The sequence below is a fragment of the Impatiens glandulifera genome, chromosome 1 (genome assembly GCF_907164915.1).
Source record: "Impatiens glandulifera chromosome 1, dImpGla2.1, whole genome shotgun sequence".
In the NCBI taxonomy this organism is placed as follows: Eukaryota; Viridiplantae; Streptophyta; class Magnoliopsida; order Ericales; family Balsaminaceae; genus Impatiens; species Impatiens glandulifera.
The window spans coordinates 52,231,136-52,303,224 of NC_061862.1; the positions used below are offsets into that span (position 1 = coordinate 52,231,136).

The window sequence follows — 72,089 nt, forward strand, 5'->3', positions numbered from 1 at the left end:
AAAAATTTGGGTTAGGTGACCTTATGCGGTTGCATAGCGATAGCAAACATTACCTTTGGTCGGGCCTGTTCGGATTACCTAGTGTTGAGAGTGTCAACAAACGAGCATGAATGTGTGCCACATCACATGATGAACTGGCTCATGTCCATTTCGATGGGTACATACAATTTTAGAGGCTGTTTATAATGAAAATATATAGTTAGCATCTTTTGGTATTTGTTGTTGGTTTCTCTTCCTAATTGATACAACCATTAGAGCCGTTCCAAGGGCGACCTCACCAAGAAAGCCCATGGGTTAGAACATACCAAAAGGGATCCCTGTTATAGGGTTTTGGCTGTTACCTCACAATAAAAGGCAAAATGGTCACATTTAAATATATATATTACCATTTTGCCCCTCCTATGAGTGGTAATAGGCAGAACAGGAGAAACCGGACAATCATTTCTAGAACACATTTACCCTTTGGAGGCTCCAACTTTGATCTATTCAATATATTTTCTTAAATAACTTATATTTTCATTCTCAAATTATACCCAGCTTATTTTTTTTTATCAAAAACATTTTTTTTCTTTAATTCACAAATTATTTAATTGTATAAATATAAAAATTATATATATATAATTAAAATTAAATCTACTAAATTTAATCATTAAAAATTATATATTACATAAACATTAAAATAAAATATATTAACTTTACATAAGTTTTGATTTTTATTATACCTATTTTATTTTAACGTTTATATAATATATAATATTGAGATTAATTTTATTTCATTTTAATTATTTAATATATATATATATATTTATTTATTTATTTATTTGAGAATGAAAAAAACTTGTTTCTCTCTTTCTTTACCGCTCACGTTTTCCATTTTCCGCACTTCTTCTTTCTCAGTCATCATTTAAGGGTTTGTTCTCTTTGGGTTTTTAAAAAAACCAAATCTAAATCAATTTTCAAATCAATCATTTCTCAACAATTATATCACTCAATTCATTAACCAAAATACTAAAATACCCTCTATTTTAATTTTTTATTTTATTTATATATATCAATACCCTTTAAGTCTTTTTACCAAAAATAATCCTCACCTCCTCAAAATCATCACCAATCATTATTTATTTTCAACCTCTAGATTTTTTAAAAAATCTGAATCCGAAACAGGCCTAAGACATAAAGAAAATTGAAAAAATTGGCCTAGGAAAGCCTATCCTTAACTATAATATATTTAGTTTGTTGTGTCGAGTCTGTCGAGTAATCCTTAATTCGTAGTAGTGGAGTACTGTACTTTTTACTTTGATATATATTTTAAAACATGAGACCGTTAGATTACTTTCTTAAACTAACATAATTTATTATTCATTTATTATTCAAATTCAGTTATTTTTTTTATATTTAAAATTCATTATATATAAATTAAATTATTTATACTTTGATATATATTTTAAATTATTATTTATATAAACTAAATCATTTATATTTGGATATATATATTAAATTATTATTTTTATAAATTTGATTATTTATATTTTGATATATAATTTAAATTTAATTATTTTTTATAAATTTAATTATTTATATTTTAATATATATATATATATATTTACATTTTAATTATTATTTATATAGTGTAATAAATATTAAATAATTCTAATAAATAATTAATAAATACTAATAAATTTAAAATATTTTAACCATAATAATATAATAATTAAATATTATTAAAACGATTTTTAAATTTATCAATTATTTATTAAATATAATAAAAAGATTACCGTACTATATAAATAATAATATACTATATAAATAATAATTGAAATGTAAATATATATATATATATATATATTAAAATATAGATAATTAAATTTATAAAAAATAATTAAATTTAAATTATATATCAAAATATAAATAATCAAATTTATAAAAATAATAATTTAAAATATATATATAAAAATATAAATAATCAAATTTATATAAATAATAATTTAAAATATATATCTAAATATAAATAATTTAGTTTATATATAATGAATTTTAAATGTAAAAAAATAAATAAATAAAAAAACTGAGTTTAAATAGTAAACTAGGTTAGTTTAAGATTAAATAAACAAAGGAAAGTGAAAGCCAAATAATGTTACTTTAGGAAACGCCCTATTTAAATAGACTAAAAAAAAAGATATAGAGAAATAAATTAGAGATATATATATTCACTTTCAATAAAATACCTTAAAAATTGGAATTAAAACTAGATTTAGTGTAAATTGAGCATAATAATCATATGGCGACATCGTATGTACAAATGTAGATCGTTATTTAGTCAAGATAAACATGAATCGAAATGAAAAGTTTTTCTATTTTTGTGTTTGTATATATGCCCTAAATAGAAGATACAAATAAATAAATTAGAGAGGTATATATTTACTTTAAATAACATACCCTAGAAATTGGAATGAAAATTGGATATACTAAAATGAGCATAACCATCATCGGCGATCTCACATGTGCAGATGTAGATAGATATGTAGCCAGGAACAACTTGCCGGAATCTCTAATATATATTTATATATGGTCCATCCGGCAAGTCATCCTTGGCTACACTTCATATACTACATCTCTAACATGTAAGATCTTCCATGAGACCTAATTAAGAACACACAATTTTTCCTTCATCCAAGAACAACACATATTTATAGCTAGCCGAAGGAGGGAGATATCTTAGAAACTGAAATGAAAACTAGATTTAGTTTTAGTGTAAATTGAGCATAATTATCATCGACGATCTTACATGTACAGATGTAGATAGATATGTAGCCAAGAACAACTTGTCGAGATCTCATATATAATATATATGGTCCATCCGGCAAGCCATCCTTGGCTACACTTCATATACTTCATCTTAACATGTAAGACCTCACATGAGACCTAATTAAGAAGACATTTTCTTCCATCGAAGAATACCACATATTTATAGCTAGCCAATTCTACATAGAGGGAGGAAGGGAGACAACATGTGATGCCACTTGCCAGGTATACATTAAAAATCAAAATATATAAATTAAACTATAATAAAAAAAATGTCTTTCAAATTCCTCAAGAATTATTATTATTTTTTTTTATAAATTAATTGACAATATTATTATTCCATGAGTTACAAAAATATTAATTTTATCAATTAAAGAAAATTATAATATTTAGAATCTAAATTAAATAATATAAAACTAGTAATAAATAATATAATATTTTAATTATAAAAATAATATAATATATTTTAAATCTCTTATTTTTAAGACGTTTGATTGTGCTACAATAATTTGGTGTAATAAATTAAGACAAAAATTTATAATCAAAGACAATATGTACATTTAAATATATTTTTTTTCTTGAAGATAAGCTAAATCAAACTTACTCTCAATATATTAAATTAATAAAAGTGATAATTTGATTGGACTTATTCTGGCTGAGGAAATAAGTTAAATTAGCTAATCACATAACAAATTGACTCTTATCGAACAGATATATCAATATATTTCTTTTTAATTTGAAAAAAGGTAGGACATAAATGATAATTTAAATAAGAAGGTGAATCAAGTATCAAAATGAAACAGTGTTTGAATTTGATGATGTTGTCAGTTTAGACCAGGGGTGTAATTAAATTAAATTAAATTAAATTTGGTTTATAATAAAATCATATATGAGGGATGGGCCATACCGATTTGCATGCACCGAGCAGAATGCAGGCAAAGGCAGGCGGGCAGGCGGTTGGCCCTATGGCCTATGGAGAGAGATTTCTGAAAATGTGCTTTTAATTTTGCTTTGGGAAGTAAAACTCTCTTTAAAACAGCTAGCCAGCCAGCTAGCATCGAATATCCAACCCATATAAGTAATGACTGCTATATTGCACAAGAAGATAAACTTTTCAATTAACACACCATTGGACCTTCATCCATCACCATTCAAGTTCATTCATTCATTTATTTATTTCTTTCTTTATACAATATATATTTATTTTTACACAATCTCTCATATATAATAAGTTATAATCAACTTTGACTAAGAATCTTGGTAACTTAAAACATTTACAGGCAACATCATAGAGAATGAGTTTGCATAGGATACTTTTACATATTAGTATAAAATATTAATTGTATTTATAATATTTTTTTCTTTACAAATTTTATTATAAAAATGTGACATACCCCTAATTTCTTAAATTTTTTTTATATAATTCACTATTTATTTATTTAATTATAAAATATGGTAAAACTTACTTTTATCCAATCGTCACTAGTAAAAATCAACTTTTACCGACGGTTTTTACTAAAGGTTTTATAAACTCTCCTAAATACTCCCGAGAGGAACAAATCTTTCGGTATTAAAAATAGATTCCGAGAGGGTTGTAAAACCTTCGGTTTTACTAATTAGTACCGAAAGTTATTTGTTGAACTTTCGGTTTTTACCTTCCCAAAATACAAAAATAATTCTAACTGTTGGATGTGGGTTAATTGCGAAGGTATTTAAAAAAACCTTCGGTTTTGCAATTCCGGGGATTTTTAATTGCGAAGGTTATTCAAACAAACTTCGATTTTACCTTTTTTGAAATTCTCTTTTGCGAAGGTTTTCCAAAAAACCTTTGGTTTTGACTCAATTAAAAATATTCTAAATTTGGTAATGGTTATTTCCGAAGGGTTTTTAATAAACCTTTGGTTTTGACTAATATCAAAACCGAAAGTAATATGAAAACCTTCGGTATCTACCTATATAAATACAAACCCTAACTCTTCTCTTTTTCATTCCACTCTCTCATTTCTCTCTCTTCCGCGCCGCAACCGCCTCATCCACCGCCGCTTCTCTTCTTCTCTTCTCGCGTTCAGGTTTGTTTCATTTGTTTTTTGTTGTTGTTTATTATTAGATTTAGATTTCTTATAATGTAGTTTATATATATTATCTAGATTTAGGCTAGTTTAAATTATTTGTTTGTTTCATTGATTTAGATTTGTCTATACGTTATTGTTTAGATTAGATTTAGGTTAGTTTGTTAAATATATATGATTTGTGTAGATTTGTATTTTGTTTGATTTGAAGTTATATTAGATTTAGGTTACGGTTATTTTGTTTGATTAATATATATTTACATATATCTGAAATGCATTTAGGATGGGTGATGTCATGGAATAGTCTTCGGCGTACACCGGAGAAACTGTCTCGGTTTCTTACCAGAATTTGCTAGCACAAACAGAAATTGCGGCACGTGAGGAAGAGGTGAGAAAGAAGACGCTTGGAAATGGTAGCAAATCCGATTGAGGGATGCGGAAAGAGGCCGATTGCTGATGTGAAATTAAAGCGGACCGGGCTGAATGGCCCAGAACTTAGAGAATCTCGAACAACAACTTGTATTATTGAGGATGTCGACTGAATCACCACCCCCTCCTCCCCCCATCTAATAATTTCTAGATTATATTGTTTGATTAATTATGTGTTTTGTTTTCCGTACGAACGATGACATTTTTATGTGTTTTGTTTTAATAATTATGAATTATTATTATTATCTTTGGTTTGGTTTTAATATGTTGTTCATGAATTATTTTTATTTTTGTTTGTTTTTCACTTTTTTTTTTAAAAAACAACATGGCCAAAACCGAAAGTTTTCAACTAAACCTTCGGATTTGACACTTGTTTAAAATGTCAAAACCGAAGGGTTATTTGAAAACATTCGGTTTTGACCCTTATTTAAAAAACCCAAAAAAATTTCTAAGTATGGGGAAGGGTAAAAACCGAAGTTTTATTTGAAAACCTTTGGTTTTGACCCTTGTTTAAAAAAATCTGAAAATTTTCTAAGTATGGGGAAGGGTAAAAACCGAAGGTTTATTTGAAAACCTTCGGTTTTGACCCTTGTTTAAAAAAATCTGAAAATTTTCTAAGTATGGGGAAGGGTAAAAACCGAAGGTTTATTTGAAAATCTTCGATTTTGACCATTGTTTAAAAAAATCTGAAAAATTTCTAAGTATGGGGAAGGGTAAAAACCGAAGGTTTATTTGAAAACCTTCGGTTTTGACCAATGTTTAAAAAAACCCGAAACCTTTCTAAGTATGGGGAAGGGTAAAAACCGAAGGTTTATTTGAAAACCTTCGGTTTTGACCCATGTTTAAAAAAACCCGAAAATTTTCTAAGTATGGGGAAGGTAAAAACCGAAGGTTTATTTGAAAACCTTCGGTTTTGACCCATGTTTAAAAAAATCCGAAATTTTTCTAAGTGTGGGGAAGGGTAAAATCCTACGTTTGCTGATATGGTGGATGACGATAAGGCAGAAGACGAGGGTCTCGAGGAGCCTATCGAGGAGGATGACGAGGAGGAGCACGGTTCCACTCCCGACCGATCATCTAATTATGATTTTGATAATTTTGAAGAATCTTCTGCCCGCAAGAGACATGGGAAGAACAAGAATATTGCGCTGTCTAAGAGGGTAGCGGGGACAAGGATTCCTCTTACGTTTAGAGAGAAGGATGGGAGGCCAGGCGGTGCAGACGTGGGAAGAACACGGTGGTCTAGACATGTGGGGTCGATTATCCAGGACCCCGCAGCCGTCTCACACCGTCTTCTAAAGTGGAAGGCATTAAGTGCAGACCAATTGGATTCACTTTGGACAGCTATCAAGATAATACTTATTACTTGATTATACATTACTCATTAACTAATTATTTTTTACATTTGGATGTTATAATGGTGATATTGAGTCATTTCGAAAGACCGGATTGGAACACGCCAATCAGATATGGGATAGATGGCGGTCAGATTTGAACAAGGAATATATCCGCGTCCACAAAGGAGACGAGGCGACGGTACTGGCTAATCCTCCACCAGACTACGATCGAGATGATTGGGAGTTTGTGTGTCGCAACCATTTCTTCACGGAAAAATTTAAGGTACAGTTTCACAATTCAAATAAAAGTTGATATTAATTAATCTAACTTCATTTTTTATTTCAAATACAGAAAAACAGTCGTACAAATATGATTAACAGGAAAAAGCTGAAATTCCCACATCGTACGGGAAGTAAATCGTTTGCACAAGTTGAAGAAGAGTTGGTAAGTACATTATTTGTAATAACTTAATCTAAAGATTGTTATTAATTATATAAATCATTTATTTCAACAGGCGATTGAAATGGGACGGGCACCGTCTATCATTGAAGTATTCAAGAGGACCCGTACCCCAAAACTGACAAAAGAAAACCCAACACCCGTCCCGGACGAGCACGTGCAAGAGAAAATTGTAAGTGAATTGAATATGCCTAGTTTTTTATTATAGAAATGATACTTTATTTCAATTGTGCAGGTTGAGATGGAGGAGGTTCTTAGTAACGAACCTGGAATATCTGATATTGAATTGACGGAGAGGGTGTTCGGACAACAAAAACACGAGGTAGTGTTTGGAATGGGATCAGGCGTCCGGCCCACACACTTTCGTGTGGATCATCGAAGTGGAAACAGTTCACAACGAAACAATGAGCGATTGTTAGAAGAGAATCAAATAATGAAGCTCAAGCTGGAAGAACTGGAGAAGAGGGACGAAGAAAGAATGCGCACAATTCAACAAATGCAAACGGAAAAAGAAGAAACAAATGCAAGAATGGAGAGGGAGAAGTTAGAGATGAATGCAAGAATGGAGAGGATCGAATTTTTTATGAGGCAACAACTACCTCCTCCCCCCACAAGCTAATTCTAATACGTTGTCATTGGTTGTTTCGATTCAAAACATGTTTTCATTAGTAGTTGTGTCAATTTAAATTTATAACAGATTGTTCGGATTATTAGTTTCGTTGCGAATTTTGTAATGATAATGATCATTTAATGTGATCGTTTAATGTATGTGTCATTTCTTTTATTATTGATATATTGGTTTGGTTGAACAGATTTTGGTTGCGAGCAAAATAATCAGCACATTTTTAAAATTTTACAGGAAAAAACCGAAAGTAATATTGAAATCTTTCGGTTTTTCTTCAAATAGAAAAACCGAGAGTTATGTAAAACTTTCGGTTTTTCCATTTTAAGAAAACCGAGAGTTAATTAGAAAACTCTTGGTTTTCACCGTAGGAGTATAACCGAGAGTTTTCATATAACTCTCGGTTTTTTCCATTTGAAGAAAACCGAGAGTTATTAGAAAACTTTCAGTTTTTCCACAAAGAGGAAAATCGAGAGTTATTAGAAAACTTTCTGTTCTTTCTCCCTAAGGTGTAACACCGAGAGTTATTTGTAAAACTCTCGGTTTTTCTCTTTGTGGAAAAACCGAAAGTTTTTCAATTAACTTTCGGTTTTACTCTAGGGTATCTAAACCAAAAACTCTACGATATCTCTCGGTAAATGCTCAATTGTTTTTAACGAAAGAGTCAATACCGAGGGATGGCGAGAGTTACCAAAACTTTCGGTAATGTGTCTATACCGAAAGTTATAGGGTCAAAACCGAGAGTTTTTACTCTCGGTTTTGACCCCTTTTTCACCAGTGCGTTTTATCCAAAATTTTCTCGTTATTTTTTTAAGCCTACCCTAAATTTCTTTCAAGCTTACCCAACTCTAAATCATGGGTCTTTCCCTACGTCCGACGCCCCGATAGAGTCAATAGTCTCTCAACCATACAATCTTCAGTTACATATATTCTTAATAATCCACTTATCCTTTGACGAATTTTCGTCTTAAAAAAGTTATAGATCCCACTACTCATCAATCTTGCAAGAGATTTATGGATGCCACATTTCACGTTAACATTGATCCTACAAACATTTCATGCTAATATTTTTCTCTAATCATTTAAATTTTAGGCGGAGTATATCCAATTCGGCTTCAATGTTCGTTTTCCTAACTTTAGAAACCCATAAGGGGGTCATCTATCTTTTTCATCTGATTACTCTAATAATTGTATGTCACGTACACTAGTGAAAATGGGTCAAAACCGAGAGTAAAATCTCTCGGTAATGACCCTATATCTTTCGGTATAGACCTAATACTGAAAGTTTGAGTAACTCTCGCCATTCGTCGGTATTGTCACTTACGATAAATACAATTGGGTGTTTACCGAGAGATAATGTAGATTTTTCGGTTTAGATACTAGAGAGAAAAACCAAGAGTTAATTGGAAAGCTTTCGTTTTTTCTTGAAAGAGAAAAACTGAGAGTTATATGGAAAAGTCTCGGTTTTCCCTTTTAAGAAAAACCGAAAGCTTTCCAATTAACTCTCGATTTTTCCCTTTTAAGAAAAACCGAAAGCCTTCCAATTAACTCTCGGTTTTTCCTTTTCAAAAAAACCCGAGAGGTATATGGAAAACTCTCGGTTTTTCCCTTTAAGAATAACCGAAAGCTTTCCATACATCTCTCGGTTTTTCCTTTTCAAATAAACTTGAGAGGTATATGAAAAACTCTCGTTTTTCCATATTAAGAAAAACTGAAAGCTTTCCATATCTCTCGGTTTTTTCTTTTCAAATAAAACCGAGAGGTATATGGAAAACTCTTGGTTTTTTCCTTTCAAGAAAAACCGAAAGCTTTCAAAATAACTCTCGTTTTTTTCTTGAAAGTGAAAAACCGAAAGTTTCCATTTAACTTTCGGTATTACCCCTATAAAATGTACAAAATAGACCGATTATTTTGTGTGCAACCAAAACCTGTTCAGCAAAATCAATATATATACAAATAACATTCATAAACTAAATGACCATTATCATTCTAAAATTCTAAACCAAGCCAATCATCCAAACAACCTGTTATTATTCGAATTAAATCGTACTCAATCATTCATAAACATGTTATCAGTCGAAACAAACAATCAAAACGTACTAGAATTAGCTGGTGGGGGAGGGGAGGTGGTTGATATTGCCTCATAAACATTTCCATGTTTTGTTCATATTTCTCCATTCTTGTTGTCATTTCTATCTTTTCCGCTTGCATTTCATTAATCGTTAGAGCTCTTTCTGCATCCCTCTTTTCCAATTCCTCCACTTTCATCGCCATCATTTCTGTTCTTCCTTTAATATTTCATTCTCCTCAAACAATCGATCAGTGGATCGTTGTGAATTGTTGCCACTTCGACGATCCTCTCGAAAGTGTGTGGGTCGAACGTCTGATCCCATACCGATCACTATCCCATGCTTTTGGCGTCTGAACACTCTCTTTGTCAAGTCGAAGTTAGATATATCCGGTTCATTGCTTCTTACCACCTCCATCTCCACCTACACATTTGAAATAAATTTTCATCTATATAATAATAAGCTAGCTTTATGTAATTTATTTAAATTTAATTAATTAACTTACAATTTTCTCTTGCGCTCTTTCGTCCGGGATGGGGGTTGGGTTTTCTTTCGTAGGTTTTAAGGTACGGGTCCTTTTGAATACTTCAACGACGGAGGGGGTCCGTCTTATTACAAGCGTCTGTTGAAATAAATGATTTATAAAATTAATGACATTCTTTATATTAAGTTATTAAAAATAATGAATAATGTACATACCAAGTCTTCCTCCACTTGAGAAAATGGTCTACTTCTAGTATGATTTGGGAATTTCAGCTTATTCTTGTTAATAATATTGGTACGACTGTATCTCTGTATTTGAAATAAAAAATGAAGTTAGAATAATTGATATCATATTTTATTTAAATTATTAAACCGTACCTTAAATTTATCGGTGAAATAATGGTTTAGGCACACGAATTCTCAATCATCTCGATCGTAGTCTTGTGGGGGATTGTTGAGTACCGTCGCCTCGTCTCCATCATGAATTCGGATATAATCCTTATTCAAATCTGAGCGTCACATATCCCATATTTGTTTGGCGTGTGCCAATCCGGTCGCTCAATATTGATCAATAGAACCATTAGTACACTCGAACGGATCTTGAAAAATAATTTTTTCAAATGTTATAAAAAAGTATTGAATGATTAATGTATAATTAAGTTATTATTACCGTCATAGCAAGCCAAAGTAAATCTAATTGGTCAGCACTTAATGTCTTCCACTTTAGGAGACGGTTGAGGGGTCCCGCACAACCGATCCCAAATGTCTAGACCACATTTTTCTTCCATCGCCGCCACCGGGCCTCCCATCTACCCCTCTAAAAGTCAGAACAATCTTTGTCCTCGGTGGCCTCCTAGATAACACAATATTCTTGTTCTTCCCCCGTCTCTTACGGATGGAAGATTCTTCAAAATTATCAAATTCATAATTAGATGTAAATCAATACAAACAATAACTAAGTGTAAACATGTTACATATCGATGATGAGTCGGGAGTGGAATGGTGCTCATGATCCTCCTCATTATCCTCCTCGTGAGCCTCCTCGTGGTCCTCGTCATCCCCCATTAAGTCAAACGTACTCTCAATAAACTCTTCAGCCTCATCATCCTCGTCATGTGTATCATGTGCTAAGGAAGAAGTAGCTAACGGGTCAATGGCTAATGGTGCGTCTCTAGAATACTCTCCTCAGATCTTAGGAGATCTTCCTATGCAAGTAGGTTCTGGTATGGCCTAGACAGTTTGCTGAGTGTTTTCCTCATACTCATCCAAGTTTCTTTAGGACCTTCAAACATCCTTAATGCATACCATTAATAAATGGGAGAATAATTGAAATAAAGTAGTAATAAGAATTAATATAAAGTAAAAACATAAATCTACATAATTAATCTGAACTATATATTCGTAAACCGTGGATTTATATTTCTCAAAATCTTCCAACCGGGTCGTGTTGACATATCAGGGGCTTATAATACTTGTTTTGCTTGATTCGCCAATATATACGGGTCATGACTTTGGGTTTTCAAAATTCGTTTACATTTATACTTACGAAGCCATATTTATCCACTTTCACTCCTAGTTCTCCAAATGTGTATCAAACCACTTACACTTGAATAAGACAACTCGTTTGTGAGAAAAGTATTGTACTTGGATTATATCCAATAAAACTCTATAGTATGACATAGTATCTGACCCGTAATACCCTTTAACAACCACTCCACTATTTTGAGTGGTCAAATCTTCGTCGTGTTTTTGTACAGAATTTGTATCTATTTACTTTACACCAAACATACATACATGAGTACATACTTGGACCTTCGCCTAAGATCTTGAGGTCTCTTGATATGTCGTTATTTTCTTATAATTGAGCGATCTATATATATGCATTCCCGAATTTTAGTTGTTGAAATAAATATAAAGTTATTAGATATGGTTTTGAATCTACTCACTCTATGCATAAAATAGGTGGCATACGTTTCTCCATAGCATATAATCATTGTAAATAGATCGAATATTAAATAGCATACTCTTTAATGTTAATTAATAAGACGTATTATAACAACAAAATATTGAATCTCACATGTAAAAACGTTCTGCTTTGGGAAATTTTTTCAAAATGTATGAATGAGTTGTCACTCATTCATTAGTCTTCTCACCATCCTTAGTCTTCTCTTTCACATTCATTATTGTTCCCAACACGCTATCACAAATATTTTTCTCAATATGCATCACATCCAAATTATGTCTAAATAATAGTGATTTCCAATAAGGCTAATAGAAAAAATGCTAAGTTTGTGCCAATTGTCTCCCCGTGTTTCATGATATATCTTGTTTTTCTTGCTCTGATCCGTAGTAAGAATTGTGTATTCTAGATCTCGTGCTTGCTCGTAACTTTATTTCCCCGTTAACAATTTAGAGGGCTCTCTAAAATTTATTCGACCATCAAACGACTCTTTATCCATTTTGTATTTGTGCTTTGGTTGAAGGAAGCGTCTGTGACCCATGTAACATTGTTTGGAACCATTAATTGATCGAAGAGATACCGTGTCGTTGTTAGAACAAGGATAAACAAATTTCCCTTTCGTACTCCAGCTTGACAAATTCACGTACGCGGGAAAGTCGTTAATGGTCCATAGCAATGTCGCTCGCATGTTAAAATATTACGAAGCTTGTGCATCAAACGTTCTCACACAAGTTTGCCACAATTCAGTCAACTCATCGATCAATGGTTAGAGAAATATGTCAATTGCATCTCCTAGACTCTTTGGACCTGGAATTAACATAAATAGAATAAAATTACTAGAATTCATGCAAGTAGTGGGTGACACATTATAAGGAACGAGAATTACCGGCCATACACTGTATGACTTTTTCCCATTAGCAAATGGTTGAAACTCATCGCTTGATAAACCTAGTCTCACATTTCGAGAGTCCAACGCGAAATCTTTATAATTTTCATCAAACGTTTTCCAAGTTAATGAATCAGCCGGATGTCTCAACGTATCACTATCAAATCTTCCTTCCTTATGCCATCTCATCATTAGAGCAGATTTTGAAGACATGTATAATCTTTTTAGTCTTGGTATTAGAGGAAAATATCTTAGCACCTTAGTTGGAATGAATTTCCCATTTTTTCTTCTTTCGAACTGCCCCACTTTCTTGGTCGACTTTCCATCTAGAAAGGCCGCAAACTCTGCAAGACTCTACATTTTTATTGTCTTTCCAAAATAGCATACAATTGTTCTTACATTCATCCATCTTCTCAAACTTAAGACCGATATCTGTAATGAATTTTTTATATTGGTAGTAGGAGTTTGGCAATTGAGCATCCATTAGTAATATGTCTTCTTTAAATAGACGCAACAACATATCGAACGAAGAATTTGTTCATTGACCGTTATTCTTTATGTGAATAGTTTCAGTAGTGCTGATGATTTCGTTATTCGAGAACTTTCATACAGTTGTCGTTTAAAATCATCAAGTAATTTATAAAATTTCTGCGCATTCCTGCCTGATTCATGGTTGTTCGGGCCATCATTAATGTTGGAGAACATATCGTTTATAAAATCGTGCATATAACGTTCTTCATTGACCTCTTCATTGATTGAATTATTCATCTCCGTTCTAGGATCGTTGAATTCCGGCACGACATCCTCTAATTGACCATCATCATCCAATTCATCGGCATCATAATCATCATCATTAACCACGTTTGTAGTAAGTCTCTTTTCTCCATGAAAATACCAGAATTCGTAATGAAGATTTATTCCATAAATGATGAGGTGAGGCTTCACATCGTCTATGGAAATAAACGTCGTGTTCAAGAATTTCATGCAAGGACATTTCACTGTTTGTCTTCTTCTACTCCTAATTGCAAACTCGAGAAATTTGTCAACATCTTTCTCGTAATCTGGATGATCTCGACGTAAGATCATCCAAGTTTTATCGGGTACCTCCATCTTTCTAATAAGATGGAAAACAACCTACATTATTATTTATTTAACTTTATCTAAATCAATTAGGTTTTCATTTATCTTACATAATCTTAACCAAATCCTAGTCCAAACCTAATATCCATAAATCTAACCAAATATCCATAAATCTAATCAAAATATAACCTATATCAAACTCAATATAAACCACTTTTTAACATTAATCAAACATAATGAAACATCAATCACAGCAAATATACATTAATCTAACATGAATCCAACAAAATTAGCACAAACATATACCTAATCAAACAATAATCAGTAGAGGTGTGTGCAGCGTCGTCGTCGGGTCGGATAGGTCGTCGGATGGCAGTGGGCGGGAGGCGGCGCGGACAAAAGGAGAAATCAGGGAGAGAAGCTGAAAAGAAATCGGGAAAGAAGAAGAGAAGAAGGGGAAAAGAAATTGGTTTTTTTATTTTATTTTAATAGGTCATTACCAAAAGTTATATGAAAACTTTTGGTTTTGATCACTTGATTAATTTTGAAAGTTTTCATATAACTCTCGGGTTTGATCATTTCCGTTACTCCGAGAGATTTATACATATCTTTCGGTTTTGATCATTTTAGATTTAGAGAGATTTGTCTAAATTTCTCAGTTTTAGATATATTTTAAATAGATAAAAACGAGAGATTTGTGTATATCTCTCGGTTTTAGATAAATTTTAAATAGATAAAATGGACATATTTGTATATATCTCTCAGTTTTGATTATTATTACCGAAAGATAATGGTATAACTTTCGGTATTACTACTTCATTATTTGTTAAATTAATTAGTTTCTCACTTTTTAATCAATAACACACAATATTAATTTTAACACATTTGATATTCTTAAAATATTACACAATCCATATGATCAAACATTACACACATTCATAGGATAATCAAACATAAACATATATATATACACTTCTTTATATAATCAAACACAATCATATACATTTTAATATTAAACACAATCTGAATTCTTAAAAAATAACACACACTTGATTAGCTTAGTTATGAGTCTAGATTAGAAATTGAAATGTTAATTAAATTAACAAATTATGTAGTGTCAATATCGAAAGTTAATGGTATAACTTTCGGTTTTGATGGTTATTTCCGAAAGTTGTACTATTAACTTTCGGTATTACCACCTCATAAATTGTTAAATTAATTGGTTTTTCACCTTCTAATAACCTTGAACAACATTAATTTAACACATTTGATATCCTTAAAATATTACATAATCCCAATACATCATTACAATCAAACTTTACACACAACCTTATTATCATCAAACACAAACATACATATATATACTTCTTTATATTATAAAACACAATCAAATACATTTATAACATTAAACACAATATTCATTCTTAAAAATAACACACTTGATATGATTAAATAGTTTAGACAAAAAAAATTACAAAAAATCAAATAAGATAGGGAATGAATACCGAAAGTTAATTAATTAACTTTCGGTACCTACATTCAAAACTGAGAGATTTTTAAATATCTCTCGGTCCTGACCTTAAACATAATATTTTTTAGAAAGGGTCAAAATGAAGGTTTTCCAATAAACCTTCGTAATTACCTCCTCCCCCACACTTATAATTTTTTCATATTTTTTAGAAAAGGTTAAAAGCGAAGGTTTTCAAATAAATATTCGCAATTACCCGCCTTCCCAACACTTAGAATTTTTTCCAATTTTTTGGGAAGGGTCAAAAGCGAAAGTTTTCAAATAAACTTTCGCAATTACCCTTTTCCCAACACTTAGAATTTTTTCCAATTCTTTTAGGAAAGGTTAAAAGAGAAGGTTTTAAAATAACTTTCGCAATTACCCCTTCCCAACACTTAGAATTTTTCCATTTTTTTAGAAAGGCTCAAAAGCGAAGGTTTTCCAATAAACTTTCGCAATTACCTCATTCCCAACACTTAGAATTTTTTCAATTTTTTTAGGAAAGATGAAAAGCGAAGGTTTTCCAATAAACTTTCGCAATTACCCTTCCCCGCACTTAGAATTTTTTTCAATTCTTTTAGGAAAGGGTCAAAAATGAAGGTTTTCCAATAAACCTTCGCAATTACCCCTTCCCAACACTTAGAATTTTTTTTCAATTTTTTTAGGAAATGGTCAAAAACGAAGGTTTTTCAATAAGCCTTCGCAATTACCTCTTCCCAACACTTAGAATGTTTTCTATTTTTTTAGAAAGGCTCAAAAGCGATGGTTTTCCAATAAACCTTCGCAATTACCCCTTCCCAACACTTAAATTTTTTTCCATTTTTTTTAGGAAGGATAAAAAGCGAAGGTTTTCCAATAAACCTTTGCAATTACCCCTTCCCAACACTTAGAATTTTTTCCAAATTATTTAGGATGAATCAAAAGCGAAGGTTTTCAAATAAACCTTCGCAATTACCCCTTTCCCAACACTTAGAATTTTTTCCAATTTTTTTGGAAGGGTCAAAAGAGGAGGTTTCCAATAACCCCTTCGCAATTACTACTTTCCCAAAACTTAGAACTTTTACAATTTTTTTTAGAAAGGCTCAAAAGCGAAGGTTTTTCCAATAAACCTTCGCAATTATCCCTTCCCAACACTTAGAATTTTTCTAATTTTATTTAGGAAGGATCAAAAGCGAAGGTTTTCCAATAAACTTTTACAATTACCCCTTCTCAACATTTAGAATTTTTTCCAATTTTTTTAGGATGGGTCAAAAGCGAAGGTTTTCAAATAAACCTCCGCAATTACCCATTCCCAACACTTATAAATTTTTCCAATTTTTTTAGGAAGGCTTAAAAGTGAAGGTTTTCAAATAAACCTTCGCAATTACCCCTTCCTAGATTTTTTTTGATTTTCTAGAAAGTTAAAACCGAGGGTTCTTTAAATAACCTTCGCAGTTACACTAAGCCTAAAATTTTTTCCATTTTTTTGACAAGAGTGTAAATAAAAAATGTTAAATAAATTTCTCAAAAGGCAAACCAATACATATAGAAAAACATTCATAAACCACAAGATAATTATAATTCATAATTCTAAATCAAAGTCAAAACACACCAAAACATGTTATCAGTCCAACGAAATTTTTTACAAATAATTATTCAAAAACTTTATTTACTTAGTAGTTGGGGGGGAGGAGGGGGAGTTGATTCTGCCTCATGAAGAATTCAACTTGTTGTTCAAGATTCTCCAATTTTTGCGCCATTTTCTCCCTATCCGCTTTAATTTCAGTAATCAATTGATCTCTTTTCCGCATCCCTCAATTGATTTTTCTCCAATGTCAATGCTATGTGTCTCGCATCCTCCTCACGTTTAACATCAGCAATAGTCATTAGGTCCGCCGCGACAAACCCTGGGTCATAACTTGATTGTGCTAGCAAGTTATGGAATGACATGGGCAAGTCTAATAAAGTATTTTCAGAGCACTTAATAGACCGAAGATACTGCTTGTATGCTGATTTGTTCTTCGGAAATCATTAATCAGACTTGCACCGAAATAGTAATTAAGGTTAAATTAGCAGACATCTGCTCCCAAGACGGTTTTATCAAACTTGTATTAAAATGGCAATAATACAGTCTAGACATGTGAGGACTGCCCTATGTATTTACCAAAATTGTTTTGCATAACACTTAATAGGAAACTGTCGGATGCACTTCGTATAAAACTGTTTTAGCATATAATCGGTTGCGCTTCTGGAGATAGAACCGAAGATATTACCGTTATATGGCTGCTGCTGAGTATATAACCGATATGGATAGTAACTATCGGTTGCGCCTTTTGTAAATAGTCGGGAAAACTACTATTGAATAGATACTAATGATTCTGCATATACCAATACCGAAGTAAGGATACAATCGGTTCCGCTTCTTGGAGTAAAAGTCGGTCATACTATCGATTGCGCTTCATCTATAAAAGACCGAAGAAACTACCAGTTAGACTACCGGACAGACTACCGGTTGCGCTTTATAACATATAATCGATCAGCTTGTTGAGCAGTAGAGCCGATTTCTACTACTGAACTGATCCACTACCGGTTCCACTTCTTATGAATGACCGAATATTTAACCGATCAGACTACCGATTGCCGTGTCTTTATAAAACCGAAAAAATAATACCGGTTGCACTTATTTATATTGGTTTGCCAAATTTTGTAGTCGTCTTTAAGAAAAAACTGGGCAGTTTTATTTTCCGGGTTTCTTTATCCTGCACAAAATTATCTTGGTTAAGTTCTTAGATAACTACTAATTAATTATCTAATTTATCTAACAATTTCTCCCTTTTTTATTATTTAATCGAAATATTCAAAACCTTGTAATCGTTTTCCACTTATATTAAGTTAATTTTGATTATAACACTAAATATATAAAATCTAACTAACACTTAGAATTTACCTTGAAATAGGCAGAGGCGCGGCGGCGGGAGTCTTCCAAGCGGCGACGACGTCTTGGCGGATGCAGATCTTCGAGCGGCGGCAGCGCGGGCGGAAGGAAGCTAGGAGAGAGAGAGAGAAAGGGAAAGAAAGTGGGCGGAAAGAAGAAAAGAAAAGTAGGGTTTTTTTTATTTATATAGGCCATTACCATAGGTTTTCATAAAACTTTCGGAATTACCAATTAAGGGGAAAGTTAAAACCGAAAATTTTCTAATAAACCTTCGCAATTACCCCTTCCCAATACTTAGAATTATTTTTGATTTTTTGGGGAAGGGGTAATTGCGAAGGTTTATTAAAAAACCTCCGCAATTACCAATTTGGGGGAAAGTTAAAACCGAAGGTTTTCTAATAAATCTTCGCAATTACCCCATCCCAACACTTAAAATTATTTTTGATAATATTGGGAAGGGATAATTGCGAAGGTTTATTAGAAAACCTTCGCAATTACCAATTTGGGGGAAAGTTAAAACCTAAGGTTTTCTAATAAACCTTCGCAATTACCCCTTCCAACACTTAGAACTATTTTTATTTTTTTTGGGAATGACATCAAAATCGAAGGTTTATTAGAAAACCTTGGCAATTACCAATTTGAGGAAAGTTAAAACCGAAGGTTTTCTAATAAACCTTTTGCAATTAACCTTCCCAACACTTAGAATTATTTTTAATTTTTCTGGGAAGGGTCAAAACCGAAAGTTTATTAGACAACTTTCGGTAAACCCTCATATCACCAAAAGTTTTACACACCTCTCGGAATCTATTTTTATTAACGAAAGTTTTTTTCCTCTCGGTACCATTACCAAGAGTTTTCTATAACTCTCGGTAAATTCTGTCGGTAAAATCCTTTTTTTACTAGTGGTAGGGAATTACACGAATTTTAGGATATATTTTTGACACTTTATAAGAATCTCTCTTAAATGTGACTTATTTTCATTCAACATCATGTCATGAGTCGAGAATGTCTCACATACCTCTTCATCCGTAAGCTTTATCTAATTTAACCGACATCTAGTGCACCCTAAAGACGACTCACACATGGTTTCAGGATAAAGAGATTTGATTGACTTAACATTAATCGTTTCTCCCATGGTAGTGCACAACTATCCCTCCTATATTTCATTTCATTAGGTCACGTTCAATTTCCAACCATGACTACTCTATTTATGGCTAAGACAGAAAAAATATTGTTAATGGGTATCTTAAAAAAACGAAAGAGAAGTTCTTATATGTTAGAAATATAGAGAGAGATAACATATTTTATTAAGTTTCTTCCTTCTATTAAATATTTTAAATCTCTTTATAGATATTAAATTACCAATATAAAGAAATAATTATAATAATAATATGACAATAATATCACAATATTATCTGACTTTTCTTAACATTATTGTGATAATATTTTTAACATATATAATAAATAACATACCTCTAAATCGATTCACATGACAAATATTGTTACACCTTTTCTATATGATATATCTTGTATACTATGTTATGTACATGAGTTTAGAGTTGATATAGCTTGTAGGTTGAACCTAGCTAATGAAGGCTTTATTTTTCAAATAAGAACACGAAATTCCAAAAAGAAAGGATGAATAAATAGACTTGTTGCAAAGATGGTGATGACATTCAGAAGGATAATTGGGCGAAAGATCTGTGACCAAGAGTAAAAAACAAATATCTTTAGTAAATGGACAATACATAAAATTAAAATTATATATGTGAATATGTGTTATAATTAATGATTTTCAATAAATTAATAATCAATCATTAATTGAGTATAAGGTGGTCTATTGGGGAAATTTGATCAAATGACCCTCAAAAGAGGGTCATTCCCAAAAACTAATCTTACTAATTTCAGTTTTTATTTTTAGCCTTTTTTTTTAAAAATTTGGACACTTTTACCTTTACTAAACTTTTTTCCCTTTTTTCCCTCCCTTTCTTTCCCATTTCCCCATTTTCACTTTTGTCTTCATCCTCTCTCCAGGCCCCCAATCCCCAACCACCAACTGGTCCCCCACCAACCCACCCCCGCTCCCCAAGCAACCACCTGCAACGGTCCTTCCATCTCCCCGACCCCCCAAGTAACCACCTGCAACGGTCCCCTGCGACGCCGAAGGACGACGAGACCCAGCAGCACCCGTGTACACCCGACCGACCCAACATCGCCTTCAAAATGGGTATGTTTCCCATTTTTTTCATTCCCATTTAGCTAAACACTAAATATGTTTGGTACGTTTGAAATGTTGTGGCATACGTTTGAAATGCTGTAAAAATGGGTATGTTTACTGAACAACCCACGACCTACGCACCAGGACCCACGCACAACGACCACACACCACGGACCACGCACCACGCACAACCCCCACGCACCACGGACCACACACCAAGCACCATGCACAACCCCCACGCACCACGCACCACGCACCACTCCGCGCCTCACGCACCACCCCCACGCCCCACCCCCATGCCTCACGCTCAACCCCCACACCCCACGCACAAGACCACGCCCCCACGCCCCACGCACTCACCCCACGCTCAACTCCCACGCACCACCCCCACGCCCCACCCCCTCATCAAAATTCAATTTGCGAGAGGCTTGTGGCATGGGGCGCGAATCATCGTCCTACACAATCAAAAAATCAGATTAATATACATTGTGTGTGGGGCGTGGGGCGTGGTGCACAACTATACCTCGTCATCCTCGTCATCCTCCTCGTCCTCCTTGTCCTCCTCCTCCTCCTCTTCCTCTTCCTCGTCATGTACAATCAAAAATAAAATTAGATTAATATACATTTTGCGAGGTATAAGTGTGGTGTGTGGGGGGTGTGTGGGCTTGGGCGTGGGCTTGGGCGTGGGGCATGGAGTTGTGCATGGAGAGTGTGGGGGGTGTGTGGAGGGTGCGTGGGGTAATGCGTGGGCTTGGGCGTGGGGCGTGGAGTTGTGTGTGGGGTGTGCGTGGAGTGAATGCGTGGGGCGTGGGGTTGTGCGTGGGGCGTGGGGTTGTGCATGGGAGTAGTGTGGTAGTGCGTGGAGTGCAAGTGTTGTGCATGGGGCTCAAGTGTGTGCGTGGAGTAGTGCGTGGGGTGTGCAATTATACCTTTTTCGACTTCTTCTTCTTGGACAACTCCCTTTTCTTGGCCAATTCCCTTTTCTTGGCCAACTCATCATCCGCCTTCCTCTTCTTGGCCAACTCATCAGCCTTCCTCTTCTTTGCCAAGTTCATCAGCCTCTCCTGCCTCTCCTTCCTCTCATTCTTCTTTCTCTTAATCTCATCAACATCATCCTACTTACTCTTCTTCATCTCCTCATCATTCTTCCACTTGTTCATCACCTCATCATTCTTCCTATTCATCCTCTTCTCATTATCAAGTGCAACATCATCATTCTTCCTCTTCATCGTCCTCTTCTCAGTATCAAGTGTAACATAATTATTCTTCCTCTTCATCTTCGTCCTCGTCATCTTCTCAGTATCAAGTGCAGCAGTACATGCCTCTTTTTTTTTTCTCCTCCATTATTCTTTTGTTCCTTTATTTCCCCCAATAATGTGATTATAAGTTGTTGATTATCTTTGATGAGCTTGATTTCAGTTTTAATCTCATTTACATCCTTTGTCAGCTCATCAAGTTTGGCATTAGTATGGGATTGAGACACTCGATTGGGTGCACAAGATTTAGAATTGTCTTTATTAGTTTGAGGAGTCGTCGTAGAAGGGATTTGCTGAGAGCTGTCTTGTCTAGTTTCATCTTTAACTTCAGGGAGCTGGGGAGTAATAACTCTCCTCTTCTTGGCTGGTAGTTTGGGAGTCCTTTCATGTTTTTCATCTTCTTCACAAACTTCAATCTTTCTCTTCCTCCCATCAAATTCAAAGTATTCATCATAAATGTTGCTTGTCATATCTTCAAAGTCGTCCCTAGAGTACTTCCGCTTCTCCTCCTCAGACTCATCAATTTTTCTTCGAACATTGCACTTCTGGATGACTGTTGATACCTCCGGTAGGGTATAACTCCTAAAAAATTTATAAAGCACTATCCTTGGGCTTGTAGGATCATCTTCCAATGTCCTTTCAGCAAATTTGGGGACGAATATATTGATAAACTATAGGTCTACACTTGGAATGCTAGTGCGAACCCATGTAAAGTATAAGCGACATCACAGATGCTTTTCTTTTACCAGGTTTTCTTCTTGGCGAGATATAACCCACGGAGGTGTTTCATATCTTTGTCAATACCCTGCAGGGTTGCTCTCAAGGACACATTTCCCCATGGAAATTGGAGGAACATCTCCATGTCTTCCACCATGTGAAAGATTATGAAACTTATCTTCTTCCTATTATCAGATGCGAACAGATACTGGTAAATGAGAAATATGAGCCTCATCTTCCATGAATCCTCCTTATTAGAGCATCCGACGAAAATGTCTTCAAGCTCTTTCAGTCTAACATCCTTTTTACCCTTAAAATATTTGAGGACAAGGGGTGGACATTCTTCAACCTCCTCCTCCACCAAAGGAAATCTGCCAAATTGAAGCCTATCACCAATGCATAATCCTTCATGCCCCGGAAGACCTCCTTACCATTGACCAAGAACCTTATCGCCTTCGAATTTGAGCTGATTTTTCTGATAAGCATCGGATGGAGTATGGTTCCTAAAAAATATAATGTCAGGGCTTTGAATAGATATTGGAATTGGTTCTGCAAAGCCCTATCCAAAAGATCATGGTGAGTAAACCTCTCCTTTATCTTTGCCAAGCTGGGGCCGGTGGATTTCCATGAAACACGGCCATTAAAATCGTTAATAATGGTTTTGTTTGGTGCCTTCTACAAAAACAGTCAGTAAAATCATATACACAATGTTTGGTGGATCAAAAACAGTAAAATCGTATTAATAATTGAAGCCACGCACCACCCCCGCGCCCCACGCCCAAGCCCACACTCCACGCACTACCCCACGACCCACGCCCCAACCCAAACCCAAGCCCACGCCCAAGCCCACGCCCTACGCACAACCCCACGATCCACGCCAACTTTACCCCCCGCTCCACGCACTACCCCACGCCCCATGCACAACCCCACGCTCAACCCCCATGCCCCACCCCACGATCCATGCCAACCTTACGCCCCATCCACGCCCAAGCCCACGCTCTACGCACTACCCCACGCCCCACGCACAACCTTCACTCCCACGCCCAAGCCCAAGTCCACGCTCCACGCACTACCCCACGCCCCAGCACACGCCCAATACCACGCTCCATGCACTCACCCCACCCCCACGCACAACCCCCACGCACAACCCCCACGCACAACCCCCACGCCAACCCCACGCACAACCCCACGCTCAACTCCACGCTCAACCCCCATGCCCCCACCCCACGATCCACGCACTATCCCACGCCCCATCCCCACGATCCACGCCAACCCCACGCCCCATTCAGATTAAACTACATTTCTCGGATAAAAGCATTTCAAAGGGCCAAAACAATAGAACTAACTAAGCATTTCAAGCCTAAACCCTAACTAAAGCCTAATACATAAACTAAAAACCTAAAACCATACAACTTCATACTCAACATGCAAAAAACATAAAAATCATCGGGGAGTAGAACTAACTAAGCATTACTAACCTTAGTAATGTTGGGAGGACGTCGGGCTCAGCGTCTCCGGGCTTGGCGATCGTCGGGAGTCGGCCTGGCCTGGAAGCATTTGGCGATCAACGGCTAGGCAGGCTCGCGAGGTATGCATCCGGCGATCGTGGGGTATGTTGGGCGATCGTCGGCTGGGGCTGGAACCTTTGTGGGTGGGGGCGTGGGAGTCGGATGGGGAGAGCAACCGGCGGGGAGGTGGGATAGCAAGCGACGGGGAAGGGAAGAGGGGAAAATGGGAAGAAATGGAAATGGAAGGAAAAGGAAGAGAAAGAAAAAGAAAAAAAAGTTATTAAGAGTAAAAGTGTCCAAATTTTAAAAAAAAGGTTAAAAATAAAAACTGAAATGTTTGAGGTTAGTTTTGGGAATGACCCTCTTTTGAGGGTCATTTGATCAAATTTCCCGTCTATTGTGACTTAATAATATTTCACCCAACAAATTTGTCACAAAGGACCAACAATTAATTAATTTCATGAATTATGTTGAAAATTTATAATATTCACCCTATGTGAATTAGATTGAATCGTAATGATGAAAAAAATATATGTGATGGGAGATTTTATTTGATTGGAACTCTTAGCATAAAAAAGATAGGGTGAAGATGTGTAATAAATAGTATATCATATTCTTTAGTTTTATGTAATAAGATGCAAATAACATGTATCAGGTATTTTGACAAGGCTGCAATTATTCTGTTTACAACTAGTTTGACTGACCAACAAATGAAGAAATGGAGACTTTGTAGTGTTACAGAAGTAAAGGAAACGAAAAGGATTATTCATTTGATACCAACATAATTATGTTTCATTGTGTTAAGCTTGAAACTATAACTTAACTTTTCGAGTTCTTGATTCAAGAAACGTGTTCTTGATTGATGGGACTGAGTATAGAATTCTTCAATCAAGCGTAGTGGATATAGTGTGATAAGAGAATTCGAGATTAAAGAGAGAAGAAACCGGGGTGAGAAGAGAATACTATTAGAATACACCTAGTAGTCCAAGAAAGAGGTTCGAGGCCGAGAGAATAACTTAGAGTAACAACTTTCACAAGCTTCAATTCATAAGCCAAAAAGTGGGGTGGGCATTAGCATTTAAAGCGGCTGGATTACTCAAGAGTATTCGGTTACCAACTTATTACAACAACTTTAAAAAATAATAGAATTCGGTTTGAGAGAAATATAAGAGAAGGGAAACAAAACAGAATTATTAGACGAAAACATAAACTGGCCCATATGCACACTTGGGCCGATAAAAGGGTGCTGGAAATATTTTAGGACCGAGGCCTTGATTTGTAGACCTAACATAATCTCCCCCTTCAAAGTTCGTCGCCCTCGACGAAAAGAACGTGGACTGGTCAGCCTCTAACGCGCAAATTCAGCAAGGGTCGCAGCATAGGACCGGACTTCTTAAAAAACTTTCGGCAGAATCGTTTCAATAGTGGAGTTGGTCGGGTCCTTGTAGTCTTTTGCACTGCCGGGTCAATTGCCACTCTGCCCATGTAAGCAATTTCTGTGCACCCAAGGTCGAGTTTTTCATTGTTTAGAGCTGAGCTTTGTTGCTGCAATGTCGCCAAGACTTGGAGCAAATATATAAAAAACTTCTTCCAGCTTCGATTATACTCTATGGTGTTATCAAAAATTCAGGCCAAGTCTTTTTCCCGAACCAGCATAACATGGGCAGCGAAAGAGCCATAGCTTCTTATTATTCTCCTAAATTGTGGTTGGTCTTCGGGTTGCTGGAATAGAGCATTGAACACTTCAAATAGTTGTTGGAGATCTTCAGGAATATCTTCTAAGGTCATTGCTGTGAGGGAAACAGTTTGGCCTTCAGGCTTACTTTTTATTTGAACTTTAGCAGCAACACTACATTCATCCAATGTCTTTTCCAGCTGGTTTCCATGCATCAAGGAGACCTGCGACCGAGGAATCCCCTTTAGGACCGTGGTTATGCCTTGTTTCTCATACGAAAGGGTCAGATTTTCGAAGTTCCAAGATGAAGGACCTAAAGTTATCATCCATTCAATGCCCAGCACAATATCATATCCGTCCATGGAAATTACCTTCATTTCTATTTGATAGTCATTGCCTTCCATCGACCACTTCAAGTCTTTACAAACACTAAAGCATAACACATTGGACCCATCGACCACTCTAACCGATTGCACCCGAGTTGCTATGCTTTTGTGGTCTATTTTCTCCAAAATCCTGCTATTGATAAAATTGTGGGTGTTGCCTGTATCAATCAGGATCACTACCGGCAGGTTCTCGACTTTTCCAAGAATCTAGAGAGTTTGAAAAGCTTTGGAACCGGTCAATGCATGTAAGGATATGGTTGGTTCTTCCCCTGCCCCGAGCAACAAAGGTGGATCATCAAAAACATGTTCTTGATCGGGTTCTTGGTCTTCTTGATTGGCCGAGACCATGAATAACTTTGATTTGCATCTATGGTTTGGTTGCCATTTTTCATTGCAAGTGTAGCATAGGCCTTTCTTTCTCTTTTCATCCATTGAGACCGGGTCTAATTGCTTAACATGGCCCAGGTTTGCACTTGAAGAGGACCCATATGATGAATTCTTGAAGTCGGTATTGGTGCTCGGCCAGGCTGTGTTGATATTCGATGGTTTGGGCAGCAACGGTGTTTTGGCGTTGTACAAGTGCCCACTGCACATGAGGGACCGGTATGTTGCTTCTTGGACTTAAGCCATGGCCATGGCTTCGTTTAGAGAATCCGGAATCGCAACCTGATGCAATTTGCAATCTCATCCCTTAGACCGGACAAGTAACAATCTATGACGTATTCCTTTGGCATGCTGTAGAGTTTTTGAGAGATCGACATGTATCGCAGATTATATTCTTGAACCGAACCAACCTGTTTCAAATGCATCAGCTGCCTCATTGGAGTGTCGTGTATAGAGGGCCCAAATTGCGCCAAGAGGTCTCTCTTGAACACATCCCATGACAATGTTTCCCTTTGGTTGCGGTTCTGAAGGTATGACCCGTACCATATTCTTGGTTCACCAGAAAAGTGAATGGGGGCGATTTATAATTTAATGGCATCATTTGTCTTGTCCACCCTGAAGAATTGCTCGGCGGATATCAGCCAGCTCTCGACATCGGGTCCATCAAACCGAGGAAAGTCGACCTTGGTTATCCGAGTGGGAGGAACATAATGTTGGTCGCGGTTCTGGTCAAGGTGATGGGGATGATATGGGGGACCGTGGCAAGAAGGCTCATCATCATCATAAGGGCCGACGCGGGGATCTTAGACCTTACCCGATGCACCATTTTCAATTGTTGCAAGTCTTTCTTCAGCGATATTGAATCTTCCGTCCATGTTATTGCTTAGTTCAGTCATCTGTTGTTTAAGGGCAGCATGCATAGCAGCCGATTCAGTCATTTGTTGGTGCAAAATGGCCTGCGTAGCGCCTGATTGTTAGGACAATCCTTCGATTAGGAACTTTAGCGCCTCCATTTCTGTCTGCTGAAGGGTTTCTACCATTTGGAGAATCGCCCAGCTCTGATACCAATATGTTAAGCTTGAAACTATAACTTAACTTTCCGAGTTTTGATTCAAGAAACGTGTTCTTGATTGATGGGACCGAGTATAGAATTCTTCAATCAAGCGCAGAGGATATAGTGTGATAAGAGAATTCGAGGTTAAAGAGAGAAGAAACAGGGGTGAGAAGAGAATACTACTAGAATACACCTAGTAGTACAAGAAAGAGGTTCGAGGCCGAGAGAATAACTTGGAGTAACAACTTTCACAAGCTTCAATTCATAAGCCAAAAAGTGGGGTGGGCATCAGCATTTAAAGCGGCTGAATTACCCAAGAGTATTCGGTTACCAACTTGTTACAACAACTTTAAAAATAACAGAATTCGGTTTGAGAGAAATATATAAGAGAAGAGAAACAAAACAGAATTATTAAACGAAAACATAAATTGGCCCATGTGCACACTTGGGCCGAGAAAAGGGTGCTGGGAATATTCTAGGACCGAGGCTTGATTTGTAGACCTAACACATTGTTTGGGGTATTGTATCTTCCGTAGGCGATACTTACTTCCTAGAACAAGCGACAACGCTGACCCCCAAGATCTGGCAGTTGTCACTTCCTCTCAACTTCTTGAAACTCATTTATGATAATTGGCAGGGTAAGGATGGCCCAACAGATGAAGATAAATTCCAAGATCTTAGAGGTGTTGGATTTTCTAGATTTTCTGTGTCAGTGGTAGTAAGCATAATATGTTGTTCAACCGCTGCAATCGTGGAGTTTTGTCGGCTAAGGGTGGTTAAGAGGAATGGACTAATAGACAAGCCAGATGAGGTTGTTCCAATGAGTATGCTATGGATGATTCCACAATTTGTTCTTTTAGGATATCTTGACAGAAACACTGAGAGAGGCAGTTATCTACTCTTGGAATATATTATTGGCCCCTCAATGAAGAAGGGCTATTTGGGACATGTTGTTAGTGCTGTTTCTGGTGTTGGAATTGTAGCAAGTTCTTTTTGTGTGTTTGTGGTTGACATGGTTACCAAGAGAGGAGGGAAGATAAGTTGGTTCCAGGACAGTTTGAATAAGAGTCGACTTGACTATTACTATTGGTTGTTAGCATTTCTCTGTGCTGTCAATTTTGGTTTCTTCCTTTTGATGAAGAAAATGTACAAGTGTTGGGAAGCTCAACTTGAAGAAATCAGAAATAATATAGATTATGATTCACATACCAGCCTGGAATCTCAAACGCTTATAGAATCTAGTAATAATGTTGATGATGATCAGATCCAGCCATTTTCACGATGATGTTAGTAAGTTATGTGTTAACGCGGGTGAAAACTAAATGATTCATGCAAATTGTATATATGTTATGTTTGAAAGTGTTTAATTGTGTGAAATTTAAAGAGTATGATAAAATGCATGGAGTGGACCTATTGAATATTCTAGAGTTTGTTATGTATCTGGAATTTGGAACAATAGACTAGGACATCCTTCAAATAATGTAATTCAATTGTACTTTGTTGAAAATCCATTTCAGTCAAGTTGTGATTTGTGCTCAAAATCAAAAAGAACAAAAAAGATTCCCACTTCCCTTGAAAGTTTTAACATAACTTTATGTATATTCCACCTTGAAAGAACTCATAGAAATTAGTTTAAAAAATCTGTCAAAATAGTCAACATGTCTTATAAGAAATGCTAGTATTTTCAAAAGCCATGTGTACATTCAACACAAATAGAATGAAGTTGTCTAACAAAAATATAACCATTTACTTCGAAGTGGCAAGAACACTGATTTTCCCAAGCCAAGTCTTCTATTATCTTTCTTGCCATTTTCCATTTTTTGGTACATTCATGATCAGTCAATTACCTACTTCTGTTCTAAAATGGGATCCACCATTCAGACTCGTTACAAGAAGAAACCAGACCTGTCATCCTTAATTTAGACATATTCATTTTTCCTGAAAACTAGGATATTTTGGTTGTTTAAAGTATATTAGTCACAGTGTAGTATTTTCGTGATTAAGAAGGAAAAAACAAGCTAGTAATTTACTTAATCAATAGCAACTGTAAATAATAACTATAATATTTGTTATGCCAATATTAATATTTTTATTTTAAAACGATGTTAAAATAAACTATTTTTAAATTTCTAGTCAGAGGAGGCGCCGTTAGAGATCGGGTAGAGAGTTTCTGTTGCTTTTGGTGATCATCGTCGTTGTCTCTCAAACCGATTAGAGAGGTTGTCCAGAAAATTCTTGTGACAGTAAAGAAAAAATATGATAAGCTAAAAAACAAGATGTGATAAAGATGTAATACGATGTTTTGGTCTCAATTAAGAGAAAAACGGTCACTAGTTTATTGAAAATAACGGAACTTCAATGAATTTCAATCAAAATAATTTGAACACTCTAAAATTTAATAGTTCCACAATTTTTTCATTTATGTGCTTCATCGAATTTGAACAACTGAAATTGACTTTCCTTAAATGGATAATTTTTTTTTAAGTGAGTGAATGGATGTTATTTTTCCCAAAATAAAAGAAGTTGTTTATTTATTTATAATTAATTTTTCTATTAAAATTAGAATTTGTAACTTTAAAACGCAGAATTATCAATGATTTATGTTTATTTAATTACAATTACATAACTGCAAAGATATGATAGTACTTTTATTGACGTGGTTGAATTTTGTAAAATATACTTATTATTATTAAAATTTATTTATTTATTAAAGTTTGTAATCTAAACAAATATTAACACACCAATAAGCTTGTTTTCTTTATTATTAGTTAAGACTACATATTAATCTTTTAAATTCTATCTTATTTAAATATATTATATTAATTATATAAATTAATTAATCTTTTTATTAAAATTTGTAACTTACAAAATCACAGAATTTAATTAGGACAACATCACCAAATAATTTGGATATTGAGATAGTAAATAAAATAGGAGGAATAATGTATATAGGGTATTTTGGACTTAGCAAACTTATGGTCAATTTTGTACTTAGAATTGTTTGGGTTCAAAGTGTAACTAAAATTAATATTTCTTTTGAAAAAAAATTGGATCACAAATTGTTTAATAAATGCGTTTCATTGTAATTTTGTTGTGTTTATTGTGGAACAATTTGAAACAAAAAAGGCCGGTATATATTATTGACTGTATAATCTTAATAAATTTTTTTTTTTATTAAAGTTTAGTTCTACACAGAGTCTCCTGGGTAAGTCAGTAAACCCTTAGGCTAGGACAGTTCATTCCTAAGGCAACTCAATTATGAAAATTAATAAGACATTTTTATTAAATTTATTATAATTTTAAATAAAAAGTGTTGTAGATTAAATAAGTATTTAAATTGTTTAGTTGAGCGTGGGTTCAAATCTCATTAAAAGCTATTTTTTAATCCATTTTTAAAATATACTTAGGGCAACAATATCTAAGTCAGCAATATTTCGATCTTTTTTTTATCCAAGACTGGGGCAGCCCAAATCTCAGGTCTACTATATATATTATTTGTTTAATTGTTTTAATTATGTTATATATTATTATAATGAATAAGATATATTCAGTTGTCTTATAATTTTTTCTTTTTTAAATATACATTTTATTATATTTTTAAAATTACTCGTATTATATTCACATTTAAGCTAACGAGGTTTCACTTCGTCTTTATAAATAGAAAAACAAAATATATAAAGTGGGGAGTTAATTACTTTTCTAAATAATCTATTTTAAAAATATGTTGGACAACTTGTTTATATTCTTATTTTTATATTTTGTAATTTTTTATTTTCTACATGTATCATTTAAAAAGTCAATTATATAATTATAGTATGAATGTAAATACTAAAGAGATCAATATTAAAATTTTAAAATTAATAATAAATGTCAAATATATTTTTTTAATTAGGTTATGATTAATAATTAACAAGATTATTAAATAGATATTAATTTTTTCAGTAAAAAATATTAATTATAAAACCCTTACATTTGTAATTTTGAAAAAGTGGCCATGTATTTTGTAGTTTTATTTCATAATTCAATAATTTACTATTAAAATTGTATTTAATTTAAGAATTTTGTTAACATTTTTTTTCCCAAAAAGTTGCACTTTAAAAAAAAAATACACATTCTCTTCTAACAGTTTTAAGAGAAACTAATTTTAATGCTGAATTATTTTAATAACAATTGTTATTACTTTTAATTAAATATTATTTTTAATTTGATTGTTTTTATTTAAAAATTATTGTTAAATACAACCATTTTTATATTATTAAAGAGATAGTAATTATAAACCATTACGTACATTGTAACTTAACAAATTAGTAAAATGTTTTTACTAAAAGTTAAATATTGACTTTGAAATTACATCAAATTCATAACTAAGAATAAATGATAAATAAGTTAAAAAACTTTTCTACTGCTTCAATTGAAAAATGAAATGATTTAAATAGTGTTGTTACCAATTTGTGGAAACTAGTATTGTTACTCCCATTCAAAAAGAAATGAGATTCTCAACTAATATAATAAAATATTAACCAAAATTTTCTGAAACACTTAATGACGATTGTTCTCATCTAGGGAACTTTATTCATTAAGGGGTAAAGTACTTAATTCTGAACCTAATTTTTATTTTATTATTCGATTCCAATTCTGAATTCGACGTGTATTTTTATTTGTATCCTTATCTCCAATTCGTCGAGTATCTGATCTCCGAATAGTACTTTATTATCCGATTAAAAATGTATAATATTTTTATGTTTAAAAAGAGCCAATATAATTTTATTAAATCATCAATAACTTTAAAATTAATGATATAAAAAATAGACATTGTTTGTTTAAAACTAAAAAAATTTAAAGAGGAATGACATATAAATGATATTTTGTTATTAAAAATTGTAAAAATAAATTCTCATGAAATAAATTTTTGGTTAAAGTGTAAGTAATATATAAATTTATTATAATAATTATAATGATTATAATTTTGAAAAGTGACTTTATTAATAAAAGAATTAAAAAAAACATATATTTATATTGTAAAATTAATATATTCGCATATCGAATTTCGAATTTGGCACACTTCTCTGTCCCGATCTCGAACCAAATTGAGTAATCTTCTCCCCTTTCCATCCCCAACCCAGATTTAAAATATCCGACCTCGATCGTCGAATACCCACATATATATAATATATACGTACTACCCATTGTTTATCAATATTCTTCATTGTCATCAATATTCTTAACCATTTCATATTCTTTCTCTGCCAGTCATATAAGTGTCTTAGGGTAAGGTGCCTAGGGCCTCCTCTTTATCGGACACCTAAATTCAAAAAATTTTAAAAATAATAGCATCAATTAGGTTGGATGATTATCAATGAATGTGTTAACAAATAATTTAACCAACTAAACTATGTTACTATTGTTAAAAATAATATAAATTATTTATATTTACTCTGAAGATCATAAAATATAACTATTAAATTAATAAATTAGAATAAATTTATTTTCGCTTAGTCTCCCCGTTTTTAGGGCAGCTGCTGCAGATACTTCATCTTCTTAGTTGATGTAACAACAATAGAAGGAGAATACCCCGAAATGATTTTGGATAAATATATATATCACTGTGCTTGGAATTTTGGGGTTGGGCACATAGTTATATATATTGAGATGGGTGAGTGTCTTGATACTCTTAATCTACAAAACCTCTTGTTAGTGTCACCTAAACACATAAATTGTTCATGATGTACAACAAATAAAAAATAATCTCTTCATTTTACTACCTACCACTAAATTAATTTCTTATAATATAAATAAAGACAAGTGGTTCAACCTTATCTAAATTCTAAATCCAACCTTATTTATATGATGTGCCCACAAGTTGGCAAGTTGGTCTTCATTAATTAATAAATATAGACATGTTAAATCCTTAAAAAAAAAAAAGCACATGATCCTCATTCATCATATATATTTGCCATTTTTATTTCCAAAGACCTTAATTAATATAGAACTAATTGTTTGTACCCACTCTAGGTGTTGAATATTGACTTCTTTATTTAGCCATCTCTTATGAATAGATCCAATAAGAATCTGTTGATTTTGGACTGGTGTTAATAAGTATTCCATGTTTCTCCTCTCTTTCTCTCAAGTCTAAGACCTTTGAAGGCTAAAACCATGATCCAAGTTCTTTACAAGATTTCTCGTAAGAAGTCTAACTTTAACTGAAACAAACTTTTTGTTCTAATATTAATACTGATATTTTCCTAATCTCTTCTTAATAAAGCTCTCTTCTCGGCCAACAACATAGCAATTTATGGAACATGGACACTTATGGCATACCTTACAACTGTGTGGAATCTCAAATTCACATATGCAGCTGCAATTGTGAATCTTTTCAAAGGTTCAATTCAGTTAATGCCAATGGCAATGCAATTCCTGGTTGATAGCTATACTGGTCACTTCTTCATGCTTCTATTCACCTCCATCTCATATTGCATTGTAGGTTCATTTCTCATTCAAATTTTGGATCATTTCAGTGGACTATCTCTTACCAAATCATTCTGAAATTGTTTTAATTTACAGGGATTGGGCTTGTTGACTATTTCGACACCGCCTGTTACTGGAATTTGTGGCGAATATGAGGCGAAATGTATTGGCGAAGAAGGGAGGGAGCTTTTTTTCGCCGCCTTGGCTTTTATAGCTGTGGGAATGTCTGGTTTTAATGTCTCTGCCCATAAGTTTCAATATTTTCAAGTTGTGGCAGAGATGGTGAAAGGGACTTCTTATGACTTCGGTTTTATGTACAGGAGTTGTTATGTAGTGACATCTACTATTCCTATCGTGTTGATTTTGGTGATTTCGTTTGTAAAACAATGGTTGATCCATTTTGGGTTGCCTGTTGTGTTTACTTTGATTGCGACTGTTTTATTTGCATCCGGGAGTTGTGAATACGAGGTACGAGATCTAAGTGAGAAGGGGAGTCCTTTAACGGCTATTTTCAGAGTATTTGTAGCTTCTATATTCAAGAGGTATGAGGAATATCCTGCAAATCCAAATGAGTTATACAAGGGGAATAGTGATAGTAACGAAAGACTGAGGCACACACCCCTCCTGAGGTACTTCTTTTCTCTCTTTTTCTTTAACCTATTTTTAAACTTATCAATATTTTTACGAAAAGTAACAGTCATGTAAACTTTGAAAAGAAAAATATGTGAATTTGATCTTTTAGGCATGACTATTACCACTGAAACTACTATGCAATGGTAATTTATAAAGGATAACAAAAATTGTAAAAAAAAAACTCTCAAGCTACCTAACATGACCACTTCTTATGCCAAAACAACCATGTTTCAGGTTTCTTGACAAGGCTGCAATAATTTTGCCTACATCCAGTTTGGTCGACCAAGAACGAGAGAAATGGAGACTTTGTAGTGTTACAGAAGTGGAAGAGACGAAAAGGATGATTTGTATTATACCTATATGCTTATCTATCATCGTTTTTGGTGTTGTATCAGCCTTAGGCGACACTTACTTTCAAGAACAAGCCACAACAATGAACGCCAAGATCTGGCGGTTGACAGTGCCTCTAAACTTCTTCAAATTGATTTATAATGGATGGCAAGGTCCACGAGGGCCAACAGATCAAGATAAGTTTCCAGGTCTCTTTGGGGTTGGATTCGTCAGATTGTTGGTCGCAATGGTAATAGGCATAGTGTGTTGTTCAACTGCTGCGATCGTGGAATTTTGTAGGCTTAAGGCGAATAAGTATCCAATGAGTATCCTATGGTTGATTCCACAATTTATTCTTCTAGGAATTTTCGAAAGAAAGTACGAGCAGGGAAGTTATAACCTTTTGGCTCAAACTATTGGTCCGGCGATGAAGGAGGATTATTTGGGGCATGTTGTTAGCATTTTCTCGGGTATTGGGATTATAGGAGGTACAGTTGGTGTGCTTGTGGTTGACTTGATTAGCAAGAGTGGCGGGAAGGGCGGTTGGTTTCAGGATAGTTTGAACGAGAGTCGACTTGACTATTACTACTGGCTGCTAGCACTTCTAGGTGTTTTGAATGTTGGTTTCTTCCTTTTTATGAATCGTGCCTGCAATTCTTGGCTAGCTCAACTCGAGGAAATACGTAATGAAAGAGATGAAGATGTTTCGGCTATAGAAGCTAGCTACGATCGCAGTGATCTGATCAGGCCGTTTTTAGAATGAGGCTTTTGTGGATTGTTTATGCTGACTGTTATAAGGCATATGGTTTTGAATTCTGATAATACAACCTGTTGTAATCATTTTTCATTGTCACAAAATATAGTGAAGAAAGCTATTCTTCCTACTCAATATGTTCATAGTTCAAAGAAACTAGGACAAAATGAAGCCAAACAATAAACAAAGGCATGTTGTTTAAATAATTCACAGAAAGAAAAAGGAAAAAAAAAACATACCTCTTTAGCCAAAAACTTCATAGAATTTTTCAATGACAAGCACACCCGAGTCAATGGACTCTAACGGGTCCTTCCTGAGGCGATGTCTCAAGCAGTTAGGAATGACGGTTGCAATATCCTCAGCAGTCACTTTATCTCTTCCCTTCAAAGCAGCCAAAGCTTTAGCAGCCCTATTAGTCACAATATCACCCCTCAGCCCATCAACATTCAGTTCAGAACAGACCTTAGAGATCTTAACACGCAGATCATGATCAATCACAACCGTTGATAAGAATCTTCTAGCTGAATCAATTTGCTCCTGCAACTTATCTTGGTCTTCCTTATAAGAATCCCTAAACTCTTTAGGGTTTCTATCAAACCGACCTCTTTCGTCCACAATCTTCACTCTCAACTCAGCATCTCTAACGGTTCCAACTTGAGCATGCATTCCAAATCGGTCAAGAAGCTGTGGCCTAAGCTCTCCTTCTTCTGGATTTCCTGAACCAATAAGAATGAACCTAGCTGGATGCGAAATAGATATCCCTTCCCTTTCAACAGTATTCCATCCTGATGCAGCAGAATCCAATAGCACGTCAACTAAATGGTCATCCAAAAGATTGACTTCATCTACATAAAGAATTCCTCTATTGGCTTTAGCAAGTAGTCCAGGCTCGAATGCCTTGACACCTTCTGTTAGAGCTTTTTCTATGTCGATTGTTCCACAAACTCTATCTTCTGTGGCACCTAATGGCAAATCAACCATGTTGATTTTGGTTAATACTATTGAAATTTCCTCTCCATTTACTAGTTTCTGTCGAACTTCGATTCCCATTGATTCTGGATCCTCGGGGTCAGAGTTGTATGCATCTCCAGCTACAACTCGTATCTCTGGAAGTAAGTCGACTAAAGATCTAACAGTAGTGGACTTTCCGGTTCCTCTATCGCCCATTATCATAACCCCACCGATTTTGGGATCAATCACGTTTAACAATAGGCATAATTTCATCTCATCTTGACCTACAATGGCTGCAAATGGATATACAGGTCTTTGACTATCTTTAGATACAAGTTTCTGTGCCTGAAAGTGATTAACAAACAGAAGATTTTGCAAATTTGAAGCTATTATCTCAAAATTCACTCAGACTTTCAAAGAAAAGCTGAAAGTGTACCAGACCTAATGATACTGGATTAGGATAACGTAAGATCAGAAAATATACGCCATACCTGTTCTTGAGCAGGACTGATTTCGGTGGCCACATTGCTAATTGAAACGCGTAAGAGATGTTTCCCTTTCTTCACGGGCGTTGTAATCCCTCCATAGAATTTCCTCCCTTCGCCAAAATCTAAAACCGAAATTCTGTCCTCAGCATTTGCAAGGTGTGGATTTCTTAATTAATGAATTCAATTCGTAACTCATATAAATTCGTAATTCAGTGCAGAAACAGACGCACACAGTTAGAGGGAGAGTGAAGAGACCTGTAAAACGTGAGAGAGCTTTGGAAGATGAAGGGCGTCGACAGTAGAAGTGTGTTGCAGAAGAGGTACCCAGAGCACTGGCCATTGATGGAAGTTGGTGTTTGTTACAGTGCTGCCGCGAGCTTAGCTTCCCAACTGGACATGGCCGATCAGCCTCGAGAGTTCTTATTGGTGCTGCGGATAGATAAGATCTTGATAGAATTCTTTTGGATATTAGTGGTTCTTTTAATGGAAATATTAATTAGGGACATAACTATAACCGAAAACAAAATTACGAATTTGGTTGACACGTAAAGAAATGATAAAAAGAATTTTTTTTAAATACGATCATGCACTGGACAAAAATCTTTTAAAATGTCTATGGGATATTTTTCCGAAAATAATAATAATAATATTTTTTCGTTTTTCCGAACACATGTATGTGTTCGGAACAAAAATCAAATTTCTCTATAACATGATCATGTTCTTGAGAAAAATCTCCCGACTATTTTCCCGAAAAAATTTAGAATATGGACATTTTTCTGAAAAAAAAAATTAATTAATTCTTTTTTTCTCTCATGCACATGTGACACAGATTACATAAAATTCGTGGTATTACTTTAGTTATAATTTTATTGTTCAAATCATTTTTCTTAGTTTTATATAATCCTAATTTACTTATATATTAAAATTAATATTTATAATTATAATTATAATTATAATTATAAAAGTATGTATAAAATAAAATAAAATTAAACACAATATTTTTTAAGAACTTTACTAAGCTTAATTGTAATATTTTTCAATTGTAAAAAAAAAATAAATAGAATGACATGTAAAGTTATTATAAAGCATGAGTTAGTGTAAGATTTTTTTTATAAGAGACAATAACATTAATTTATTTTTTTTTAAATAATTTAAGTTGAAATAAAAGTTATTATTGTATGAACATATTAGTTAAAAAAACAAATAATATAAAAAATTGCAAATAAAGTATTTTTTTAGGGACAAGAAAAAGGAAGAATGATACAATAGACAACTAATATAGGTACATAGTTGTAGGAGACTTATATAAAATCTCAATAATTAATTAAATATTTTAAAATTTATAAAGATTAATTAAATATATAAAATTACAGAGTCAGATAATAAGAAATTAATGTTATTATAAACATCAATTATTTATATTAAAGTATAAAAAGAAATTTTAGAATTAATAATTAAAATTATATATTTTCAGAATTAATTTATAAATTTCAAACAAATTCAATTAAATGTAAAAGACAAAATTTTAATTAAATTGATTAATTTTATATGAAACTATTTAAAAATAAATAAAATTAAAATTGTGTTTAAACGAAAAAATATTATTAAATTTGTTAATGTATATAATTAAAGTATATATTCTACATCATCATTTAAATTAAAATATTTTAAAAAAATAATAATAATAAATTTAAAAAAAATAATAATTGTTGTTTAAAGGGAGATTATTTCTAAATAAAGTCACAATTATAAAATAAAATAAATTATTAAATAAACATTTAAATATGGTACAATTGCAACCATAAAACATATATGAAAATGTGCAAATAATAAAAAAAATTGAATATCAAATAGTAACATTTTGTTTGTTAGATCTTATTTTAACCAACGTCTAACTTTATTTTGGACATTTTTCTATAACTAATTAGTCATTATTTTCATATTATACCCTCATTTTATGCATTTGATTCAATTCGAACCATCATTCTCTTAATCTCTCAAATTCGAACTCATTCATCCGATAATTATTTTAATCTCTCAAATTTACACTCACATATACCATCATAATAATCATTTTAATCTTTATAATACACATTTTAAAATGTGCATCAACTAAGAAACAAAACATAATTTCAAGTTTAAAATGTGAATACACCGTTTGTAATTATTGAATTCAATTTTATAATTTTGTGTACGTATATATTTTGTATATAAACTCGAATATATAAAAAATAAATTTAATAAATTATTTGAAAATTTTAATTAAAGAGGTAAAAATATTTTAAAATTTTAAAATTTAATTATATAGTATAAAATGATTAATAAAAATAGAATTATATATATATATATAATTATTTATCAAAAAATCAAGTAAAAAAATATAAGATTAAAAATCAAAAATTAAAAATAAAAAAAATAATATAGTGACATAGTAAATATAAAGAAAAAAGTAAAAAATATATTTTAACCTAATAAAAATAAATGAAGAAAAAAAATTAATATAAAAAGAAGAAAAAATAATTAAATAAATAAATTTATTTTTATTTAAATATATCCCAATTTAATTTTTAAATAGGTTGTTATATATATTTAATATTTAATATTTAATATATAATTTTATAAATTATTAATACATAAAGACTTACACACAAATGGTTATAATCCTATATTCAGCATGAATAAAAAAATTAAATTAATTTTATCTAAATATATTCATTATTTTGATCTATTATATCAAAATAATCGATCAAAAGATATATAATCATTTACCAAGCCTACCCTAATTTTAAACATTATACACAAATTCGTCATTATTAAATTAATTTTTATATATGTTGTTATATATATATTTAATAATTAATATGTATTAGTTATTATTTAAATATATAATTAAAAAAAATATTTGGTATAACTTATACCAACAGTTAATGGTTATGTTTATATTTGAATGAATCAATTCCATTCATTGAATCAATTCCATTCATTTTGTTTAACATAAAGATTCAAATCACTACAACCACTTGTGATTGCTTAAATTATTTTATAATTATATATATATATATATTATATATATATTGTATATATATATATATATTGTATATATAAAGAGAGAAATTATTTTTATTTAATAATAATATCATCTCTCCTATCTATAATAAAATAAAAGATTATACGTATAATTTATTTAAAAATTAATATTATTTTAATTTTTTAATAAAACAAAAAATTATACATATTTTAATTTATTTAAAAATAAATATTTCAAAATTTTATATTAAACGTTTATCTCTTCATATATATATATATATATATATATATATATATATATGAGAATTTATTTTTATTTAAAAATAATATCATAATGCATCATAACCTAACTCACACAAGCATATATCATATTTTAATTAATATTTATAACATCCCTCTAAATTCCGTATCAACTCGCACTCAAACAGTAGTTTCAAAATAAATATGAACACTTTAATCACTATATAAATTCTCATTAAAAATATTTTATAATTATATATATATATATATATAATATAAAAAGAGAATTTATTTTTATTTAAATATAACGTACATTAATTTTTAAATATGTTGTTATATATATATTTAATAATTAATATGTATTAGTTATGATTTTAAATATATAATTTAAAAAATATATTTGGTATATATAACTTATACCCACCCATTAAACGGTTAGGTTTATATTTAAATAAATCAACCTCCACCCATTAAACGGTTAGGTTTATATTTAAATAAATCAACCCAAATCAACCTGATTCATTTTCTCTAACATAAAAACATAAAGATCAAAATCACTCATTATCTATCATTCTCTTAATCCCTCAAATTCACATCAATATATACCACCATCACATGACTTCACTTTGAACATTGTGCATTAACAAACTCATTTTACACATTTTAATAGATTATTCATTTAATCCCTCAAATTCACATTCACATATTCCACCATCACATAACCTCATGAATATTATCCACTAAGAAACTCATTTTATGCATTTTGATCGATAATTCTCTAATCCTTCAAATCCACACACATATATCACATTTTAATATTAATAAAATTCCACTAAAATTCTCATTTTATGCATTTTGATCGATAATTCTCTAATCCTTCAAATCCACACACGCATATATCACATTTTAATATTAATAAAATTCCACTAAAATTCGCCTAGGACTCGAATCCTATTCTCAAATTTGAAATTTGAACACTTTAAGCACTATATCATTGTAATTGTTGAAATTATTTTATAATTTTTTTATGTATATATATATATTGTATATAAAGAGAATTTATTTTTATTTAATAATAATATCCTTTTCTATATATATATATATATAAGAAATTATTGGGAAGAGAATTTGATGAGGAAATAAGAGAGGGAATAACGCGGCAATATAATTGGCTGAAAAAATTAAATAATTTCTCTCTCTTTTCTCTTTCCTCTTAATCTTTTTTCAACTAATGAGTTTTTCTCTCTTTCCTCTTACTTTACCTTTTTTCAATTAATGAGGTGATGTCAAGTCATTCTCTCTCCTATATATTTATATATATAGAGAGAGGAGTGATAGAGAGAGGAAATTTGAGTGAGAGATTGACTTTGACATTTATTGGAAAAAGAGGGTAAAGTAGGAGGAAAGAGAGAAGAGAGAGAAAATATTTAATTTTTTCAGCCAATCATATTGTCGTGCGCCACGTCATTTCCTCTCTTATTTCCTCACCAAATCCCTCTCCCAATCATTTCTTATATATATATATATATATAATTTTGTATCTCAAATAATTAATTTATATATTATTTTCTCTTTCATTATATATACCTTTCATTATATATACGCGGCTCTCAACGGTGAACTCCTTGCTTCGTGTTTTGATCTCTGTTCTATACCGTATATATATATATATATATATATATATATATATATATATATTTTAGAAAATTATTTTTATTTAAATATTTCATAAATTTATTTTTAAATATGTTGTAATATATATATAATATAATTATATATATATATAATATAATTATATAGATTATAAAATAATTAATTCAAATTTTGTATATAAAGAAAAATTTATTTTTATTTAATAATAATATCCCATCTCCAATCTATAATAAATCTTTATATATATATATATATATATATATATATATATATATATATATATATATATATATATATATATATATATATATATAAAGATTTATTATATATAATTTTGTATTTATATTAATTAATTTATTTTGTATTTTCTCTCTACATTTATATATATTTTTCATATTTCATACACATTTTCTATAATTTATTTAAAAATTAATATTTTAAAAATTAATATTAATAGTTTTTCTCTCTTAATATATATTAATATTTCCTTCTTCTTGTATATATAAATTTTATCTCTAATTATTAACTTATATTTTATTTTCTCTCATATATATATTGTAGGTAAAGAGAATTTATTTTTATTTAATTTTTAAATATGTTGTTATTTATATATAAAATTAATTAATATATAGAGAAAAAATAATTAAAATAGATAAATTAGAAAAATGAATTACATGACGTGAATATTGAATAATTGTGGAGAGGTTTATATATATATATATATATATATATTAGGATCTTATAATAATAATAATATAAGTCAAACTTTTAATGTTTTTTCAGCTGAAGCTGAATCCATCGAATGTGGTTACACAAATACTGATATTAACATCAAAGTTCCAATATTCGTAAATATTAAATCTCACCAAAATAATTTGAAGAGGGACAATGAATTTTACAACATACAGTATATAAATGTCTATCAACCAATTACAAATCTTAACTTCAATTTAAATTATCACATTACCTAATATGTCATGAAAATGACTTATCAGGAAAAAAAAATTCAAAGTACTATTTTATAAATAAAATAGGCGTAACATTTTGTCCATTCAAGGTTCTAACATAGGTTATAATTTTTTTATGTGATAGGGTAGTTAGCCATCATGATCAACACATAATGTGATTAACCTATTAGGTTAAATATGAAAGCATAAAATAAATGAAGAGAATGAATAGAAACATACACAAAACCAAATACTGAATTGATCGAACACAATGTAGTTCACTATTTTATTAATCAAATCCAAATTATTTTACAAAAGTGAGTGAGAGTGGTAGAGAGAGAGTACAACTGTTCAAGAGATACTAAAATGGTCTTTTTTTTCCTCTCTCCTTGTAAATGGAAAGGAACAACAATTTAAAGTTAAATTTTTATAAAAGTTAAAAATGAACAGTGAAATTGGAATTCCTAGATATTAAAGATATTAAATAATATCTACATCAATAATTAAAATAAATAGGATGTAGTTATTATATTCCTTATAATTAAGATATATATAGTTAATATATTTGTTATAATTAGGAGATAGTTATTATATTCCTTATAATTATGATTATCTTTCTTTTTCTAACCTATATAAGAGCTTCTACAGATTTAATATTGAATACAATGAATAAACAATTCTTCTTGTTCTTGAATGCTCTCTCACTTCTTTATTTAAAAAGGGAAAACTCTCTGAATCGATTCTATGGCGAATCCTCCAACCATTATCAACTTTCCGCAGATTGCATCGTTAAAGTTGGATCAACAAAACTACATGATATGGCGATCTCAAATCATGCCAACAAATTTATTCAAGAATCAAAGATTCCGATGAAGAAAATCTTTGACAACATTGGTGAACAAATTGACAATCCTGAATTTAAAGTTTAGGAAGAACAAGATCAGAGAATACTCTCATGGCTTCAATCAACACTATCAGATTCAATTCTCACACAAATCGTCGGCCCCAATATAGATACAACGCACAAATTGTGGGTAACGTTAGAGAAAATGTACGCTTCTCAATCTCAAGCGAGACTTATGCAATTAAGAATGCAATTACAGACAATAAAGAAAGGAAACAGTGGGATGAACAATTATCTACAGTTGAAGAAGAATACTGTAGATTCTCTTGCACTAGCTGGTGAAACGATTCCAGATCATCATCTTGTAGCCCATATTCTCGGAGGATTAGGACCTGAATATAAAAACATGATTGTCGCCCTAACCACTCAAATTAAACCAATATCGGTTGATGAACTCACTGATCACCTGACTTACGAACAAAGATACATTGAGTCTACATCGTTTGGTGCTCTAGTGGCTAACGTAGCACATGGTCGTCAAAATCACAGTAATAGGAATCAGAAAAATTATCGAACACCTACTAGTTTCCATGCTCCACAACATCTTCTTTTGGAGTTAAGATTCATAATATCTCTTCCTCTTTTGAGACAGCTAAACCTAATGGTAGTGGGCCAAATGTTGGTAATGGGTCATATGGTAATAGTTGGCCAAAGAATAATCAGAACTCATTTGAGTCACAGATTTTAACCCAAATAAATAACAAACAAAAAGTTGATGGAAATTTTCAAAGAAACTGAAATGGTGGAAATCGATCAAAGTGTACGAATCGTAAAAAAATAGGTCATGCAGCTGAAAATTGCAATTATCATCTTATTTGTCAAATTTGCAATCGTCATGGCCATCAAGCAAATGATTGTTATCATCGGTATGAACCAAAAAAATCTACTCCATAAGCAATGATGGCGTTGTCTGCCTCTATATTAGACCCCTCATGGTATCCAGACTTTGGTGCATCGGAGCATTTGACAGTTGACTTAAACAATCTTCATACTCATTCTCCTTATCAAGGTACGAAAAATATCACTTTTGAAAATGGTATGACCTTATATATTTCTAATATTGGAGACTAGTAATGTGAGAACACTAAAACTTCAAAATATTCTTCATGTACCTGGCACCACTAAGAACCTGCTAAGTGTTTCTTGTTTTTCGGCTGATAATAATGTATTTTTTGAGTTTCACCCAACTTATTGTGTTGTTAAGGACCGGGATACAAAGAATGAGTTAATTCGTGGGACACTAAGAGGAGTTCTATATTGTCTTGTACCACCATAATATTCTCATCATCAAATTCAATCTTTCACAAGTGTTCGTTCACCAACTACTATTTGGCACCAACGCTTGGGACATCCATCATTTATGACATCTTATTATGTTATTTCTCGTTTTCATTTACCTTTAATTGGTAGTAGTATATTTACGTTTTGTGAAGCTTGTCATGTTGGAAAAGCTCACAAATTACTATTTTCTATATCAGTTTCCAAAACTACGCCTTCTCTTGAATTGATATATTATGATGTTTGAGGACTTGCCCTGGTAACTATTTCATTGGGTTATCGACTTTTTGTTCATTTTGTGGATGATTACAGTAGATATACGTGAATTTATCCAATAGATAGAAAATCTGATGTACTAAATATTTTTACTAAAATTAAAAGTTTAGTTGAAAATCAGTTTAATCGGAAAATTAAAACTTTACAAACAGATGGAGGTGGTGAGTATCGGAATCTCACTAATTTGACAAAACTTTACGGAATTCACCATCGTTTTGCATGTCCACACACAAGAGAATAAAATGGTGTTGCTGAACACAAAATTCGTCATATAACTGAAACAAGTCTTACCCTTTAGCTCGTGCTAGCATACCTTGCACTTATTGGGATGATGCATTTTTGACAACAACTTATCTTATTAATAAGATTCCCACTCATGTTTTAAATAAATAATCACCTTTTGAGGTTTTATTTAAGAAGCTACCGGATTATAAGACGTTTAGATGTGCGTGTTATCCACTCACACATCCTTATAATCAACAAAAGTTGGATTTCAGATCTACATTATGCGTTTTCTTGGGTTATAGCCTTGTTCACAAAGGATACAAGTGCTTACATATTCCTTCAGGTCGCGTATATATTTCTTGTCATGTTATATTTAATGAATCTGTATACCCAATCGCTTTATCAACTAGATCAACACCACCATCTACATTATTTACTCTAGTATTTGCTTCATCATTATCTAATATAAAGGATCAATTACAAATACCACTTGATATGAATCATCCACTAATACCAAATCCTACTCCAATAATAATACCCCTTTCTCAAGTGATGACACCTCCTACTCCAATGGTACCACCCCTACATCATCACCGGATAACACAACACATGCACCTCTATTGACAGGGATAGACATTGTATCGAATTCTCTACAAAGTGCTCTGACATGCTTAACACACCCTATGTTAACACGTTCTCGAGCTCGATCTAAGGCACCCGTGACCAACTCTATTATTGCTTCCCCTATTGAACCAACATGTTTTTCCTCAGCCCATAAAGATTATAATTGGCGTCAGGCTATGTCTTCGTAATTTAATGCTCTTATACATAATCATACATGGTCACTTGTCCCGAGATCCTCTTAACACAATATTGTTGGATGCAAATGGGTGTTTAAGATCAAACGAAAAGCAGGCGGTTCAATTGAAAGATATAAAGCTCTCCTTATTGCTAAATATTTTCATCCACAATCCGACAATAATTATAGTGATACTTTTAGTTTAGTAGTCAAACCAACTACAATCTGCATCATTCTATCACTAGCTATTACTTATAAATAGTCTATACATCAACTCGATGTTAGCAATGCTTTCCTTCAAGGACATCTTAAATAGGAAGTATACATGGAACAACCTCTTGAGTTCGTGCATTCTGAATTTCCAGATCATGTATGTCATCTTCATAAAGCAATTTATGGTCTTAAACAATCCTCACGTGCATGACATTCGACACTACAAACATCACTCCACTCTCTAGGTGTTTCGAAATCTAAGTCTAATACTTCTCTATTCTTATATCACTTGGAAAACGTCACTGCCTATATTTTGGTCTATGTTGATGATATTATTTTTACTAGCAATTCTTCATCTTTTATATCTGAACAATCACACGCCTCAAGGATACCTTTCCGGTCAAAGACTTGGGTCCACTACACTATTTTCTCGGCTTGGAAGCCACTCGTACATCAAGTGGTCTCTTTCTTTCTCAAAACAAATATATAGAAGAAATACTCACACGTGCTGACATTCATCAATCCAAACCCTTACACACTCCAGTAGCTTCGGAGTCTTCTTTATCTCGCCATGATGGTGACCCTCTAAGTGATCCCACTATTTATCGTAGTATTATTCGTGCTCTCCAATTTCTTACACTCACACGTCCAAAACTAGCTTTTGTTGTCAATCGAGCTTGTCAATTTATGCAAACACCAACTACCACACATTGGGCAGGTGTCAAACGTATCTTACGCTATCTTCATCACACTTCTCGTCATGGTCTACAAATATGTTCAATCACAAACTTTACACTAACTGCGTACTCTAATACTAATTGGGCTGGAAGTCCAGACGATCGTCATTCCACTACCGGTCATTGTGTGTTCTTAGACAACAACCTCGTATCATGGAATTCCAAAAAACAACACGTTGTTGCAAGATCAAGCATTGAATTAGAATATAGAGCACTTGCTCATGCTACTGCTGAATTTGGTTGGCTTCAATTACTTCTTAGTGAACTTCAGATTCCTCTTTCTACTCCACTTATCTTATGGTGCGATAACATTGGTGCAACATTTCTTGCTGCCAACCTAGTCTTTCATGCTCGTATAAAACATATTGAAATTGACTTTCATTTTGTTCGGGAACGAGTAGTTGAGAAATCTCTTATCATACAGTACGTCGCAACTGAAGATCAAATTGCAGATATTCTTATTAAGGGTTTGTCGTCATCAGTGTTTGCTTCCCTTCGTGACAAGCTCACAGTGTGTCACCCCGTTTCGCTTGCGGGAGGATATTAAAGATATTAAATAATATCTACATCAATAATTAAAATAAATAGGATATAGTTATTATATTCCTTATAGTTAGGATATAGTTAATATATTTCTTATAATTAGGAGATAATTATTATATTCCTTATAATTAGGATTATCTTTCCCTTTCTAACCTATATAAGAGCCTATACAGATTTAATATTGAATACAATGAATAAACGATTCTTCTTATTCTTGAATACTCTCTCACTTCTTTATTAAATTCTTCACCGTGATAAAGCTTTTCCGCACATTTTGGATCTTGTCTTCTGCTTATTGCGGATCTTGCCTTTTATCTATTTAGAAATTTTTTATTTGGCTAGAGGAGGATGATCCAACTTCCTTCTTGAATATTTTTTCAACCAATTTGTCTTTGATTTACTCGAATATGTCTTCTATTCCAACATCACTTGGATATTGAGCATCTTGTAAATAATCAGATGCCATGGTTGAGTCGGACTTATTGGATTTATTATCATATTCAAATTTAGACATAAAGTCTTTCTTCATTTCTTCAATATATGCATCTATGTATCATATATTATTTTGTCAAGTTTTCTGACCTCATCTTGAATTTCTTGTAGATATAATCAAACGGAGACGGGGCCTCAGCTAATTATCTTCTTTCCTCATATAAGCTTATTTGTTGATTTAGGAGATCTAGTGTTTCCTTCCCGAATCTTTCATTCGTATCCGAGTCTCCTCGTCATTTTATCCCAAAATTTGTAATGAGATGTTCTAAATAAACAAGGAATTCCTTTTTTGCTATAACCAAATTCAGGTACCCATTTCCAAATCCAAGGAATTGAAAATTTTGTGAAGAAGAAGCTTGAAGTTATTTCTTCAATGTATAAGTTTGTTTCTTGTTTCTTCACAAGTTGTGGGGAGATATCGCTCCATTTATCAAAGAAGATTTTAATATAATTCACACATACATTGATGAACCATGAATGTTTATATCTACAATTCTCATAATTGAGTTCCTGAGTGAAGGCATCACAATAATCCCAATAATCCCAATAATTGAATTTAATTGTCGCTGTTTTATTAAACGATAGTTCTCTTTCTTTCATTGGGGATATTCCCCAATTTTTTAAGGATATCATCTTTCTTACGATTATTTTGTTGAAATTATAAATTTCTTTATTAGCACCAGATAAGTGTGATATTTCACACCATCCGCTTTGAACAGGTATTTGTTCGTAAAATATTCGGGACTTATAAGTCCTTGATGGTGAGGACGAATTGTCCAAATACCTCTACATTATTGTCCATGGATCATTTTTCCATCTGAGGTCTTTTTCTTCTAAGAGAAATTTAATTTCTCTGTATTCGTTTCTTGTAAATTCAATATTACTGGATTATGTTTCATCATCGCCAAATATTTTGGCATAAGTGGACCAATCTTTTTGACTCTCGGGATCTTGTGAGAGAGCCATTGCTATGAACTTTTGTTTCCCATCTTGAGATATAATCTTTGGTGTCCTACCTTGACCTCTTCCTCTAAGAGAAGGTCCCCATCCTCTATTACATATATATACTATATAATAAGACACATAATAGGGTATTTATGAACTATCTTATTTTGCTGTTACTTTTTTCTCGATTAGAGACAAACATAAATAAATGAATGGAGGATTCAATTCTGATTTAAAATAAAATAATTTAAAATTGATAATTTTAAAAATTATTATTGATAGTACAAATGTTCTACATTAGTTTTACTCATATTTTACTTTATATATATATTAATTATAAAGTACAAGGGAATGATTTTTAGCACCTTCTATATAATAGAATCTCTTAAGAGTGATTTAATATGGTTATAGTTACATGAAATTAGTTAAATTTTATGTTCTAATGGTGCATGAGATAAATTATTTCCTAATTTCCCAAAACATCAATAAAATCCAAAGTTTAAATCCCTTTCCCCTATCATAAAACAAATTTGAAGACAAAAAGCTCTTAACAACCAGAACATCCTATAAGGCAATCTCTTATCAATTTGCATATGCTAGAGAGAGTTTATCTACCTTAATAAAAAAATTTGTGCACATTAATATTTTAGTGTCCATGACCAATATTTTTATTATTTTTTCTCCTTAACGGTCTTTTAAGAATTTTAATTTTTTCTAATATTATTTTTTGTTTCGTTGTATTTCAGCAACTTTCATTCTTTTTTTAATTTCATGGACCTTATTCAAAATAAAAATACAGAAAGCAGAATTCACTGGTATAAAAGAGCTCAACAAGGACGTAAATATTGTCGCTGTTGCACATTTACCTGTCGCTAAAGGTCAATAGCCACAGTAAATGAACCCGTCGCCAACTGACGCTATTGATTCCGTAGCTAGAAATTGGCTACAGGAAGAAGTACTGTCGCTAAAAGAATGGCTGCAGGAATAAATTACTGTCGCTAAAAGGTGGCTACGGGAAAAAACACTGTTGCTAAAAGGCTGAATACATAAATTTAAAATTGTTGACTAATGTACCTATTATTAATTAAAAAGAATGTTAAAACTGAATACAATTTTCTAATATTAAAATTAAATATTTATATTACTCAAATAACAAATCTTATAAAGTGAGTATAAAATACATCAAATTTAAATTTGAACTCTTTAACAAGTCCATTCAATTTGTTTTTTAAAAAACTCCTTTTACTATTGTAATCCATATAGTCATCAATGTAATTCCTGCCAAAAAAATAAATAAATAATAAGATCAAACATGATTAGATGTCATTCATTGTTCAATCTAGAAGACGAAAGACAAAAGAAGGTTTTGAATACCAATTTCTTAGATACTTCTCTTCCAAATACTGCCAAAATTATTCTGAGATCAGAATTCAGTTCAATTAAATGATCTTTATCTAAAATAATGAATGAAAAAAAAATAATTACGAACCAAAAGAACCGTAAGAGAGTCAGCCAAAATAATGTCTCCGTCAATTAGTATTGATACAACATAAAAATTCAGTTTCTCAAATTCTGCATGACAACAATAAAATGGCATATTCAAAATAATCACCTTAGGAAACATCTATCTCGAGTCTCTACATGAACAACGGGAAATAAATCATTATTTTGATTTTAGTAAAACCATTAAAACCTCCCTCTAATCTTTCTTAGGGTTAACAATGCTCATATAAGCTTCTTGCCCCCAAATACCACGAATCAAGGCTCTCCGAACGAATATTTCACATTCCAAGGTTATTAAGATAAACTAAAATGGTTGTCTATACTCCTAGGTACACTTATCATTTTATACAAATTAAAATTTTCCAAAAATTAACTTAGTTTTCAAATCTGACTAAAATGGTATTTTACCTGAGTCGTGCAACGGGCAACTACATCACATTTATTGTAAGTTCCTCTACTATTCTCCGTCCATAACCCATAATCCATTATGCACAAAAGAGTTCAAACACATTAGAACTTTCAAAATTCTTTAAAAACACTCAACCAATAACAAAGAATGCATAACCCTCCATGTGATAGGTCTGGATATTTTTTGTATCATTATTCTTAAATATAATTTCCATGAAAGCCTTGTAAGTTCCATTTATGACAGATGTATAAACTTTCGGAGTTCTTTCCATGAATCTGTTTGAGAAATCGAGCTTATAAATCTGTTTCTACAAGTAACAAGTTATAATTTTAGATTATGAAATTCAAGCTAGTGGAGATGTTTATGAACTATTAAACGGTAGTTCATTCCTAGTTTAATAAATATTCTCTCATAAACATTACATTTAGGGACAAGTGATTGATCATAGCGATAAGAACCTAATTCGTTAAAAAGAATGTGATAAGGAGATCCAAGATTGCTAATCTTGTCAATATACTTCCTAAGCTATTGTAGTTTCAAATAAATAAGACTGACTTACTAACTTTTACTAAAAAAATAAAGTTTAAAACTGGACAAACAGATATAGATTCAAAAAAACCTCACGACTTTTTTGTACCAATCACTAATAAAGATTGTTATAGTGCCATTAGGGGATCCAAAGGGAACGAGAATGACATCCCTGCTATTTAATGTGATTCTTGCATCCCCCCCCCCCCCCCCCCTTTTTATGAAAGCTTATGAAAGGAAAGTAAAAGAAAATCTCAATCTGAACTTTAACCTGGAACTAATAAGTCCAAATCCAACTAGACGATATAGGACAATTTGTTCATAATTCTCCATCATGCCATGAGTTCTTCCTTTGTTGTATCCCATTCCTGGAATTATATTAAAGTTTGTTTAGTTTTAGTATTGTTTGTTATAATGATACCATGTTAAAAGAAATGGCTCATTAAGATCATTTCTAATCATAATAACTACATTCCAATTTATTGTCACGTTAAGAATAAGGCCTGGAAAGTTAATCAATATAATAACATCAAAAATATAACATTCACTTGGCTATTTAAATAAAACAAAAATATAAAACCTTTAATGATTAATTAGGTTATTAACATTGAGTTTGTCTAATCAAATTTAGTAAACTCACAAGTTATAAAATCTACAAAACAAAAATTAATTCAATCCACAACTATAACCCAAATGTTAGTTGTTCTTTCTAATTTGCACCTAAAATGTTCACAATTTCATCCAAAAAATGCCTCAAATCATATAAAAGAGAGTTCATACATTTAAAATAAAATAAATTTGTTTTTGGAAGAATGAATCATAGAGATAAATACCCACAATATGAAGTAGAAACTTACATTTCAAAATATGTTGATGTATTATCTGTGAAGAATTAAATTTTGTTAATCATCCTACAGTTTTGCCATATTATGTATGATGCATTCAACCAATACATGATTAACAATTGCATTGAACATGAATTCATTTAGCATTTATTTATAGAAATGATGAAACTATAGATTAATTTTAATATTAGAATAGTGAAACAATGCCTAAGATTTGGGAAAAGATAACCCCATCATATTCATCACCATGGTCATTACTTTCTACAATAAATAATGATTTAGAGAATAATAAAAGACTCACCTCAAAATATTGTGAGAAGACAGGACATTTGTGTACCTTTTCTTTTTCTAGCCAAAACCAAACAACATTCATGCTCGTCTTTGTTTACAGCAAAAATGCTATCATTACTAAACCAAGTTTATTTTTCCTACAGTCTAATTTGGATAACAAAACAACTAAACTCACCATCTTCACCACCAAAACATCCAACAATCTTTTTGTCGACGTATTGTGATTTGATAGCAGCAGAAATTCCTCAAAAACATATTTAAACAAATACTGAAACAAGAATTGATATCTTTCTATTATATATTTGTAAAACCAAAAAGATCTTGTTGTCTACACAAGTTACAGAAAGATTAATAGATAAGTTCTATTATTTATACAAACCTTACAATCTAAAATTCTCATCTTCCTCCTATACTAAGCCATGAACGATTGAAGTGAGCTTGAGGCTTCAACCTCTATTTTAACATTCATGAATACATCAGCTCTTAGTCTTCCAAGACATCATTCAAAATTATTAGTTCAAAAGTAGGAAATATGCATGTAATTATGAATAATAGACTAACAATAGTTTGAGACATGATCTAACTTACTTTCTTTGATGATATTGTATATTTTGAGACATGGTCTAACCTACTTTCCTTGTTGAATGTTAGACACATTCAGTTGAAAGCGTCATTGCTGAATGTTATCACATTCTGTTAGAAAGTAAAATTACCAAATCTATTGTAGATATAATACTTTGATTTTAGTTTGAAATAAATCAAAAGATGTATTACAAACAACATAATTTAATAGTATATGTACAATTTATATGCTAATCATTGAACTAGAAAATTTGAAGTCATGAAAAAACATAATAATAATTTTTTTGGAATTAATGTAGAAAAAAGTTTTAAAAAAGAATGTGTAAAATTTAACAAAGTATATACTACCAACAAAATAAACCTAATATTTACTTTTAGTTAGTGAAGCTATGACAGTACAACATATTAAATTTAATATTGGTATATAACCTCTAAGAAATATGATGCACACTATCTCACCATTCAATTCATATTTATATAGGAATACTAGATTCAAGTAATATTAGTCCTCAAATAGATAAAAAAGAAAGAAAGAAAGAGGAGCTTACCTCTTTGAAGACATGACCGTGGGAAACTTTTTTGAATCCCTATATTCAAAGAAACCCAATCAGTCATATAACTTAACCTAATTAAATGAAATGACATACAATTTGAAACTATTTCATACCAATTTTTGAAACATATGAAGAGAAGCTTAATTTGAATCCCAAATTTTAATGGTAAAGACATGTATCCCCATATTCTCAACTGCAAATTCCATCACCATGACAACAATTTCCTTTCCTAGCCTATTACCACACCTATTCTATGCCAATCAAATATAAACATCAACGTTTTTTAAAAACCAAGCACAATCTATATTCTTAAGAAAGTTAATTAAACATTCAAATTCTTAAAAAAGGTAAGCAAAAGTCACATTTTAGGTTCAGCAATCATAATTTCTATCTCGGCCTTATGAGAATCATCCAAGTCATATAAGTATACATTGACATCCTCAACCATGACTGGGAAAGTAAGAATTATTAGTCTAAACATTTGAAAAGTTTCAAGGTTTTTTTATTATTGATACTTGTCAATTGTTCATGGGGATTAATAAAGTTAATAAACAAGAATACAAATCCTTAAATAACTTCATGAACAACTTGATTTCTCTATCCGATTCAGATTATTGAATTGATCTCGTTTGGAGTTATTTGTAATGAGAAATAATAATAAAAGATGCAAATATAAGACCTACAATGTGAGTATCTCCAATGGTATAGTCTGTTGGGTCAAATTATTTTGACTAAGTGTTGAAATAGTTTGACCATTGGGATTTTGATAATGAAATAACTTAAGCATCTAATTGTTTTTGATACAGGTGTATTAAAGAACAATCTGATTAGACTTGGTTCTAATGAGGCTCATTAGACCGATTTGGCATTAGATGCACGGAGTTAGACGTGCAGTCTAATTAGCAAAGTTAGACGTGTAGTCTAACTAAGCGGTGTTAGACGTGTAGTCTAACTAGAGGAATTAGACGTGCAGTCTAACTCGTGGAGTTAGACATGCAGTCTAATAGACTCCGTAATTAGACGTGCAGTCTAACTCAGCGGAGTTAGACGTGCAGTCTAATATATTTTAGAATTAGACGTGCAATCTAACTTGTGGAGTTAGACGTGCATTCTAATACATTTCAGAATTAGACATGCAGTCTAACTCATGAAGTTAGACATGTAGTCTAATATATTTTGGAATTAGATGTGCAGTCTAACTCAGCGGAGTTAGACGTGCAGTTTAATATATTGTGAAAATTATACGTAAGTCTAACTCCTTCAGACAAGTCTGAAGTTGAACCGTAATTAGACGTGCAATCTAACTCGTGGAGTTAGACGTGCAGTCTAATAGAACCAGAATTAGACGTGCAGTCTAACTCAGTGGAGTTAGACGTGCAATCTAATGGTTTGTGAAAGATTAGACGTAAAGTCTAATTGATGAAAGTTAAACATGGAGTCTAACTCCTTCAAATTAGTCTGAAGTGATTGTAATTAGACGAAAGTCTAATCCCATTAGACCAGGCGGTCTAATAGATTCTGCTATTAGACGGGGACGTGTGATTTCATTAGACGAGGTCGTCTAACTAAAATACGTCTAATGCTATGTTTAAGTAGTATGCTTGAAGCTAGCACCCGCCTACCCACGTGCTATAGCTGTACTCTACTCCTGCTCCAATTTTTAGTGAAGATCACTACGATAGCTATATGTAACCAACCAACGAATTCCACATAAGGGAATTTCCCTCATATTACTTGTTTTGCAGGTACATCTCGGATGGAATATTCAGCGCACTACCAGTTGGTGTACGGCCACGATCCCTATGCTCAGAACCTGTTGTGTACTATGGAGGCTTTCCAATGGAAAAGTGTCACGTATCATTCTAAAGATTCAACTGTTAGTCTCTGTCCAATATATATCAAATCTCAAGGATAACAAACGAATAGCCAGCCTTTCGATCAACTAAGCAATACTATCTGAGAAGAACTACTGAGAAATCAATCCTTTGAATATTCAAGCCGCAAGCTGTTTTCCTGATTGTACTGTGTCTGAATCAAGAGAGATCTAAAATCAAAAACACAATTAGCTGAGTGATATTCTTCATCTTATAAATTGAATAGAGTGTGTTTTGTTCAATAGTGAGCTATGTGTGTGCAAACTGTATTTGATTCGAATCATACTATAGTGAATCCTTCCGGTGGTTGGAAGAAGGGGTGACGTAGGAGAGTTTACTCCGAACATCCATAAACAAATTGCTGTGTCGTTTCATTTCTATCATCTTCTCATTTTTCATCTTGAGCTTCAAACCTACGTAAACAATTCCGCCTTGATTCTGTTTCAAGTGTTTACAAGGGTTTGCGTAGAATAGAAAGCGAATTAAATCCTTAACAAGATTTTTTCAAACCGTTTTTCATAAGCCTTCATCAATAGCTAGACCCCCGTCTCTATCGATAAAGTCGATTCTATCATAGTCTCCATCAATCAATTTCCTATCCAAAATTATGAAGGGTTGTTCATTAAAATCAAATATATATAATTTTGAATTGATCGGCAGAACAAGAAAGCAATGAAATACATATAATTAAAGTAATATATATATATATATTTCATCACATATACTACTAGTAATATTGTCCATCATCTTAACATTAGCTAAAATTAAAGAATTTCATAAGTTTAATAGATGATATAATATAATGATAAACAGAATTTCATGGTAATTATAAACATAATCTCTTTATTTAGACATAATTTTATCAAACACTTGATACACAAACTTAAATATTTAATAAGAAATGGATGTTCATTAGGTAGAAAAAACAAGTTGGTACTTTGTGGTAGAATCCAGAAAACAAATTATATAGACTATAAGCTGACCAAGAGAGATTTATGAAATTAGAATAAATATATGAGAAGGGAATAAGAACTTATGTATGGTATTGTTACCTAAGAATAAGGGATGTGGTTACTAATCTTTAATGGTATTAGATGAAAAATACTTGTGGACTTATCAAAACCTAAGAAACCGTGGTCATGGGCATAGTTGGCTACTAGGCGCAGAAAATGGTGATTCCAAAGAAGGTAATGAAGGAGCTCGATACACTGATGAGGAACTTTATCTGGGGCAGTAGCGGAAGAGGAGGAAAAAAAGTTAAATGGACCGCTCTCTGCAAACCGAAAGATGAGGGGGCATCGTCTTGAAGAATTGTATCGAGTGGAACAAGGCTCTCACCTTCAAGCATTTGCGGGCTTTGGAGCGCAATCAGGTTTCACTATGGATCAAATGGGTGCATACGAGGTTTATGAAATATGAAACCAACATCTGGACCTGCAAAATTCATGAAGGTATGAGCTGGTCTCTAAAAAAGATTCTTAAACTAAGAAGCAATATTGCAGATTTTTATGACATCCGACTAGGGGACGGAAAATGAACTCTATTCTAGCACGACCCCTAGTTCAAAAACCAACCTATCATCCACAAGGAGGAGTTTCAAAATACCCGCATCAGAAGGGACTACACAGAAGCGAAAATCAGAGACATTAAAGACGAGAATTGGGACTCACTCATAAGAAGAAATCTAAAAGGACATAGGATACTTGATCATATAAGTAACATACAACTACACGACAGACCGTATATTCATGAATGGAAAGATGAGGACAATGGGAAGATGGTATCGAAGAAAATATGGGAGGTAACACGAGAAAAAACATAGAAAGTAGAATAGGCTCCTCTTGTATGGTCAACGAAGATTATCCCTAGACACCAGTTCATCCTATGGCTCACCTTCTGGGAAAGACTCAGCACTCGTGATCATATCAGCAAGTATATGTGAATCCCGGACACGAACTGTCTTCTATGTAGAGGAAATTAAGAAACCATAGATCACCTATTAGGGAGCTGCTATATTGCTTCAGAGCTTTGGGATAGATTCTATAAAAGCCTGGAGCTGATCAGTTTCCCGAGCGAATAGAATGAAATCAAAGATGCAACACTACTCAAAGCCAAGGGAAATAGATTTGCAACAAGCGTGTTCAAGTGCGGCTTTGGAACAGTGGTGTATAACATTTGGCAAGAACGGAATGCAAGGGTATATGGAAGAACCCGCAGGAGCGTTGAAGAGTTATGTAAAGATATTGTATCGGATTGCAGCGCCCTTGCGGGAACGTGGACAAGAATTCCAAACACGGAGCAGAACTGGAATATCTGTAGAAACATGAATTTACCGTTTTTTAAACTCACTAGAATTGAAAGCATTGTAATCAGATAATTCATTTACGTTTTTAGCTTTTTAGTTTTTATTCAGAATGTTACGACTTCAAAATCATTCTAGGCCTATCTAGAATGATCTCTTTAACTCGTGGGTTTTTTTTCCCATTTTTGAGAATTTTTAATGAAATGACGCTAAGTCGTTTCCCCCCCCCCCCCAAAAAAAAAATCCTTGTGGACATTCTGTCGAACACTTTGTAGGCAAAAACTTGAAGTGAGTGATAAATCAACAATAAAAAAAGAAGATGATGAATATGATCAAGAATATCAAAGTAATATACATAAATAGAAGAGATTCGCAGTGATTCCTCATCAAATGTATAGTCGGTTGCAACGCGTCAAAGACCTAGAGAGATTGGTCCAAACGAAACCATATCCAAGAAAATAGCATGACCAGCTCTTAACTATACATCTCCTATTTGTATCTTCTATGTCGTCGAGGATTCGTCGATGAAAATAGATCAAACAAATGAGGCATGTCGAGCGGATGAATGAGTGTTAGGGTTTAATGAGCCTCCCTCTCTAACTCCCACATTTAATAATTAGAATACCAATTTAAAAGTCTTATATATATTTAAATTAAAATATTTTATTTTATATCAGTTTTATTTTATATTTAGGTTTCTAAAATTAAAAATATGGGCATTTGGCCACGGGATGAAATGACTGTGGATACTAATAGATAGATAGTGTCCTATTAAAGTATGAATATTTATTATTTTGTTTAATAGCGACAGTAATTAAAATACAGTGGCTAATTTGCTGACTATTTACTGTTTTTTTTTTACTAGTGTTGATCAAGAAATTCTTGCACTTTGCTTGAAAATAATGAACATATAGTTTATGATGTAAAGCATTTGAGCTTTGATTCTGAACTTATAATCTATTCATTTTAATTTATTATTATTATTATTATTAATTTTCAACTCATTTTAATTTTTATTTTTTAAAATAAAACCAACTTATAAAAAAAATTGATAGTACAAAGGAAAATTAAAGTATATTTAAAAAAAACTAAACTAAACAAAACCCTTACAAGGAAAGGAGCGCTCATTAATTCATTATCCTTCCTGTTGGCGCGCTTCAATTTCAAGTTTCCACAACCCATTATCATGAAAAATAATTGCTTCCCTCCAAATTCTAAAATTAGCAACCAATTTGAAAATTTTATAATTTGAACTTTGAAAGCCCTAATTTCATCTCCAATTTCCTTCCTTCGCATACATAAACACACTTAGTTATACAGATATGAATGAGCGTTTGTTTATTCAAAATCAGAATCAGAATGGGTATTCCATCACATTGCAGAAACAACAACAAGGAGAACCTATCACCTCTCCGATCAAAGAGAGTCGATTCATGTGGGTTAGTGTCGCCCAAAATGAAGAAAAGGGTCATTAGGAAGCCATTGGAAGATATAACTAATCTCTTCTATCCAACAACGATGCCCATTGATCTCGTCTCATTCCCTAGTCTGATCTCTATGACCTGCCAAACCAAGAAGAAGCCTCAAGGGAGGAAAGGCGAAATGGGTCTGGTGATTCCTATGCCTGCAGGAAGATCTTTATTGAAAGATTTCAGATAGATTCATTACTTCTTATCAAATCAAAAACTTGTATTGGAGAATTCTACTTTGAGATACTTAAATACAACACACATATATAGATTTCGTCCTTATTTGTTTTAAAGTACTTCTCTATCTTCATATATTGTTACTTGTTAGCATGCAATTCTCATTAATAGATATATACTATCACGGTTGAATTGAATGATTTTAAACTGTAGGGTAACTCTTTCCATTATAAATCAGTTGGATTTCATTGCAACAGTTCTAATGATGGTCATTTAGTTACATTTGTCGGTTGTATCAATTTCAATATTTTATCATTCTAAATGCCCCCCATTATTTGACCGATTTTGGAGACTGAGAGTTTCAGCATTCTCCTCTAGAGTTTAGATTTGAAGTTTGTACAGTTGACATTCAAATTAGCCGGTATATTTTTTATTTGAATGAATAATGGGTGGTAACTCATTGTGATAGCTAAAGTATCCATAGTACTTCTTTTAAAAGAATAATAAAAGTGTTACGTGTTCGATTTCTACCTAGAACGCTTAAGTTAAGGTTTAAGTTATGATTGTGGAGATATTCTAGCTTTCAACCTAAAAAATAATAGTGGATAGTTCAGTAGGTGTGATTTTCTGTAACAACATATTGACCAATAAAATGTACATTTTATTGTTGAAATAAAACTGTACTTGAGAGCTCTTCTATCAATCTTGGCATTAATTATGTCTGACTGTTTTGAGGCATAGCTGAGAAATTTAAATCTTATACATAAACTGTAATGGTGTTTTTAATTCAAAATGGTTGTGGCATGGTATCTATTAATTAGAAATGTACACTAAATTAGTAAATGACTTTTGAAAAGTAGGTTGTTCTGAAACAATATGATTTAGGATTTGAAACAAATATTTATTTTTTGGTTTGGTGTACAATTAGATGATATATCAAAATGTTTGAACTTAGTTATAATTAGATCGGACGTTACCGGAGATTGAGATGACGACGACATCATTCTCCTAGTCTGCAGGTATATGTTATAATTCTTTGAATACATAAAAATTTAATAACTAATGTTGTATAATATTTTTGCATGGTCTACATCAAAGAGAAAGGGTCGGGACAAAAATAAGAACACCGCCCTCTCAAAGTTGACCCCGGGTCAGAAAATAACAATAGAATTCTCACCAAATGGGAAGGTGTGTCACGACAACGACACGACTGGTCCAAACATATTGGGATCGTGGTTCGGGACCCCACTATGATATCACATTGTATGCTGCATTGGCCAGACTTGAACTCTATCGACATAGAGCATCTTTGGAATTTGGGAAAGGTAAGTTTTAATATCTTATTTATTAACTTTCATTCTCTAATACAGAATAATAATTAATGAATAATTTAATCTTGTGTCTTTGCATAATCGTTTTAAGGCAGTTCCAGAACTTATCGAGTATTATCAAAAACAGATAATGGAAAATGTTAAGGTGGCTTGGGATAAGTTCCAATGTGATATCAATTGAATCATGTTAAAACTCTTGATAGAGATGTAGTAGCTATCAAAACACACATCCCGGATGAATGTACGGAAGATGATTGGAATTACATTTTGGATCGTCACTTTTTCCGACACGATTTCTGAGTGAATCCTTAAATTCTAAACTGTATATCCTTGTTTATAATGTAACTAAGTATTAATTGATTTTTTTAAAAATAGGTAAGAAATGAGCAGAATTCGAAAAATATGAAGAATCTTCGAATGACACATCATGCGGGGAGTGTGTCATTCTCTTAGGTGGTAGGAAAAATGGTTAGTGTATTTATTCGAGAGTCAATAATATGTTAACTATATTTTGATAATTAACATTAACATTTAATCTTCACATGAGAGGACTACGAGTAAGACGCCATCACACATTGACCTTTTCTACGAGACACACAGTAGAAAAGAAACTGGTGATGACTTTACTCTTGTGGTGGATCTCCCGTATACAGAAGAAAAATGTAAGTGTACTTCATATTTCACTTACTTATTGATGTTATAATTAACTAATCAACTTTTATTTCATATTATAGGATGCTATGCGTCAGATGTTCGAGAGAAATCTTGATATATCCAATTATGAGTTGACCGAGAACGTTTTTGGACGACAAGGGCACAAGAGGGTCATTGGAATGGGATCTGGAGTGAGGCCCACCCAATTTAGAGGAGATTTGCGGGGTAAAAGCCAATCGTAGTGGATGAAGCAAGAGTGTGAGTATTTGCATACTGAATTACAATAGGACACTTTGAAAAGAGAACAATTAAGTCTCTAATACATGAGAAATTAAATGTGATACATGAGCAAAAACTTAAGTGAAAAAGACAAACATTTGAGTCACAAAGACAAGCTCTTGAGATGCAAAGACAATTGGAAAGACAAAAAGAAGAATTCCAAAACTAGTTGGCGGCATTTATTGCGAGATATCCTTCGTCTCCACCTCCTAATCAGTCAGGTATATGATATATTATTTAGACTTGTTTTTATCTTTTAATAGTTTGACTGGTATATTGGATGATTGTATTTTTGGATGAATTATGATTTAGGTTTATTGGATGATTGTATTTTTGGATTATTGTGATTTTGGTTTATTGATATATGAAATTTGGTATTTTTTAATTTTTGTATGATTTCTGTCTAAAATTATTTTGGTTTAAATAGATAATATTAAGTTTACAATTGTTTTATTTTAAAAAAACTCATAATCGCCTAGAGCAATAGACTTCTATTCTTAGTAAATATTAACATTTTCGTCGAGAACCTTTCTAAAGCTCTCGGTAATTATTTAACACTTTCTCCGAGAGTAGAGCCAATTCTTTCAATAAAAGAATTACATTTTGCCAAGGACACTCATTGCTCTCGGAGATACTATTTTTTTCACTGATAGTCATATCACCGAGACACTACGAGAGTATTTATCTCCCTTGATGAACACTATCACCGAAGGAATTTTTCTGTCTCCGAGGGTTTATGCTCTTCTTAAAATTTTTTTTTACTAGTGCAATATAGAGAAGTTTAGAAATATCATTTATTATTGGTCTTCTAAGATAACGTTGCTAAATATCTCAACCACAACTCGACAAAATATTTTTATGATTTCAATTGCAGTAGACTCTCCAATTTTAATATACTCATCTATGGCATATGCTGGAATACTACATGGCAATATACGAAAAACTAATGTTATTTTTTGTATTGGAGATAATCCAAGTCTACTTGTGTTGTTCGATCGTTGTTGAAAGTATCAATCATGATTTTTACTATGTCAACAATAACGAGCGAGACATTCAATATCTTCGGTGAAAATTGTCTCGTTGTAAAATGTATTATTGGAAAAGTAATCATTATACAACCTACGATCAAAAGTCTCCTTATCACGATTGATAACAATATGTCCATGAACTTAACCACCATGTAATACTTGGTGGTTTTGTTATTAAAGAAGTTATTGGATGATCATGTTGTTATTAGTGATAACGTGACATACCATTTCTTATTTGACAAAGAGTGTTTATGATCAACATATTATCATCCTCATTTGAAGAAGATGAATCACCAACATTGAAATTCATTTGAGAGAATTAAAGTTTTGAATAAGAAAATATATGTTAGAAGTTAGGAGCGACTTAATAATATCATGGTAATGTGTTATGTATTTATAGTAGTGTATGTATGTCATGATATCTTGAGAAGCGTGATAAGTTTTGCGTGTGTAGTAATTTTCATGTTAGATGTGTTGATAAACGTGATAAGATTTGTAGTGTAGTCATTTTTGTGTTAGATATGTTGAAAAGTGCGATAAGTTTTGCAGTGTATAGTTATTTCATGTCTCTAATGTTGATAAACTTTGTAGTGTATAGTTATTTTCGTGTCAAATGTATTGAGAAACGTGACAAACTTTGTCGTGTATAGTCATTTAATATCAGATGAAATTGTTTTGCTATTTTTTAGTTTATTTTATCAATGTTAATAAGATAAAAGCACAAAATTAAACATATAAAAAAAATAAATATATAAAATGAACACCTATCAATACTTAAAGGACCAATTTATAATTTAAAAAATTGATATGTGAACAGTGGGAACACATATTTGAAACCTAATAGAGAAATGAAAACTACTTTTGGGGTTTACGTTTGGGGATAGGGGTGGAGAGGAAAAACACATTTTTGGAGCAATTTGAGTATTGGTTGGAGATGGACTAAATCTTTCTCATTTTTATCTCTAATATTTTCTTTATATTTTCCATCTACCAAAGTTATTTGTATTAATAAAGAATTAATGATATTTACTTCAAACTAAATGAGTTTCTAACTAATGAGGTATTCAATTAAGTTTTTATCTTGATTTTTAATATATCTTTTAAAAAATTGTTTGATTTGATACCATGAATGTGAACGTTTATGTGTCATTTTGTTGATGTCGAATTGATTTTCTTTTATATTTTATTCAGAATAGTACTAAATAACGTAAATCAACATTAAGAATATACATTGAATTAAAAGAGTTGACATATTTTTACCTAAAACTATTTTGTGTTCATAGTCTCTCAACTTCTCTTGAGAATATATAGTTTAAATTACTTGACCTATTGAAAAATAATATTGATTTTTTTATTAGGTCTAATTTGTTTTGCCTTATTTAAAATATTGTTTTGTTTTACCTGATTGTACTATTCATTGATATAAAATTGATAACTAATTTGTTGACCATGCTCAACATAATTGTCCCAAAATATACATTAAATCACTACTGCAATTTGTGGGAAGAGATCCTCTGCTACCAGTTTAACATGCTCCCATGTTCCCCTCTCACAAAGATAGGGGCAATATGGTAAATAAATAAAAACATTTTTATTTATTTACCATATTGCCCCTCCCTTTGTGAGAGGGGAACATGGGAGCATGTTAAACTGGTAGCAGAGGATATCAGGTGCAATTTGTGAGACACCAACCAAGATTCAAGAGCAACATGTGGACATCAAAATAATCGAGAAGCTTTGAGAATTACATTTGTTTTTAATATGAGTTTCTTCTAAGATTTTATTTGATTTTTTCATTACGATATTTCTTACCATTACATTGTTTGAATAGTTTACATGTTCACCACGAATAGGAGATATTCTATTAACATGGATAATGATGGATTATTGAGTGGGTTTTCTAGAATTAAGGAATCGAATCTTTTGAATACTTGTTTCAAGTTTAACAATAATTTCTTTCATCATGACTCTCCTTCATTGTGAACATGTATAAAACAGATCAATAGCGATGGTAATTACTGTAGCTATTGTTAGATTTATCTGTAGCTAAATATCAATAGCGACAGTCTTTGCAACCGTTGCCAATCGACGCTATTGCTTCCGTAGTTGAATTTTAGCGACGCGATTCAAATACCGTGGCTAAATGTGGCAACATGAATAAAATACCGTCGCCAAATGTATCATTTCCAATTTATTATTTAATTACTATTTTTCTTTTGTTGTCAAATTATTAATTCTTTTTAAAAACAAAAAAATTATATTATCAAAATTTATTCCATTTATAATACTATATTTAATTGTTTCAAACAATGAAATTAACTAATCATTAATTGTTTATGAGTTCATCACAAACAAATTATCGAATTACATACTAAACTATTCATACACGGTACACCACATTAAGGGTAACTTCATATTTGTCTTCACATCTACAGTTGTAATATATCAAATGAATTTTTATATCATGTTAGTTAAGAGTCTATAACACATGAAAAACTTTCCTTATTTATAACATTAGTCACCTTATCATCTTTAAATAAGTAACCTGTAATTATTAGATACCTAAGAAACTTTCATACCTAAAATGTCTAAATGGAGAATAAAATAAAATTTTAGTAAATACCATAATTTAAACTAACTAGTAACTTAAATAATTTTCTACGAGTTACATACTGTCACAAAGGCAATTATGCAGCGGAATTTTTCTAACTTTTTGCCCTTGTGCGGCCTATTTTGCGCACCAAAACAGCCAGCCCAACTCCAACACCGAGGTTAGTTTTTTTTTCGCACAGAAACTAACCAGCAAGCTCACAACACAATCAAGAAGTATGCAGACAATTAAAGACACAGAATTACGGGCAAATGCCCAACTTTGTAATATATTCACTCACAAATATCGGTTACAAAGAAGGCTATAAATTCTCAAGGCTGCACACAAAATGACGCTCACTAGTTGTGGGTATTTCTCTACCAAAACTTAACTATTTCGTCTTGTGCAGCTCATGATATATTTATAGCCCTTAAGAATAACAAAGGGAAACCTAGAGACTGAGGCAGCAAACCCTTGGCCAAGTCGTGGCTGAAAAAGTCATCCAAGACTTGGCTCTCCGAAATTATAGGGTCTTGACTGGGCCCTCCCGAAATACTCGGTCGTGGCTGAGACTTATTCCATCTTTGACCTGGCGCGGCGCTTCTCTTCGGTCGCCCAGTGGGTCGGGGCGGGTACCGGTCCAAAACCGGCCCACGGTCCGACCCATGGTCGAGGCCTAACCCATGCACAATGATCCGACCCCTGTCTGAAATGTTCGGTCCTCGGTCTGATGCTTACGCTTGGTCAGCTTTTCCCCTCGGTCGGATGCTTCCGCAAGGCTGACCTTCACTCGGTCTGATGCTTCCTTCTCCACACTTTTCCCACCTACTGCGCGCACACTCCATGCGCTGGCTGTTGTTACTCTTTCGGTCCTAGGTCGCACGCACGCGACCACACTTCAGCTCGGTCTCGACACTCCTCATCATGCCGAGCCAAACCCGAATGCTAGCATCCATCTCTCGGTCCTTGTATTTTAAAACTCGCGCCCCGACAGAATCTTTCGACACTTCACATTTCGCCACTCCGGTGCCCATGCTGCACACCCGCGACATTCTTTTTAGGCACCACTCGGTCCTGGCCTTCCACAATCAAGCCAAGACCGAGGCCAGCAAGTTACGCTTGTAACACACCACCCCCACCAGACGAAGCCAACGTCCTCGTTGGGGCCTGCACTAACCCTACCTTGCTCAAACACACAAAAATAATTTTCTCGGTCTTGCTAGCCGAACGCACTTTCAGCTTTCTCATTAGGACCGTGTACTTGTATAATCGGTCCACTCCTGGGACCGAGGTCTTCCTGCTCGCCTTCAGGAATTTCACCGCACCCAAGTATCTAGAAAAACACTCCTCAGTCCCCTCTACTGGAAACACCTTTAGCACCCCCATTGAGACCGTATACTTGGCTGATCTACCCACACACGGAGTAGAGATCTTCCCACTTGCACTTGGGAATTCGAGAACAAAGCCCTTTGAGAGATATCTGCCCAAACTCCCCGTAATATGTGATGGTCGCTGCAGCAGACCCACTTCCATCTTCTTCTCGGTCTTGCCCAGTTTACATACTGAACAAGCCATCAACTTCCCCCGCGGCTGATGTTTAGGGTCCTCCTTGGTTACCTTTTTAGCAACTTTCGAAAATCTAGACCCCGCAAGTGTCGGGACCTTAGAACAGGCCGACACTTGACCCTTTCTGGCTTTCTTCTCCAACCAGTCGACGCTTCTGCCTCCTCCTCTCCAACACAACTTTCAACTAGCTGCATGGCTGCAAGGCATCCCGACTTACTTTTTTTTAGAGATTCATAAGTTCCTTTTATAAATGAGGGATTCTTGGGATCATCAACGAAAATCCCTCCCAAATGAGGCATCACCACCACCATCGCTTGGATAAAAAACTCAAGTCCTAAAATGACTTCATAATCGTCTAAAGGGACAGCCATAAACTCGACCTGCCCCTACCAACTTCCCACCTGGAGATTGGCCTTGGCCATGCCTTTATTTGGCGTGGCTTCAGAATTCACGGCCTTCAATCGTCCCTTATGTGGGGACATCACCAATCCCAGCTTCTAAATTTCTCGGTCTGCAACAAAGTTATGTGTGGCCCCTGAATCAACCAGCGCCATCACCTCTCTTCCATTGATACAGACTTTCACAAACATCAATCCCAACCCTGGAACTGATTTCTCCGCATGCAAGGCACTCAATAGCTGTATCGGATTTACCCTGGCTAGAACTTCTTCACTAGGTTCCTCATCTTCCTCGGTCAAGAGTGCTGCTACTCTTGCACGCTTTGGATAGTCCTTCATACGGTGGTCGCCATCACAAATGAAGCACCCTTGGTTGGCACGGTCCTTGAAAACAAAACTTCCTTTTGTTTCTTTCTTGCTGTAGGATCCCTCGGACTTGGCTTCCTCTTTCTCATAAGATTTCGCCTTTCCCTTGTCCTTTTGCGTGTGCTTCCTAGCATCAGGATTCACACCCCCGATTTCTTTAAAGTCCACTAGGCGATCAACTACAGCAACAGCCGAAGGCAAGTTCTTCACATCCTGCCTTCTTAGCTCGGTTTGCGCCAACGGTTGCAAACCAGATAAGAAGTTAAACAACTTATCTCTTCAGACATGTCTTTCACATCTAACATTAGAGAAGTAAAATCCCTAACATAATCCCTGGTCGAGGCAGCATGTTTCAAGCTTCGAAGTGCCTCTCTCGCCCTCCAAGATGAGTTTCGAGGCAGAAATTGTTCCTTCAGCTCACCCTTTATGCTTTCCCACGAGTCAATCTTAGCACGATTCGCACTCGTATCGTCTGATAAGCGAGCTCTCCACCACACTTTTGCGTCCCCCTCAAGGTACATACTCGTGATCAAAACCCTTTCTTCTTCGGGGATCTTCGCTGCTGCGAAATATGTTTCCATATCCCATAGAAAGTTCTCCAATTCTTTGGCACTTCTCACGCCACCAAAGGGTTTTGGCTCCGGCATTTTAAATCTAGATGCAGAAACAGGGGTTGTGGCATGGCTGCTGCCAACAGCTTTCTTCAAGAGCCTGATTTCTACGTCGAAGTACTCCAATCTGGACAACAAGTCACCTTCGGTTACCAGCGCTCCCTGGCCAGCCGATTTTGAAGCATCAACCACTCACTTCAAGAGTTTTATTTCATTCTCGAAATGTTTCAATCTCGAATCAAGGTCTTCTTGAGTTACTAGTTGTTCCACTCTGGAATCTAGTTCCTCATCCGTCACCAATTCTTCCAGTCGGGCCTCTAGATCCTCTTCAGTCACTAGAGTCTTCTGACCAACAAACTCTGAAACAGCAGCAATGGAATTCCGTGTGGACAACCATTCTGTATTCAGGTCGCTGATCTGCGCAAATATGGAGGCCTCCTCTCCATCATTTGGGACTCCCACCAGCGCCTCCAAGCGCCTTAGCCTTGGTTCCATCTCTAAGGTAAGGCCTCGAGTTTCCCTTCTCTCTGTCATGCTTGATAGAACTCGGAAACAGAGCTCTGATACCACCTGTCACAAAGGCAATTATGCAGCGGAATTTTTCTAACTTTTTGTCCTTGTGCGGCCTGTTTTGCGCACCAAAACAGTCAGCCCAACTCCAACACCGAGGTTAGTTTTTTTTTCGAACAGAAACTAACCAGCAAGCTCACAACACAATCAAGAAGTATGCAGACAATTAAAGACACAGAATTACGGGCAAATGCCCAACTTTGTAATATATTCACTCACAAATATCGGTTATAAAGAAGGCTATAAATTCTCAAGGCTGCACACAAAATGACGCTCACTAGTTGTGGGTATTTCTCTACCAAAACTTAACTATTTCGTCTTGTGCAGCTCATGATATATTTATAGCCCTTAAGAATAACAAAGGGAAACCTAGAGACTGAGGCAGCAAGCCCTTGGCCAAGTCGTGGCTGAAAAAGTCATCCAAGACTTGGCTCTCCGAAATTATAGGGTCTTGACCGGGTCCTCCCGAAATACTCGGTCGTGGCTGAGACTTATTCCATCTTTGACCTGGCGCGACGCTTCTCTTCGGTCGCCTAGTGGGTCGGGGCGGGTACCGGTCCAAAACCAGCCCACGGTCCGACCCATGGTCGAGGCCCGACCCATGCACAATGATCCGGCCCCTGTCTGAAATGTTCGGTCCTCAGTCCTCGGTCTGATGCTTACGCTTGGTCAGCTTTTCCCCTCGGTCGGATGCTTCCATAAGGCTGACCTTCACTCGGTCTGATGCTTCCTTCTCCACACTTTTCCCACCTGCTGCGCGCACACTCCACGCACGCGACCACACTTCAGCTCGGTCTCGACACTCCTCATCATGCCGAGCCAAACCCGAATGCTAGCATCCATCTCTCGGTCCTTGTATTTTAAAACTCGCGCCCCGACAGAATCTTTCGACACTTCGTATTTCGCCACTCCGGTGCCCATTCCGCACACCCGCGACATTCTTTTTAGGCACCACTCGGTCCTGGCCTTTCGCAATCAAGCCAAGACCGAGGCCAGCAAGTTACTCTTGTAACATCTATAACACATGAAAAACTTTCCTTATTTGTAACATTAGTCACCTTATCATCTTTAAATAAGTAACCTGTAATTATTAGATACCTAAGAAACTTTCATACTTAAAATGTCTAAATGGAGAATGAAATAAAATTTTAGTAAATACCATAATTTAAACTAACTAGTAACTTAAATAATTTTCTACGAGTTACTTACCATAGCTAATAATAGTTATTCTAATAGAAAATTAAGTTAAATTTTGATAGTATCTTTAATCGAAATCACATAAGAGGATATTAAATTCCAATTATCTAGAGACATGACTAAACAAAAATAAATGAACATATGGACTTAATAAATACCTTCATCACAACAAATTCAAACAAAAGATAAATACTTACATTGGTGATGTTCTTTGACATGGAGAGCTCAAGTTCTATCCAAATTTACACAATAACTTATAATAATGACATAAATAATGTCATATAGAATAAAATTCTATAGAAAGAGTATTATTAGTATTACCTTAACTTTTCACAAATAATTTGAATCAACATCGTTCATTGCAATTACTATAAATGAACATATTAGATATGATTATGAATAAAATTAAGACACAAATAGTAATCAAATAGAGTTTGTAATTTTTCATGAAAAATGACGTAAATAAATAAGTGATTTGAAAGGTCTTACTTGTTCTTAATCTTTCTCGCCATGCTCAAAGCTTGCTCCACATTAATGGAGTCTTTTGCACTTTCCTATTTTTTATTCATCCAAATTCAGAATCAATCCATAATAAACATAAAAAAAAAACTACCTAAAAACTATGATGATGATGATTATTAGTCAATAAACCTTTGATTGTTTGTGTCAACAACTTTTTCTCTACAAAATCAAAAACTACCTAAAAATTTGATTTCAACAAAAAAAGTTTGCACATCAACACATTGTTAAAACTTCATCTCCCTCACATCACACCTTCCCTCTAAAATAAGAGGGCTCTGTTTTTTATATATTGTCAATTATCACACACACATAAATAAGGTAGTAATTTATAGAAAAATATAAAAGAATGGTCAACTTAATACCTTATGGAAGAAATAGAGAACTATTGAATTTGTAAGTTCTATAATCAACCCGTCAGTCTTACAAGTCGTTAGGAACTTAAACCTGAAACATATAAGTGACTTATCTAGGGAGAATTATCTAAACTAGTTATACAACTAATAAATTCACGAGATAGGAAAGATCAATATTGCACCAATTGAAGATGACATAGCTCCTGAAAAGATAAAAACAGACATTTGTTTTTAAACAATAAACAACTGATTTTAACTATAATGACCTTCTTTCATTAAATTTATCCAAAATCTCATTAATACAATAAACAACCGATTTTATATCCAAAGTCCCAATAATCAAACTTTTGTTCTTATAACTTCATTTAATTAAA

The 72,089-nt window shown here is 33.2% G+C and overlaps 3 protein-coding genes across 4 annotated transcripts; 1 reads left to right on the forward strand and 2 right to left on the reverse strand.

Moving 5' to 3' along the window:
- Positions 1-20,575: 20,575 nt before the first annotated feature.
- On the reverse strand, positions 20,576-22,128 carry LOC124927835 (uncharacterized protein DDB_G0283697-like). The gene is made up of 5 exons (XM_047468322.1): positions 22,000-22,128; positions 21,766-21,930; positions 21,360-21,419; positions 21,197-21,291; positions 20,576-20,834 (listed from the first exon to the last, which is right to left on the reverse strand). Exons 1-5 carry the CDS (start codon positions 22,126-22,128, stop codon positions 20,576-20,578), a joined length of 708 nt encoding a protein of 235 aa, XP_047324278.1.
- A 10,866-nt stretch (positions 22,129-32,994) lies between these two features.
- Positions 32,995-37,885, reverse strand: LOC124931952 (magnesium-chelatase subunit ChlI, chloroplastic-like). 2 transcript variants are annotated; one of them, XM_047472552.1, is made up of 4 exons: positions 37,693-37,885; positions 37,441-37,559; positions 36,238-37,294; positions 32,995-33,118 (listed from the first exon to the last, which is right to left on the reverse strand). In XM_047472552.1, exons 1-3 carry the CDS (start codon positions 37,775-37,777, stop codon positions 36,242-36,244), a joined length of 1,257 nt encoding a protein of 418 aa, XP_047328508.1. In that variant the 5' UTR covers positions 37,778-37,885; the 3' UTR covers positions 32,995-33,118; positions 36,238-36,241. The 2 variants fall into 2 exon arrangements, with proteins under 2 accessions (XP_047328508.1, XP_047328500.1); XM_047472544.1 differs by lacking the exon at positions 32,995-33,118 and having other exon boundaries at positions 36,074-37,294; positions 37,693-37,884.
- On the forward strand, positions 34,126-36,007 carry LOC124927847 (protein NRT1/ PTR FAMILY 5.5-like). Its single transcript, XM_047468332.1, has 3 exons — positions 34,126-34,293; positions 34,378-34,910; positions 35,149-36,007. The coding sequence occupies exons 1-3, from the start codon at positions 34,126-34,128 to the stop codon at positions 36,005-36,007; spliced, it is 1,560 nt and encodes a 519-aa protein (XP_047324288.1).
- Positions 37,886-72,089: the final 34,204 nt, after the last annotated feature.

Bases quoted from the DNA above. Each gene is read 5' to 3' on its own strand.
- LOC124927835 (XM_047468322.1), bottom strand. From the start codon at position 22,128: ATGACGAGGACGAAGATGAAGAGGAAGAATAATTATGTTACACTTGAT. The intron at 21,292-21,359 runs GTATAGTTGTGC...TTGATTGTGTAG, and splicing joins AGGATGACGAGGATGACGAG to GACGATGATTCGCGCCCCAT. The intron at 20,835-21,196 runs GTGAGTGCGTGG...CCCATTTTGAAG, and splicing joins GCGTGGGAGTTGAGCGTGGG to GCGATGTTGGGTCGGTCGGG.
- LOC124927847 (XM_047468332.1), top strand. From the start codon at position 34,126: ATGGCATACCTTACAACTGTGTGGAATCTCAAATTCACATATGCAGCT. The intron at 34,294-34,377 runs GTAGGTTCATTT...TTTAATTTACAG, and splicing joins CCTCCATCTCATATTGCATT to GGATTGGGCTTGTTGACTAT. The intron at 34,911-35,148 runs GTACTTCTTTTC...ACCATGTTTCAG, and splicing joins AGGCACACACCCCTCCTGAG to GTTTCTTGACAAGGCTGCAA.
- LOC124931952 (XM_047472552.1), bottom strand. From the start codon at position 37,777: ATGGCCAGTGCTCTGGGTACCTCTTCTGCAACACACTTCTACTGTCGA. The intron at 37,560-37,692 runs GTCTCTTCACTC...TTTCGGTTTTAG, and splicing joins AGCTCTCTCACGTTTTACAG to ATTTTGGCGAAGGGAGGAAA. The intron at 37,295-37,440 runs GTATGGCGTATA...AATCACTTTCAG, and splicing joins TCAGTCCTGCTCAAGAACAG to GCACAGAAACTTGTATCTAA.